At 43.2% G+C, this 72,089-nt stretch overlaps 1 pseudogene; it reads left to right on the forward strand.

Moving 5' to 3' along the window:
- The first annotated feature begins 6,367 nt into the window (after positions 1-6,367).
- Positions 6,368-51,760, forward strand: LOC115187323 (phytanoyl-CoA hydroxylase-interacting protein-like; annotated as a pseudogene).
- The last annotated feature ends 20,329 nt before the right edge of the window (positions 51,761-72,089 follow it).

Here is a 72,089-nt window from a genome sequence, read left to right on the forward strand (position 1 = left end):
CAGGGATGTCAGTCCAGCTAAGTTGTAAAGTATGGTTCAGCAGGGGTGTCGTCCAGCTAAGTTGTAAATGTAAGTCTGGTTCAGCAGGGATGTCAGTCCAGCTAAGTTGTAAAGTATGGGTCAGCAGGGATGTCAGTCCAGCTAAGTTGTAAAGTATGGTTCAGCAGGGATGTCAGTCCAGCTAAGTTGTAAAGTATGGTCAGCAGGGATGTCAGTCCAGCTAAGTTGTAAAGTATGGTTCCGCAGGGGTGTCAGTCCAGCTAAGTTGTAAGGTATGGTTCAGCAGGGGTGTCAGTCCAGCTAAGTTGTAAAGTATGGTTTCAGCAGGGGTGTCAGTCCAGCTAAGTTGTAAAGTATGTTCAGCAGGGATGTCAGTCCAGCTAAGTTGTAAAGTATGTTCAGCAGGGATGTCAGTCTCAGCTAAGTTGTTAAAGTATTGTTCAGAAGGGATGTCAGTCCAGCTAAGTTGTAAAGTATGGTTCAGCAGGGATGGTCAGTCCAACTAGTTGTAAGGTATGGTTCAGCAGGGATGTCAGTCCAGCTAAGTTGTAAAGTATGGTTCAGCAGGGATGTCGTCCAGCTAAGTTGTAAAGTATGGTTCAGCAGGGATGTCAGTCCAGCTAAGTTGTAAAGTATGGTTCAGCAGGGATGTCAGTCCAGCTAAGTTGTAAGTATGGTTCAGCAGGGATGTCAGTCCAGCTAAGTTGTAAAGTATGGTTCAGCAGGGATGTCAGTCCAGCTAAGTTGTAAAGTATGGTTCAGCAGGGATGTCAGTCCAGCTAAGTTGTAAAGTATGGTTCAGCAGGGATGTCAGTCCAGCTAAGTTGTAAAGTATGGTTCAGCAGGGGTGTCAGTCCAGCTAACTTGTAAAGTATGGTTCAGTTCGGCACATGGTGGTGCTGTTTATCAGGAAAAAATGTCACGCAAGTTCATTGGCTTGTAGCGCCATGTTGTTTGATGTAGTCTTGGAAAATAACTGTGTTTAAATATGTCCGTGGATAGCTGCTACAAACCAAATTGGGTTTTGATCGGTCCAGCGGTTTTTGGTGAAGTAGAATTTTAAAGTAATTAAGAAAAGGTCAAAATGGGCATTTTGTATGATCTGTTTGATGTTGAGTTCTGATATTTGGCAAGCACGGTATAAAGTACATATTTACTCATCCAACTGGAATGGATCCAATTTGTCCCTGATGGCGGCACTATGGAACCAACAATGCACCAACAGATGTGATGCTTATTTACAAAGTCATTTTAGGCCTCAGCCCCCTTATCTGAGACACCTACTGCAGCCCTCATCCTCCACATACAACACCCGTTCACTCCCCCCTATCTGAGATATCTACTGCCAGCCCTCATCCTCCACATACAACACCCGTTCACTCCCCCCTATCTGAGATATCTACTGCAGCCCTCATCCTCCCCATACAACACCCGTTCACTCCCCCCTATCTGAGACACCTACTGCAGCCCTCATCCTCCACATACAACACCCGTTCACTCCCCCCTATCTGAGATATCTACTGCAGCCCTCATCCTCCACATACAACACCCGTTCACTCCCCCCTATCTGAGACACCTACTGCAGCCCTCATCCTCCACCTACAACACCCGTTCACTCCCCCCTATCTGAGACACCTACTGCAGCCCTCATCCTCCACATACAACACCCGTTCACTCCCCCTTATCTGAGACACCTACTGCAACCCTCATCCTCCCCATACAACACCCGTTCTGCCAGTCACATTCTGTTAAAGGTCCCCAAAGCGAACACATCCCTGGGTCGCTCTCTTTTCAGTTTGCAACATCTAGCAACTGGAACGAGCTGCAAAAAACACTCAAACCGGACAGTTTTATCTCCATCTCTTCGTTCAATGACTCAATCATGGTCTCTACCTTCTTGCCCTTTGTGCTGTTGTCTGTGCCCAATAATGTTTGTACTATGTCTTGTGCTCCTGCCATGTTGTGTTGCTACCATGTTGTTGTCATTTTGTGTTGCCATGCTATGTATCGTCTTCGGGTCTCTCTTTATGTAGTGTTGTGTTGTCAGGTTAGACATTTTAGCAAATTGGTTAAAAATAAAATACTGAAATATCACATTTACATAAGTATTCAGACTCTTTACTCAGTACTTTGTTGAACCACCTTTGGTCTTCTTGGGTATGACTCTACAAGCTTGGCACACCTGTATTTGGGGAGTTTCTCCCATTCTTCTCTGCAGATCCTCTCAAGCTCTGTCAGTTTGGTGGGGAGCGTTGCTGCAGAGCTACTTTAAGGTCTCTCCAGAGATGTTCGATCGGGTCCAAGTCCGGCTCTGGACATTAAGATACTTGTCAAGTACATCAAGAGACTTGTCCCGAAGCCACTCCTCCAATGTCTTGGCTGTGTTCTTAGGGTTGTTGTCCTGTTGGAAGGTGAACCTTCGCCCCAGTCTGAGGTCCTGTGCGCTGTGGAGCAGGTTTTTATCAAGGATCTCTCTGTACTTTGCTCCGTTCATCTTTACCTCCATGCAATCTAGTCTCCCAGTCCCTGCCACTGAAAAACATGACCTTTTAATGTTGCATCATTTTTGGTGTATTATATCAGACCTGTCCCAGATCTGAGACAAAAGTCAGAATTTAGGACCAGGTTTTTAGACATTTTTGCAAATTGATTTAAAAAAAACTGAAATACCACATTTACATACGTATTTCCAAATCAAACTTTATTTCTCACATGCGCCCGAATACAAGTGTAGACGTTACTGTGAAATGCTTACTCCAGTTGCAGAGAAAGGTGTTTAGTCCAGGGTCCTTAGCTTAGTGATGAGCTTCGTGGGCGCCATGGTGTTGAACGCTGAGCTGTAGTCAATGAACAGCATTCTCACATAGGTGGTCCCTTTTGTCCAGGTGGGAAAGGGCAGTGTGGAGTGCGGTTGAGATTGCATCATCTGTGGATCTGTTGGGGCGGTATGTGAATTGGAGTGGGTCTAGGGAATCCGGGAGGATGCTGTTGATGGGAGCCATTACCAGCCTGTCAAGCACTTCATGGCTACCGACAGTGAGTGCTACGGTGCGGTAGTCATTTAGGCAGGTTACCTTCGCTTCCTTGGGCACAGGGGACTATAGTGGTCTGCTTGAAACATGTAGGTATTATAGACTCGGTCAGGGAGAGGTTGAAAATGTCAGTGAAGGACACTTGCCAACTGGTCCGCACATGCCTTGAGTACACGTCCTGGTAATCCATCTGGCCCCCCGGCTTGTGAATGTTGACCTGTGTAAAAGTCTTGCTCACATTGGCTAGCGAGAGCGTTATCACACAGTCATCCAGAACAGCTGGTGCTCTTGTGCACGCATCAGTGTTGCTTGCCCCAAAGCGAGCATAAAGGCATTTAGCTCGTCTGGTAGGCTCACGTCACTGGGCAGCTAGCATCTGGGTTTCCCTTTGTATTCCGTAATAGTTTTCAAGCCCTGCCCATCCGACGAGCGTCCGAGACGGTTGTAGTGGGATTCACTATTATCCTGTATTGACTTTTGATTATTTGATGATTCGTCTGAGGGCATAGCAGGATTTCTTTTTAGCGTCCGGATTAGTGTCCTGCTCCTTGAAAGCGCCATGTCTAGCCTTTAGCTCGATGTGGATGTTGCCTGTAATCCATGGCTTCTGGTTGGGATATGTACGTAATGGTCACTGTGGGGCACTATTCAGACCCTTTACTCAGTACTTTGTTGAAGCACCTTTGGCTGCAATTACAGCCTCGAGTCTCTTGGGTATGATGCTACAAGCGTGGCACACCTGTATTAGGGGAGTTTCTCCCATTCTTCTCTGCAGATCCACTCAGCTCTGTCAGGTTGGATGGGGAGCGTGGCTGCACAGCTATTTCAGGTCTCTCCAGAGATGTTAGATCGGGCTCAAGTCCAGGCTTTTGGCTGGGCCACTCAAGGACATTCAGAGACTTGTCCCAAGCCACTCCGCATGTCTTGGCTGTGGCTTAGGGTCGTTGTCCTGTTGGAAGGTGAACCTTCGCCCCCAGCTAAGGTCTGAGCCTCTGGAACAGGTTTTTATCAAGGATCGCTTACTTTGCTCTGTTCATCTTTCCCTTGATCCCGGACTAGTCTCCCAGTCCCTGCCACTGAAAAACATCCCCACAGCATGATGCTTTAACCACTATGCTTCACTGTAGGGATGGGTGCAGGTTTCCTCCAGACGTGATGCTTGGCATTCAGGCCAAAGAGTTCAATCTTGGTTTCATTCAGGACCAGAGCATCTTGTTTCTCATGGTCTGAGAGCCCTTTAGGTGCCTTTTGGGAAACTTCAAGCGTGCTCTCCTGTGCCTTTTACTGAGGCTCTCCGTCTGGCCACTCTACCACAAATGCCTAATTGGTAGAGTGCTGCAGAGATGGTTGTCCTTCTGGAAGGTTTCTCCCATCTCCACAGAGGAAACTGTGGAGCTCTGTCAGAGTGACCATCGGGTTCTTGCTCACCTCCCTGACCAATGCCCTTCTCCCCCGATTGCACAGTTTGCCTGGGTGGCCAGCTCTAGGAAGAGTCTTGGTGGTTCCAAACTTCTTCCATTTAAGAATGATGGAGGCCACTGTGTTTTTGGCAACCTTCAATGCTGCAGACATTTGTTGGTACCCTTCCCCAGATCTGTGCCTTGACACAATCCTGTCTCAGAGCTCTACAGACAATTCCTTCGACCTCATGGTTTGGTTTTTGCTCTAACATGCACTGTCAACTGTGGGACCTTTATAAAGATAGGTGTGTACCTTACCAAATCATGTCCAATCAATTGAATTTACAACATGTGTACTCCAATAAAGTTGTAGAAAAATCTCAAGGATGACCAATGGAAACAGAATGCACCTGAGCTCAATTTCAAGTCTCATAGCAAAAGGTCTGAATACTCTGTTTTGTATTTTTATAAATTTTCCCCAAAATGTACCTGTTTTTGCTTTGTCATTATGGGGTATTGTTGTAGATTGATGAGAATTATAACGACACAGGGCGAGACCCAGATGCAGACACAGGAGGCAGATGGTTCGATGTCATTGAAATTTATTGAACAACAAGGGGCAGGTCGAGGACATTCAAAAGTTCATAAACCAGGTCAGAGTTCCAAACGGTACAGGGCGGCAGGCAGGCTCGGGGTCAGGGCAGGCTGAATGGTCAGGCAGGCATAGTGTCAGGGCAGGCAAGAGGTCAGAACCAGGGGAGGATTGAAAAACAGAGACTAGGAAAAAACAGGATCTCGGAAAAAACACACTGGTAAGCTTGACAAGACAAGATGAACTGGCAACAGACAAACTGAGAACACAAGAATAAATACACTGGGAATAATGGGAATAATGGGGAAGATGGGTCATAACCCTCCCAGTCAACCATGTACTGGAAACCCTTGCCCCATGGTCGAACACTCAGGAGACGTCTCACAGTGTATGCTGGGTGGCCATCGATGACGCGGGTGGAGGCGTGGGCCTGGAAACAGAAGACAAAGAGCTGTGAGACAAGGGCTTAATCCTGGACAACGTAAAAAGTAGTGTGTGTACGGAGTAACTGTAGACGAACTGCAGTGGGAGTAAGGACTCTAGAGATGTGGAAAGGACCAATAAAAGGGGGGAAGTTTGCGGGACTCCACCCGGAGGGGTAGATCCCATGTAGACAGCCATACCCTCTGCCCAAGATTATAGCGTGGATCCGGAGTCCGGTGGTGGTCCGCTTGTCGACGGTACCTGGAGGTGGTCTTGAGAAGAGCCGACCGAGCTCTTTTCCAGGTACGCCGACAGTGGCGGACGAACATCTGGGCTGATGGCTACTGTTGACTTCTACTTCTTGCTCTGGGAAGAGCAGGGGTTGATACACCATGTAAGCACTCGAAAGAGGAGAGCCCTGCGGCCGAGCAGGGAAGAGGGTTCCTAGAATACTCCACCCCAAACCAGTTGCGGCTCCAGGTGGTGGTGTTGGTAAAGACGAGACACCGAAGTGTCGTTTCCATGAAATGATTGGCTCCCTCCGACTGGCCGTTGGACTGGGGATGAAACCCAGAGGACAGGCTGGCCGATGACCCAATAAGTGTGGAGTGCAGAACGCCTTCCATAATCGGGATGAGAACTGAGGACCACGATCAGAGACCATGTCACCGGGAGTCCATGGATTCGGAAGATGTGCTGTACCATGAGCTGGGCCGCCTCCTTGTCTGATGGTAACTTGGGGAGAGGGATGAAATGGGTGGCTTTATAGAACCTGTCCACCACCGTAATGTTGCCATCTGACGGAGGGAGCCCAGTGACAAAATCCAGGGAAATATGGGATTAGGGGCGATGAGGAACAGGGAGTGGCTGAAGGAGGCAAGACGGAGCTTGTCTTATTTTGAACACACGTGCATGCGGCGATGAAGGCCAAGATGTCAGGAACCATAGTGTAAGTCGCTCTGGATAAGAGCGTCTGCTAAATGACTAAAATGTAAATGTAAATAGTGGGCCACCAGAAGCGTTGTCGGAGAAACACATCGTTGACTAGGGTCTGGAAAACAGCGGGAGCGTTGGTGAGCCCAAACAGCATGACCAGGTACTCATAATGTCCACTGGCAGTGTTGAAGACTGTTTTCCACTCGTCTCCCTGGCACATCCGACCAAGGTGGTAAGCATTCTGAAGGTCCAGCTTGGAAAAGATGGTAGCCCCCTGGATAGGTTCGAAAGCAGAGGAGAGGAGTGGCGGGGGTAACGATTCTCAACCGTGACGTCATTGAGGCCCCGGTAGTCGATACATGGAAGCAGAGCCTTGTCCTTATCCACAAAAGAACCCTGCACCCACAGGGGAGGCAGAAGAGTGAATGCTCGCGGCAGCCAGAAAGTCCTCAATCTACTTCTCCTTGGTCTCAGGACCAGACCGGGAATAGAGCCGGCCTCGAGGCAGTGTGGTGCCTGGGAGGTTGTCAATAGCGCAGTCGTAAGGACGATGCGGAGGAAGAGAGGTAGCACGGGCCTGCTGAAAACTTTCAGGTCATGGTACTTTACAGGAGCGGCAGAGAAATCCGAGGCTGTACTTACACCTGGAGGAGGACGTCCCGGGGGAGGCTGTGCCGTCTTAAGGCAAAACGACTCCAACCCAGGATTGAACCCGCGGTCCAATAACGGGGTTGTGCTTCTGGAGCCATGAGAATCCCAAAACAACCGGGATGTGGGGAGATTCGATGAGGAGAAGCTGTATTGACTCACTGTGATTGCCTGATACCCGCAGGTTAATGGGAACTGGGCTGTGCGTGACCCTGCCAATGGAGTGGCCGTCCAGTGCTCTGGCATCCATGGGAACGGAAATGAGTTGTGTGGGGATATCTAGCTCAGATACCAGGGTAGCGTCCATAAAACCCATCTGCCCCAGAGTCGACCCGGAGAGACTTAGACCGGTCACCCCACAGCAGGATAACAAAAAAGGGAGTACGAGCCATGGGAGTTAGAAAACTCCCAGTCTGGCCCATCAGCGTTACGTAATCGTTCCTATTGATGAGCCTGGTCTTTTGACTGGGCAGGTGGCTATGTAATGCCCCGCAGCACCACAATTACAGACAACAGTTGGAGCTCAGCCGTTTGTGAACGTTCCTAGGCGATAATCTAGCTCTGCCCAGTTGCATCGGCTCCAGAGGTAAACGACGTCACCCGTCGCCGATGCTTCCTGAGGGAACTCGGGGTGGCTTCGGATCCTCTCGATAATGCAGACGTCGGGACTTTCGGACTTACTTCGGAGGTGAAGGCAGGGCAGCGCAGAGAACAAGTGTGATTCGAGACCCGACCTCCTCTCACTCCTGCGTTCCAGTAGACGCCCATTCACTCTTAATGGTTAGGGCAATGAGGTGATCGAGGTCCAAAAGCAACTCATGAGCTGCGAGCTCGTCTTTTTATCCTCTCCGACAGTCGTGAAGGAAGGTATCGAATAGAGACTCCGGATTCCAGGCACTCTCGGCGGCCAACATGTGAAAATCTACTTCGTAGTCTGTCACACTACGTAATTCAAGTAGTTTTCGGGCCTGCCTCTCTCCCGGATACCGGAGAATCGAACACCTTCCTCACCTCTGCCATGAAATCTTCCAGATGACAAATAGCAGATTGTTGCCTCCCAAACTGCCGTCGCCCAGGAGAGCGCCCTTACAGACATTGCGTAATCAGATACGCTATCTTCGACCCATCTGAAGGTAACAAGATGGCTGCAGCTCAAAAATGAGGGAGCACTGAGAAAGAAACCGCCCGGCAGGTTCCAGGATCCCCAGAATATCACTCAGGAGGTGGTAAGCGGGGGTTTTCGGGGAGCCAGGGTAGGCTGTACCAACCCACCACTGGTAGGGGAGTTACTGAGCGACTGGGAGGTCTCCGTTGTGGTATGCTGCCTGTGAGATTGCTCCAGATAACATCTAGAACCCCTGGTCGTGTCGTTCCGCCAGTGAATGGAGCCCTTCCATAAGGTTCTGGAGTAGCTCCTCGGTTTTTGAATGGTGGCTCCCTGCAGGGAGACAGCTTGACAGAGCCGGTCTGAGTCTGGCCAGTTTGTGCTATAACGACAGGGCGAGACCCAGATGCAGACACAGGAGCTAGATGGTTCGAGTCTCTGATATTTATTGAACAACAAGGGGCAGGTCTGAGGACAGGCAAAAGTTCATAAGCCAGGTCAGAGTATCAAAATGGTACAGGGCGGCAGGCAGGCTCGAGGTCAGGGCAGGCAGAATGGTCAGGCAGACGGGCTTAGTGTCAGGGCAGGTAAGAGGTCAGAAACCGGGAGGACTAGAAAAACAGACTCGGAAAAAAAACAGGAGCTCAGAAAAACATGGTAAGCTTGACAAGACAAGATGAACTGTCAACCGAGAAACAGGACTAAATACACTGGGAATAATGGAGAAGATGGGTGACACCTGGAGGGGGAGTGGAGACAATCACAATGAGGTGAAAAAGATCAGGGTATGACAAGGATTTTTTATTTACTTAATCCATTTTAGAATAAGGCTGTAACGTAACAAAATGTGGAAAAAGTCAAGAGGTCTGAATACTTTCCGAATGCACTGTATATACAATACAAATTGTATAATGCCACAATACAACAATATTACTACATTTCAATGTACATCTGTGTAGAGTGGGTGTGTGTATGTGTCTCTTCACAGTTGTTTTAAAGGTGTAGTAATATATGTTTTTTAAATCAGATTTTACTGGTCCATTTTTATTTTCATCACCCAAAATTTAGAAAGTAATATTTGATAAAATATTTAATTTGGCCTTTACTACTATAGCCCATAGAAATGCATTGAATAGCACATTTACAAATTGCCCAAATATATAAGAAAGCTCAGGAAATGTTTTAGTTTTTTTGACTCATATTTAACCCCTTATTTTTGTTGGGACATAACTACCTTCATACTTCCATTCGCTTCTATGGGTTACCTTCAGACGAGGTCCCGTGACACTTGTGGGGGATTGTGGAACAAAATGGAGAACACCCATAGTGTGAGAATATCCCCTTTCCACAGTGGGATCACATTAGTTTGTAGCCCAAACGTTTTAGGACACAAACAGAAGTTGGCACATCAGCGCTGCCGACTTCAGACATGTCCTGTGACACTTGTGGAAGTCGTTAGCGCAAAATATTGACCACCATCATGTTCTGGAGTTGGGCTGGGCGATATAACGAATATATATCGTGTGATGATAGAAAAACGTTGTTTCATATTATGCTCTATTGTTTATTTCTTTGTGTCACAAATCACACTCTTTACGGCAATATATTTAGTCAATTGGATAACGCTTTGCCTCTCTTCCACATATTTGCAGTACAAACAAACATGTAGGAGAGTGAACGTGACACAGATCACGGAGACACGGAGCTCGTACCTAAAAGAGGGGCTACTTCGGTCGCATGGAAGTGGTTTGGGTATGAAAAGTCTGACATGGACCAGAAAACTGTCCTCTGCAAAATATGCCGCAGCTGGTCCCGACAACAGGCTCAAACACCACTAACCTCTTTTACCACCTACCCGAGAATCATGTGAAACAGTACGGACAGTCTATGGATGAGACCCAAAAAGTACAGTCGAGTGCTCAAAACAAATGCCCAACTCAGACGTTGCAAGAGGCTTTTGCCCGCGGCACAACATACGGCAAAGAATCACAAAGATGGAGGAAGGAGATAACAGCTGCCATTACAACTTACATCTGCAAAGACATGGCCCCAATGTACACGGTCGAGAAACGGGGGTTTCGACCCAATGTACCAAATACAAATTGATATGTGACACGTATTAATGCCAAAATAACATGCAAAACAGGCAAGCCCCCCAAAATAAATATATTTTAGACCTATATTTATTTAAGTGTTTTCTGTTTACCTTTTTAGATTTTATACATTAATATTTGATATTTTGTAACATGCTTAATTGAAAATTTGCACAACCGTTCTAAACCTTTTACTTGTTGAGTATAATTCAAAATGTAATAAGAAATAGGCCTTTACATATGGTCATTATATATAAACTATTTATTCATTGAATTTACAGAAAATGTGCTATATAGTGCTATGTATCGTTATCGGGATATGAGATTTTGGCCATATCGCCCAGCCCTATTCCCGGAGAATCTTATCTTTCCATAGAGTGGTCAAACCGTTCGGACACTACCGATGTTTTGAGAGAAGACCAGTTTTCGGGATGTCTCATGGTCTGACAAACACTGCTTTAGCTCTGCCACCTTCCACGGCAGATGTGGAAGTGTGGCACTGGAGGATGTGGTGGATTGAGATGCATCTAATGCAAAAAATATCGCCAGGGCGACAGGTAGCCTAGTGGTTAGAGCGTTGGACTAGTACCGAAGTTTGCAAGATCAATCCCCGAGCTGACAAGGTAAAAATCTGTCGTTCTGCCCCTCAACAAGGCAGTTAACCCACTGTTCCTAGGCCCGTCATTGGTAGAGCATGGTGTTTGCAACACCAGGGTTGTGGGTTCGATTCCCACGGGGGGCCAGCACAGAAAAAAATGTATGATATGTATGAAATTGTATGAAATGTATGCATTCACTACTGTAAGTCGCTCTGGATAAGAGCGTCTGCTAAATGACTAAAATGTAAAATGTAAAAAAAATGTAAACTGACCTGCCTGGTAAATAAAATCTGACACATTTTGATGGGGATTTTATTATGTTACTTAGTACATATGAGTCAATAAACTCTTATGTTTATTTGTACCAATTGTTTTTCTCGGTCGCCCATGCTATTATTCTCTGTTCCCAACGCACTAGACGACCAATTCTTGCCTCATTGCCTGCGTCTGTTATGGTCCGCAGTCAAACGACCACCCCTCATCACTGTCAAACGCTCCCTAAAACAACTTCTGCGAGCAGGCCTTTCTAATCGACCTGGCCCGGGTATCCTGGAAGGATATTGACCTCATCCCGTCAGTAGAGGATGCCTGGTTGTTCTTTAAAAGTGCCTTCCTCACCATCTTAAATAAGCCCCTTTAATTTTTTTTGAACTAAGAACAGATATAGCCCTTGGTTCACCCCAGACTTGACTGCCCTTGACCAGCACAAAAACACCCTGTGGCGGACTGCATTAGCATCGAATAGTCCCCGCGATATGCAACTTTTCAGGGAAGTCAGGAACCAATATGTTAGGAAAGCAAAGGCTAGCTTTTTCAAACAGAAATTTTTTTGGGACACTGTAAAGTCCATGGAGAACAAGAGTACCTCCTCCCAACTGCCCACTGCACTGAGACTAGGAAATACTGTCACCCCGATAATCGAGAATTTCAATAAGCATTTCTCTACAGCTGGCCATGCTTTCCACCTGGCTACCCCAACCCACCCAAATCCAGACAGCTGATGTTCTGAAAGCTGCAAAATCTGGATCCCTACAAATCAGCTGGGCTAGACAATCTGGACCCTCTCTTCCTAAAATTATCCACCGCCATTGTTTGCAAACCCTAATACTAGCCTGTTCAACCTCTCTTTCGTATCATCTGAAATCCCTAAAGATTGTAAAGCGGCCCGCTGTCATCCCCCTCTACAAAGGGGGAGACACACTAGACCCAAACTGTTACAGACCTATATCCATCCTGCCCTGCCTTTCTAAAGTCTTCGAAAGCCAAGTGAACAAACAGATCACCGACCATTTCAAATCAAATGTATTTATATAGCCCATTTTACATCAGCTGATATATCGAAGTGCTGTACAGAACCCAGCCTAAAACCCCAAACAGCAAGCAATGCAGGTGTAGAAGCACGGTGGCTAGGAAAAACTCCCTAGAAAGGCTGAAAACCTAGAGAGGAACCAGACTATGAGGGGTGGCCAGTCCGCTTCTGGCTATGCCAGGTGGAGATTATAACAGAACATGGCCAAGATGTTAAAATGTTCATAAATGACCAGCATGGTCAAATAATAGTAATCACAGTGAACAGGTCAGGGTTCCATAGCCGCAGGCAGAACAGTTGAAACTGGAGCAGCAGCACGGCCAGGTGGACTGGGGACAACAAGGAGTCATCATGCCAGGTAGTCCTGAGGCATGGTCCTAGGGGTCAGGTCCTCCGAGAGAGAGAAAGAAAGAAAGGGAGAAAGAGAGAATTAGAGAGAGCATACTTAAATTCACACAGGACACCGGATAATGACAGGAGAAATACTCCAGATATAACAGACTGACCATAGCCCCCGACACATGAACTACTGCAGCATAAATACTGGATGCTGAGACAGTAGGGGTCAGGAGACACTGTGGCCCCATCCGATGATACCCCCGGACAGGGCCATTTCGAATCCCCACTGTACCTTCTCCGCTGTGCAATCTGGTTTCCGAGCTGGTCGCGGGTGCACCTCAGCCACGCTCAAGGTCCTAAACGATATCATAACCGCCATCGATAAAAGACAGTACTGTGCAGCCGTCTTCACCGTATTCTTATCGACAGACTCAAAGGCCTTGGTTTCTCTAATGACTGCCTCGCCTGGTTCACTAACTACTTCGCAGATAGAGTTCAGTGTATCAAATCGGAGGGCCTGTTGTCCGGACCTCTGGCAGTCTCTATGGGGGGTGCCAAAGGTTTCAATTCTCGGGCTGACTCTTTTCTCTGTATATATCAATGATGTCGCTCTTGCTGCGGGTGATTCTTTGATCCACCTCTACGCAGACGACCCCATCCTGTATACCTCTGGTCCTTCTTTGGACACTGTGCTATCAAACCTTCAAACAAGCTTCCGTACCATACAACACTCCTTCCATTGCCTCAAACTGCTCTTAAATGCTAGTAAACGAAATGCATGCTCTTCAACCGATCGCTGCCCACACCCGCCCGCCCCGACTAGCATCACTACTCTGGACAGTTCTGACTTAGTATATGTGGACAACTATAAATACCTAGGTGTCTGGCTAGACTGTAAACTCTCCTTCCAGACTCACATTAAGCATCTCCAATCCAAAGTTAAATCTAGAATCGGCTTCCTATTTCGCAACGAAGCCTCTTTCACTCATGCTGCCAACCATACCCTTGAAAAACTGACTATCCTACCGATCCTCGACTTCGGCGATGCTATTTACAAAATAGCCTCCAACACTCTACTCAGCAAATTGGATGCAGTCTATCACAGTGCCATCTGTTTTGTCACCAAAGCCCCATGTACCACCCACCACTGCGACCTGTATGCTCTCGTTGGCTGGTCCTCGCTACATATTCGTCGCCAAACCCACTGGCTCCAGGTCATCTATAAGTCTATGCTAGGTAAAGCCCCGCCTTATCTCAGCTCACTGGTCACCATAGCAACACCCACTCGTAGCACGCACTCCTGCAGGTATATTTCACTGGTCATCCCCAAAGCCAACACCTTCTTTGGTCGCCTTTCCTTCCAGTTCTCTGCTGCCAATGACTGTAACGAATTGCAAAAATCACTAAAGTTGGAGACATATCTTTAAGCGTCAGCTGTCAGAGCAGCTTATCGATCGCTGCAGCTGTACACAGCCCATCTTTAAATAGCCCAACCAACTACCTACCTCATCCCCATATTTTTGTTTTTCAGCTCTTTTGCACACCAGTATTTCTACTTGCACATCCTCATCTGCACATATATCACTCCTGTGTAAATTGCTAAATTGTAATTACTTCGCCACTATTGGCCTATTCATTTCTTTACCTCCTTACTTTTGCACATACTGTATACAGATCATTTTTTTTCTATTGTTTCTATTGTGTTATTGACTGTACGTTTGTTTATCCCATGTGTAACTCTGTGTTGTTGTATGTTGTCGAACTGCTTTGCTTCATCTTGGCCAGGTTGCAGTTGTAAATGAAAACTTGTTCTCAACTAGCCTCCTGGTTAAATAAAGGACTTGTTCTCAACTAGCCACCTGGTTAAATAAAGGACTTGTTCTCAACTAGCCTCCTGGTTAAATAAAGGATTTGTTCTCAACTAGCCTCCTGGTTAAATAAAGGTGAAATAAAAAGTCAATAGTTCAATAATAATTCATTAGATTTTTTCATTGTGTTTATGATGGCAGATTAATGTATTTTCAGGGTTTTTTTATATCGTTTTTTTTCAAGATGAGCGATGAGAAGAGAATCGTCCAACACGTTGGCCATCTCACTACACCCCCATATGCCTTGAAATATGCAGACCGACGGATTAAAGTCAGTTTACATTGTAATACTTTTGGCTTCATAGAATTGCCAGAAAGCATGGATTATTGAGTCATTGGTAGTTTTACACTTCAGACATGACTCTGCCATTGTGTTGTAGAATGTATGAATTTTGTCTCTTGTATCATACATTCTATACATTAGTTAATACTGGATTAAACATACATTCTATACATTAGTTAATACTGGATTAAACATACATTCTATACATTGGTTAATACTGGATTAAACATACATTCTATACATTAGTTAATACTGGAGTAAACATACATTCTATACATTAGTTAATACTGGATTAAACATACATTCTATACATTAGTTAATACTGGATTAAACATACATTTTTGTTAACTATAATTCCATGCTCCAACTTTCCCTCCATCTTGTGCCAACATCAGTTCTTTTTAAGTCTTGGTTCCGTATATTTATTTCTGAGAGATTGTCAGCTGGATATGCTCTCTGCAAGGTTTGTATATCTTATCTATCACGCTCAAATAAGGTTCCCTCAAGGTTGCTCTGATGTCCAAAATATTTAAAATTGAAATTTGTATTTGGAACTATCTACACTGGTCAGTCCAAATTTTACTTTTTAATTCTGTCATGGAAATAAATGCATTTCCTGTTACCAATTCATTTACAATTTCTATGACTTTAGTTTTCCATGTGGACCAATTTCTGGGTGAATTCTGAAAAGCTGTCCAAGGATTGTGTTTTTAGGTAGTGATATTGGTTCTTGTGGAATGCGTTTCATTTTCTTCCATATTATTCCAGTGTTCTATATTATTATAGTGTTCTATATTGTTATAGGGTTCTATAGTGTTCTATATTGTTTTAGTGTTCTATATTATTATAGTGTTCTATATTGTTGTAGTGTTCTATATTGTTATAGTGTTCTATATTGTTGTAGTGTTCTATATTATTATAGTGTTAAATATTGTTGTAGTGTTCTATATTGTTATAGTGTTCTATATTGTTATAGTGTTCTATAGTGTTCTATATTGTTATAGTGTTCTATAGTGTTCTATATTATTATAGTGTTCTATATTGTTGTAGTGTTCTATATTGTTATAGTGTTCTATATTGTTGTAGTGTTCTACATTATTATAGTGTTCTATATGTTGTAGTGTTCTATATTGTTGAAGTGTTCTATATTGTTGTAGTGTTCTATAGTGTTCTATAGTGTTCTATATTATTATAGTGTTCTATAGTGTTCTATATTATTATAGTGTTCTATATTGTTGTAGTGTTCTATATTGTTATAGTGTTCTATATTGTTGTAGTGTTCTATATTATTATAGTGTTCTATATTGTTGTAGTGTTCTATATTGTTGTAGTGTTCTATATTGTTGTAGTGTTCTATATTGTTATAGTGTTCTATATTGTTGTAGTGTTCTATATTGTTATAGTGTTCTATATTGTTATAGTGTTCTATAGTGTTCTATATTATTATAGTGTTCTATATTGTTATAGTGTTCTATATTGTTATAGTGTTCTATATTGTTGAAGTGTTCTACATTATTATAGGTTTCTATATTGTTTGTAGTGTTCTATATTGTTGAAGTGTTCTATATTGTTGTAGTATTCCATATTGTTATAGTGTTCTATATTGTTGTAGTGTTCTACATTATTATAGTGTTTCTATATTGTTGTAGTGTTCTATATTGTTGTAGTGTTCTATATTGTTGTAGTGTTCTATATTGTTCTAGTGTTATATATTATTATAGTGTTCTATATTGTTCTAGTGTTCTATATTGTTGTAGTGTTCTATATTGTTCTAGTGTTCTATTTTGTTGTAGTGTTCTATATTATTATAGTGTTCTATATTGTTGTAGTGTTCTATATTATTATAGTGTTCTATATGTTGTAGTGTTCTATATTGTTGTAGTGTTCTATAGTGTTCTATAGTGTTCTATATTGTTATAGTGTTCTATAGTGTTCTATATTATTATAGTGTTCTATATTGTTGTAGTGTTCTATATTGTTATAGTGTTCTATAGTGTTCTATATTATTATAGTGTTCTATATTGTTGTAGTGTTCTATATTGTTATAGTGTTCTATATTGTTGTAGTGTTCTACATTATTATAGTGTTCTCTATGTTGTAGTGTTCTATATTGTTGAAGTGTTCTATATTGTTGTAGTGTTCTATAGTGTTCTATAGTGTTCTATATTGTTATAGTGTTCTATAGTGTTCTATATTATTATAGTGTTCTATATTGTTGTAGTGTTCTATATTGTTATAGTGTTCTATATTGTTGTAGTGTTCTACATTATTATAGTGTTCTATATTGTTGTAGTGTTCTATATTGTTGAAGTGTTCTATATTGTTGTAGTGTTCTATATTGTTATAGTGTTCTATATTGTTGTAGTGTTCTATATTGTTATAGTGTTCTATATTGTTATAGTGTTCTATAGTGTTCTATAGTGTTCTATAGTGTTCTATATTATTATAGTGTTCTATATTGTTGTAGTGTTCTATATTGTTATAGTGTTCTATATTGTTGTAGTGTTCTACATTATTATAGTGTTCTATATTGTTGTAGTGTTCTATATTGTTGAAGTGTTCTATATTGTTGTAGTATTCCATATTGTTATAGTGTTCTATATTGTTGTAGTGTTCTACATTATTATAGTGTTCTATATTGTTGTAGTGTTCTATATTGTTGTAGTGTTCTATATTGTTGTAGTGTTCTATATTGTTCTAGTGTTATATATTATTATAGTGTTCTATATTGTTCTAGTGTTCTATATTGTTGTAGTGTTCTATATTGTTCTAGTGTTCTATTTTGTTGTAGTGTTCTATATTATTATAGTGTTCTATATTGTTGTAGTGTTCTATATTGTTGTAGTGTTCTATATTGTTGTAGTGTTCTATATTGTTGTGTTTCTATATTGTTGTAGTGTTCTATATTGTTGTAGTGTTCTATATTGTTATAGTGTTCTATATTGTTTCTAGTGTTATATATTATTATAGTGTTCTATATTGTTATAGTGTTCTATATTGTTATAGTGTTCTATAGTGTTCTATATTATTATAGTGTTCTATATTGTTGTAGTGTTCTATATTGTTCTAGTGTTCTATATTGTTATAGTGTTCTATAGTGTTATAGTGTTCTATAGTTTTATAGTGTTCTATATTGTTATAGTGTTCTATATTACTTATAGTGTTCTATATTGTTATAGTGTTCTATATTGTTGTCGTGTTCTATATTGTTGTAGTGTTCTATATTGTTGTAGTGTTCTATATGTTATAGTGTTCTATATTGTTGTAGTGTTCTATATTATTATAGTGTTCTATATTGTTGTAGTGTTCTATATTGTTGTAGTGTTCTATAATATTATAGTGTTCTATATTGTTGTAGTGTTCTATATTGTTCTATATTATAGTGTTCTATAGTGTTCTATATTATTATAGTGTTCTATATTGTTGTAGTGTTTCTATATCGTTGTAGTGTTCTATATTGTGTAGTGTTCTATATTATTATAGTGTTCTATATTGTTCTATATTATAGTGTTCTATAGTGTTCTATATTATTATAGTGTTCTATATTGTTGTAGTGTTCTATATTGTTGAAGTGTTCTATATTGTTGTCGTGTTCTATATTATTATAGTGTTCTATATTGTTGTAGTGTTCTATATTGTTGTAGTGTTCTATATATTATAGTGTTCTATAGTGTTCTATATTATTATAGTGTTCTATAGTGTTCTATATTATTATAGTGTTCTATATTGTTGTAGTGTTCTATATTATTATAGTGTTCTATAGTGTTATAGTGTTCTATAGTGTTATAGTGTTATAGTGTTGTATATTGTTTTAGTGTTCTCTATTGTTATAGTGTTCTATATTATTATAGTGTTCTATATTGTTATAGTGTTCTATATGTTATAGTGTTCTATATTGTTATAGTGTTCTATATTGTTATAGTGTTCTATATTGTTTTAGTGTTCTATTGTTTTAGTGTTCTATATATTATAGTGTTCTATATTGTTATAGTGTTCTATATTGTTGTAGTGTTCTATATTGTTATAGTGTTCTATATTGTTTTAGTGTTCTATATTGTTTTAGTGTTCTATATTGTTATAATGTTCCATGTTGTTGTAGTGTTCTATATTATTATAGTGTTCCATATTGTTGTAGTGTTCTGTATTGTTATTGTGTTCTATATTGTTTGTGTTCTATATTATTATAGTGTTCTATATTATTATAGTGTTCTATAGTGTTCTATAGTGTTCTATATTATTATAGTGTTCTATATTATTATAGTGTTCTCTATTATTATAGTGTTCTATATTGTTGTAGTGTTCTATATTGTTGTAGTGTTCTATATTATTATAGTTGTTCTATATTGTATAGTGTTCTATATTGTTATAGGTTCTATATTATTATAGTGTTCTATATTATTAGTGTTCTATATTATTATAGTGTTCTATATTGTTATAGTGTTCTATATTGTTGTAGTGTTCTATATTATTATAGTGTTCTATATTATTATAGTGTTCTATAGTGTTCTATAGTGTTCTATATTATTATAGTGTTCTATATTGTTGTAGTGTTCTATATTATTATAGTATTCTATAGTGTTCTATATTATTATAGTGTTCTATATTGTTGTAGTGTTCTATATTATTATAATGTTCTATAGTGTTCTATATTGTTGTAGTGTTCTATATTGTTGTAGTGTTCTGTATTGTTATTGTGTTCTATATTGTTTTAGTGTTCTATATTGTTGTAGTGTTCTATATTGTTCTAGTGTTCTATATTATTATTGTGTTCTATATTGTTGTAGTGTTCTATATTGTTGTAGTGTTCTATATTGTTCTAGTGTTCTGTATTATTATAGTGTTCTATATTGTTATAGTGTTCTATATTGTGTAGTGTTCTATAGTGTTATAGTGTTCTATAGTGTTCTATATTATTATTGTGTTCTATATTGTTGTAGTGCTCTATATTGTTGTAGTGTTCTATATTGTTGTAGTGTTCTATATTATTATAGTGTTCTATATTGTTGTAGTGTTCTATATTATTATAAGTGTTCTATATTATTATAGTGTTCTATAATATTATAGTGTTCTATATTGTTTTAGTGTTCTATATTGTTGGAGTGTTCTATATTATTATAGTGTTCTATATTGTTTTAGTGTTCTATATTATTATAGTTTTCTATATTGTTTTAGTGTTCTATATTATTATAGTGTTCTATATTGTTTTAGTGTTCTATATTGTTATAGTGTTCTATATTATTATAGTGTTCTATATTGTTTAGTGTTCTATATTATTATAGTGTTCTATATTGTTTTAGTGTTCTATATTGTTATAGTGTTCTATATTATTATAGTGTTCTATATTGTTTTAGTGTTCTATATTATTATAGTTTTCTATATTGTTTTAGTGTTCTATATTATTATAGTGTTCTATATTGTTTTAGTGTTCTATATTGTTATAGTTTTCTATATTATTATAGTGTTCTATATTGTTGTAGTGTTCTATATTGTTGTAGTGTTCTATATTATTATAGTGTTCTATATTGTTTTAGTGTTCTATATTGTTATAGTGTTCTATATTATTATAGTGTTCTATATTGTTATAGTGTTCTGTATTGTTATAGTGTTCTATATTGTTTTAGTGTTCTATATTGTTGTAGTGTTTCTATATTATTATAGTGTTCTATATTGTTTTAGTGTTCTATATTATTATAGTGTTCTATATTGTTATAGTGTTCTATATTGTTTAGTGTTCTGTATTATTATAGTGTTCTATATTGTTTTAGTGTTCTATATTATTATAGTGTTCTATATTGTTTTAGTGTTCTATATTGTTTTAGTGTTCTATATTGTGTAGTGTTCTATATTGTTGTAGTGTTCTATATTGTTATATTGTTCTAGTGTTCTATATTGTTCTAGTGTTCTATATTGTTCTATAGTGTTCTATATTATTATAGTGTTCTATATTGTTTTAGTGTTCTATATTATTATAGTGTTCTATATTGTTGTAGTGTTCTATATTGTTTTAGTGTTCTATATTATTATAGTGTTCTATATTGTTTTAGTGTTCTATATTGTTTTAGTGTTCTATATTGTTTTAGTGTTCTATATTGTTTTAGTGTTCTATATTGTTGTAGTGTTCTATATTGTTCTAGTGTTTCTATATTGTTATATTGTTCTAGTGTTCTATATTGTTCTAGTGTTCTATATTGTTCTATAGTGTTCTATATTATTATAGTGTTCTTAACTATGAAGTTGTTCATGCTCTCAGCTTTATCATTAGAAAATAGACGCATAAAAAGATTCTGAGGATGAGCATCTTCAATATGTTCCCATTGTTCCTCTTTAGGATATTTAACTATATGTTGCAAGTAAAAGCCTTGGGTAGTGAGTTGATACAATTCCAAGTCTGGAAGGTTAAAACCTCCCTCAAACTTAGATGTAAAACGTTCCTTTTTATTCTATTTTATTTGCCCATAATGACCGAGTATACTTTTTAAAGAATGTCTTCGGTGAGGTAATTGGTATTACCAAAAATACATTTAAAAACCTTGACAACAGTGCAATTCTAAAGATGTTTATTCTACCTGTAAGATTTATGGGAAGATTATTCCATGTAATTAAATCTTGTTTCATATGTTGAGTAATGGAATATCTTTATATTATATTTAATATTAATATTGTTTTGTGGTCCACTGAAAGGATTGCTGTAGATCATGAGTTATTTTTTATTTTTCCTATTGCCATTAATTTGTTTTCTTTCCACGTACATTTTATAACCTGAGATTTTTGAGTATTCTGAAAATACTTTTAGCAAAGGGGGGTATTGAGTTTTCAATTTTGGTCCAGTATATCGGGAGATAATATGCAAATAAATGTAGTTTATATTCATGTTTACCAATACTGATACCTCTTACATTTGGGTCCCGTCTAATTTTACTCATTTTTGTTATTATTTATTCACTGTATATTTATTCCTCATGTGACTATTTCATTAAAAAATATATATATTAATCTATCTATCTACAGTATCTATCTACAGTATCTATCTACAGTATCTATCTATCTATCTATCTATCTATCTATCTATCTATCTATCTATCTATCTATCTACAGTATCTATCTATCTACAGTATCTATCTATCTATCTATCTATCTATCTATCTATCTATCTATCTATCTATCTATCTATCTATCTATCTATCTATCTACAGTATCTATCTATCTACAGTATCTATCTATCTATCTATCTATCTATCTATCTATCTATCTATCTATCTATCTATCTATCTATCTATCTATCTATCTATCTATCTATCTATCTATCTATCTCTTTGAATCGGCATTGTTGGAAAGGACCCGTCAGTCAGCATTTCACTGTTAGTGTACACCTGTTGATTATGAAGCATGTGACAAATAACGATTTGATTTGATCTGATGGTGTGCCGTCACAGGTGAAGGTAGGTGCCTGCAGCCGGCATATTGTCACATTTCAAATGAAGTATTTACTGGCCTTCTCATTTATTTGTAGACCAAAATAGAGATGAATGTGAAGGCGACAGAGGTTTCATTGGAGCTGCGACACTGCGCAGCAGAGTAATCTGGTTACATCAGCCGTCATTTAATTCATTTTTTCTGCTAATCCCTGCTCTATGTTCTCTGCCCCGAGGCTAAATAAACACACGTGGCCTGTTACATCAGCAACGCATTAATAACACAATAACGTGTCTAATAGATAACGCCATGTTCCCTCCTTTTTCTCCATTTCTTTCCGTTTATCCACTGCGTCTCAGCGGGGGACCGTTTGTCCAAGTAGTGCCGTGCCATGCCGCTGTGCTGAAGCTGCTTGAGTACTGGAAGGGGACCTGAGAGGAGCAGGGGGGGAGGAGGGGAAGGGGGTAAGGGAAGAGGAGGGGAGGGGAGGAGGGGAGGGGAGTAGAGGAGGAAGGGAGGGGAGGAGGGGAGGGGGTAAGGGAAGGGGATAGGGAGAGGAGGGCAGGGGGTAAGGGAAGAGGAGGGGAGGAGATCAGAGGAGGAAGGGAGGGGAGGAGGGGAGGGGGTAAGGAAGAGGAGGGGATCAGAGGAGGAAGGGAGGGGAGGATGGGAGCACTGAGCACAGCGAGTGACTGGACTGTGTATTGAAGGTGAGATCAGTTCAGCACCACGAAGAGGACAACAGTAGGAGACGCTGTAAAGGCCATGGAGGTTCGCGTGTGGACGACGGCACCAGCAGCCCTGTCAGCCGCTGCGACGACATGATGGAGAACCTGAACCTGGACTGATACAGCTGAGTGACAGAGAAGGTAAGGACCCTGGAGGGCGGCAGGGCCATGGCTTGAAGGAGCGGTGTGTAGCCTGCATTGGTCAAATCAAACTTTATTTGTCAAATGACCAACAAGTGCAGTTCAAGAAGAGGTAAGAAAATATTTACCAAATAAACGAAATAAAAAAATAAAAAGTAACACAATAACATAACAATAAGGAGGCTATATGCAGGGGGTCCCGGTACAGAGTCAATGTGGAGGCTATATACATGGAGTCCCGGTACAGAGTCAATGTGTGGGGGCACCGGTTAGTTGAGGTAATATGTACATGTAGGTAGAGTTATTAAAGTGACTGTGCATAGATAATAACAGAGAGTAAGCAGAGGCATAAAAGGGGGGGGGAGCTGTTTAGGAGCCTTGACCCATGTCAAAACCTTTCAGTCTCCTGAGGGGAATAGGTTTTGTCGTGCTCTCTTCACGACTGTCTTGGTGTTCTTGGACCATGTTAGTTTGTTGGTGACACAATCATCTCCTTAGTCTTGGTTACGTTGAGGGATAGGTTGTTATTTCTGGCACCACCCGGCCAGGTCTCTGATCTCCTCCCTATAGGCTGTCCGTTGTTGTCGGTGATCAGGCCTACCACTGTTGTGTCGTCTGCAAAACGTAATGATGGTGTTGGAGTCGTGCCTGACCGTGCAGTCATGAGTGAACAGGGGAGTACAGGAGGGGACTGAGCACGCACCCCTGGGAGCTTCCAGTGTGAGGATCAGCGTAGCAGATGTGTTGTTACCTACCCTCACCACCTGGGGGTGGCCTGTCAGGAAGTCAGGATCCAGTTGCAGAGGGAGGTGTTTAGTCCCAGGGTCCTTAGCTTAGTGATGAGCTTTGAGGGCACTATGGTGTTGAACGCTGAGCTGTAGTCAATGAATAACATTCTCACATAGGAGTTCCTTTTGTCCAGGAGGGAAGGGCAGTGTGGAGCGCAATAGAGATTGCATCATCTGTGAATCTGTTAGGGGCGGTATGCAAATTAGAGTGGGTCTAGGGTTTCTGGGATGATGTGTTGATGTGAGCCATGACCAGCCTTTCAAAGCACTTCATGGCTACAGACGTGAGTGCTACGGGCGGGTCGGTAGTCATTTAGGCAGGTTACCTTGGTGTTCTTGGGCACAGGGACTATGGTGGTCTGCTTGAAACATGTTGGTATTACAGACTCAGACAGGGAGAGGTTGAAAATGTCAGTCAAGACAGTTGCCAGTTGGTCAGCGCATGCTCAGAGTACATGTCCTGGTAATCCGTCTGGCCCTGCGGCCTTGTGAATGTTGACCCGTTTAAAGGTCTTACTCACGTCGGCTACGGAAAGCTTGATCACACAATGGTCCGGAACAAATCAAATCAAATTGTATTTGTCACATGCGCCGAATACAACAGGTGTAGACCTTACAGTGAAATGCTTACTTACAAGCCCTTAACCAACGATGCAGTTTTAAGAAAATACCCCCAAAAAAGTAAGAGATAAGAATAACAATTAATTAAAGAGCAGCAGTAAATAACAATAGCGTGGCTATATACAGGGGGTATATAGTCTGGGTAGCCATTAGTCTGGGTAGCCATTTTGATTAGCTGTTCAGGAGTCTTATGGCTTGGGGGTAGAAGCTGTTTAGAAGCCTCTTTGACCTAGATTTGGTGCTCCGGTACCGCTTGCAGTGCGGTAGCAGAGAGAACAGTCTATGACTAGGGTGGCTTGGAGTCTTTGACAACTTTTAGGGCCTTCCTCTGACACCGCCTGGTATAGAGGTCCTGGATGGCAGGAAGTTTGGCCCTGGTGATGTGCTGGGCCATATGCACTACCCTCTGTAGTGCCTTGCGGTTGGATGCCGAGCAGTTTCCATGCCAGGCAGTGATGCATCCCGTCAGGATGCTGGTTCTCTCATGCATGATTCAGTGTTATTTGCCTCGAAGCGAGCATAGAAGTAGTTTAGCTCGTCTGGTAGGCTCGTGTCACTGGGCAGCTCTCGGCTGTGATTCCCTTTGTAGTCTGTAATGGTTTGCAAACCCTGCCACATCCGACGAGTGTCGGAGCTGGTGTAGTACGATTCGATCTTAGTCCTGTATTGACACTTTGCCTGTTTGATAGTTCGCTGGAGGGCATAGCGGGATTTCTTATAAGCTTCCTTATTAGAGTCCCGTTCCTTGATAACAGCAGCTCTAGCCTTTTGCTCAGTGCGATTGTTGCCTGTAATCCATGGCTTCTGGTTGGGGTATGTACGTACAGTCACTGTGGGGACGACGTCATCGATGCACTTATTGATAAAGCCAGTGACTGATGTGGTGTACTCCGCAATGCCATCGGAAGAATCCCAGAACATATTCCAGTCTGTGCAGCAAAACATTCCTGTAGCTTAGCATCTGCTTCATCTGACCACTCTTTTATTGACCGAGTCACTGGTGCTTCTGCTTGAATTTCTGCTTGTAAGCAGGAATCAGGAGGATAGAATTATGGTCAGATTTGCCAAATGGAGGATGAGGGAGAGCTTTGTACGCGTCTCTGTGTGGAGTAAAGGTGGTCTCGAGTTTTTTCCCTCTGGTTGCACATTTAACATGCTGATAGGAATTTGGTAAAACAGATTTTAAGTTTCCCTGCATTAAAGTCCCCGGCCTCTGGATAAGCGTTTTCCTATTTGCTTATTGGCGGAATACAGCTCATTGAGTCCGGTCTTAGTGCCAGCATTGGTCTGTTGTGGTATGTAGACAGCTACGAAAAATACAGATGAAAACTCTAGGTAGATAGTGTGGTCTACAGCTTATCATGAGATACTCTACCTCAGGTGCGCAAAACCTCAAGACTTCCTTAGATATCGTGCACCAGCTGTTGTTTACATATATGCATTGTCCTCCACCCCTTGTCTTACCAGACGCCGCTGTTCTAGCCTGCCGATACAGCGTATAACCAGCCACCTGTATGTTGATAATGTCGTCGTTCATCTACGAATCCGTGAAGCATAAGATATTACAGCTTTTAATGTCCCCTTGGTACTTTAATCTTCCGCATAGGTCGTCGATTTTATTTTCCAATGATTGCACGTTAGCTAGTAGAACGGATGGCAGGGGGGGTTTATTCGATCACCTACGAATCCTCAGAAGGCAGCCCGACCTCCGTCCTCTTTTTCTCCCTCGTCTCTTCACACAAATGACGGGGAATTTGGGCCTGTTCCCGGGAAAGAAGTATGTCATTCACGTCGGGCCTTGTCGGACTCGTTAAGGAAAAAAAGCTTCTTCCAGTTCGTGGTGAGTAATCACTGTTCTAATGTCCAGAAGTTCTTTTCGGTCATAAGCGCAGTAGCAGCAACATTATGTACAAAATAAGTAAAAAAACATTGTTACAAACAACGCAAAAAAACGAACATAAAAACACAATCAGTTGGAGCACATAACATCTGCCATCTTCTCTGGCGCCGTCTTTAAGTAGTAGTGGTGGTAGTCAAGGTGTCTCATCCAGGAAATTGAGCCTATCATAGTTCATGTGGGATCCAATGACTTTATGAAGGGCAGCTCAGAAACTGCTGAAGATGGATTTTAAAGAACTGATTGGGTCACTACTTGACACCAACAAACACCCCATAATATGTGACCCTCTGCCCTCCCTAAATCGTGGCATTGAACGGTTCAGCAGACTTTTAGCCCTCCATAACTGGCTACCAGACTATTACAGCTCTGTGGTGTAACATTTATTGACAATTTTGATACCTTCTGGAAACAAAGCTCGTATTATATAAGGAGGATGGATCCAGCCAAATCATTTGTGTTCCTGGATCCTTTCACAGCATTATAAGGCTGCGTGGAGACAATGACTATCAATGACCCCAAGCCCAGCTCAGCTAATCCCCTAGCATTGTGTCGCTGAGTTGGTCATAATGCTTCAGCAAATGTACATTATACCAGGGGTGCTGGAAGACACAATGTAAGTAACCTAATTTATGTCCCTCTAACTGCCCTGAATGCCTCTGCTGATCCTACGCTATTGTATGAATAGTAATCATGTGCCTTTGACCAGACTTATACTGTTAGCACTGAGGCGGTTTGCCTTAGCAGGAAATCCACCGTGTGCCAGCTCACCCTGCACTAAGTAATTAACCTGAGCATGTCTACCTCCTGCTAAGCTTCCCGGTAAAGCAATGAAAACAACCAAGCATCCCAGAAAAGTGTTGAAAAATTGCCCACATTAACATATGTAGCTTAATTTTATTTCATTTTTTTATATAACTTTTATTCAACTAGGCAAGTCAGTTAAGAACTAATTATTATTTACAATGACGGCCTACTCCGGCCAAACCCGGACAACGCAGGGCCAACTGTCCTCCGCCCTATGGGCTCCCAATCACGGTCCAGATGTGAGGCAGCCAGTTAAGAAACAAGGTTCATGAAATCAATAATTGCTAGTAACAGATGACATTCATATTCTGACCATCTCTGAAAACTCACTTAGATAACACCGTTGATGATACAGTGGCAGCAATACATGTTATAAGATCTACAGAAATGCCAAAGGTGGAGGTGTGGCCACTTATATTCAGAACCACATTCCTGTAAAGCTTAGAGAGGATCTCATGTTAAATACTGTTGAAGTAATATGGTTACAGGTTCATCTGCATCACCTAAAGCCCATTCTGGTGGGAAGCTGCTATAGACCACCAAGTGCTAACACTCAGTATCTGTATAATGTTAAATACTGTTGAAGTAATATGGCTACAGGTTCATCTGCCTCACCTAAAGCCCATTCTGGTGGGAAGCTGCTATAGACCACCAAGTGTTTGTTTACAGTCAGTATCTGGATAACGTGTGAAATGCTTGATAATGTATTTTTTTACTTTATTTTATTTCACCTTTATTTAACCAGGTGGGCCAGTTGAGAACAAGTTCTCATTTACAACTGCGACCTGGCCAAGATAAAGCAAAGCAGTGCAACAAAACAACAGAGTTACACATGGAATAAACAAACGTACAGTCAATAACTCAATAGAAAAAAGTCTATATACAGTGTGTGCAAATGTAGTAAGATTAGGGAGTAAGGCAATAAATAGGCCATAGTGGTGAAATAATTACAATTTAGCAATTAAACACTGGAGTGATAGATGGGCAGATGATGAATGTGCAAGTATAGAGACGGGGCTGCAAAGGGGCAAAAAAATAAAAAAACAATATGGGGGAGGTATTTGGATGGGCTATTTACAGATGGGCTATTTACAGATGGGCTGTGTACAGGTGCAGTGATCGGTAAGCTGCTCTGACAGCTGATGCTTAAAGTTAGTGAGGGAGATATAAGACTCCAGCTTCAGTGATTTTTGCAATTTGTTCCAGTCATTGGCAGCAGAGAACTGGAAGGAAAGGTGACCAAAGGAGGAATTGGCTTTGGGGATGACCAGCGAGATATACCTGCTGGAGAGCGTGCTACGGGTGGGTGTTGCTATGGTGACCAGTGAGCTGAGATAAGGCGGGGCTTTACCAAGAAAAGAATTATAGATGACTTGGAGCTAGTGGGTTTGGCGATGAATGTGTAGCGAGGGCCAGCCGACGAGAGCGTACAGGTCGCAGTGGTGGGTAGTAATGGGGCTTTGGTGACAAAAACGGATGGCACTGTGATAGACTGCATCCAGTTTGCTGAGTAGAGTTGTTGGAGGCTATTTTGTTAAATGACGTCGCCGAAGTCGAGGATCGGTAGGATAGTCAGTTTTACGAGGGTATGTTTGGCAGCATCTGATATTAACTACAGGTTAAGTCTCCTTTCCTTTAGGGCTGATATTAACTACAGGTTAAGTCTCCTTTCCTTTAGGGCTGATATTAACTACAGGGTAAGTCTCCTTTCCTTTAGGGCTGATATTAACTACAGGTTAAGTCTCCTTTCCTTTATGGCTATATCCTATACCATTCGTACTACATACCACTGACAGTGGGCTATACCCCATACCATTCTGTTACTACATACCACTTACAGTGGGCTATACCCCATACCATTCTGTTACTACATACCACTGACAGTGGGCTATACCCATACCATTCTGTTACTACATACCACTGACAGTGGGCTATACCCCATACCATTCTGTTACTACATACCACTTACAGTGGGCTATACCCCATACCATTCTGTTACTACATACCACTTACAGTGGGCTATACCCCATACCATTCTGTTACTACATACCACTTACAGTGGGCTATATCCCATACCATTCTGTTACTACATACCACTGACAGTGGGCTATACCCATACCATTCTGTTACTACATACCACTTACAGTGGGCTATACCCCATACCATTCTGTTACTACATACCACTGACAGTGGGCTATACCCCATACCATTCTGTTACTACATACCACTTACAGTGGGCTATATCCCATACCATTCTGTTACTACATACCACTGACAGTGGGCTATACCCATACCATTCTGTTACTACATACCACTTACAGTGGGCTATACACCCATACCATTCTGTTACTACATACCACTTACAGTGGGCTATACCCCATACCATTCTGTTACTACATACCACTGACAGTGGGCTATACCCCATACCATTCTGTTACTACATACCACTTACAGTGGGCTATATCCCATACCATTCTGTTACTACATACCACTGACAGTGGGCTATACCCATACCATTCTGTTACTACATACCACTGACAGTGGGCTATATCCCATACCATTCTGTTACTACATACCACTTACAGTGGGCTATACCCCATACCATTTCTGTTACTACATACCACTGACAGTGGGCTATACCCCATACCATTCTGTTACTACATACCACTTACAGTGGGCTATACCCCATACCATTCTGTTACTACATACCACTGACAGTGGGCTATACCCCATACCATTCTGTTACTACATACCACTTACAGTGAGCTATACCCCATACCATTCTGTTACTACATACCACTTACAGTGGGCTATACCCCATACCATTCTGTTACTACATACCACTGACAGTGGGCTATACCCCATACCATTCTGTTACTACATACCACTTACAGTGGGCTATACCCCATACCATTCTGTTACTACATACCATGACATGGGCTATACCCCATACAATTCTGGTTACTAATACCACTTACAGTGAGCTATACCCATACCATTCTGTTACTACATACCACTTACAGTGAGCTATACCCCATACCCATTCTGTTACTATTGTTACAACGGCCACAAACCCTCTACTTCGCATCCTGTCTCCAACCTGCCGCCATACACTCTACCCCCAGTGCGCTCTCTCCCGCTCCGCACTCACTCTCTCTCTCTCCCTCCTTTGTCTCGGTCTCATGTCATTCTCTCTCAGTCGCGGCTCATCATCGCTCTCTCTCTCTCTCCAAAAAAATCAAAAAGGTTTCTCTCAAAAAAAAGTCTCTCTCTACTCTCTCTCTCTCTCTCTCCCCAGGACTCTCTCTCTCTCCTCTCTCTCTCTCTCTCCCCCCAGGACTCTCTCCTCTCCCTCTCCCGCCATCCTCTCTATCCTCTCCTCTCTCTCTCTATCCTCTCCTCTCTCTCTCTATTGTTCTCGTCTCTCTCCTTCTCCTCTCTCTCGAGTTCCTCAAAAAAAAAAAAATCTCCTCCTATTCTTCCTCTCTCTCCGTCAAATCTCTCTTCTCGCTCTCTCTCCCTCTCTCTGTGTTGGTGGTATCTGAATTGTGTGGGGAGAGGAGACAGGTGTGCTGGAGGCAGAGCAGATCCCCACCAGCTGCAACCTGCAAGCATATTGATCTCCTCTCCCTCTCTCTAATGCTCTTTTTGATTTATTGACTATTTGTTGACTGTGTTGTCTACTTCCTGTGTGACAGGGAAACAACTCTCAGGACAGAAGCATCGCGGAAAAGCAGGATCTTCCTGTTCCTCAGAACGTTCAAGATCCCCAATATCACCTGTGACTCCTTCAAGATCAACTGGGACATGGACCTGTAGAGCCAAGGACCGCATCACTAACTACTTCCTAGACCTCAACAAGAAGGAGCCACAACAACTCCAACAAGTTCAAACACAAGGTGCATCACTACAGTCAGTATATCAATACAGTCCATCAATACAGGTTAGGTACAGTCATCTTATAGGTCAAACACAAGGTTAGATATGATACAGTACATTGTCATTGTTCAGATAACCTTCAAGGCTGTACGGTAATATACAGTTGAAGTAGGAAGTTTACATACGCCTTAGCCAAATACATTAACTCAGTTTTTCACAATTCCTGACATTTAATCCTAGTAAAAATTCCCTGTTTTAGGTCAGTTAGGATCACCCACTTTATTTTAAGAATGTGGAAATGTCAGAATAATAGTATAGAGAATGATTATTTCAGCTTTTATTTCTTTCATCACCTTCCCAGTGGGTCAGAAGTACATACACCCAATAGTATTTGCTAGCATTGCCTTTAAATGTTAACTTGGGTCAAACGTTTCGGGTGGCCTTCCACAAGCTTCCCACAATAAGTTGGGTGCATTTTTGTCCCCATTCCTCATGACAGACCTGGTTGTAACTGAGTCAGGTTTGTAGGCCTCCTTGCTCCACCACACGCTTTTTCAGTTCTGCCCCACAGATTCTCTATCGGATTGAGGTCAGGGCTTTGTGATGGCCACTCCAATACCTTGACTTTGTTGTCCTTAAGCCATTTTGCCACAACTTTGGAAGTATGCTTGGGTCATTGTCCATTTGGAAGACCCATTTGCGACCAAGCTTTAACTTCCTGACTGATGTCTTGAGATGTTGATTAAATATATCCACATAATTTTCTTTCCTCATGATGCCATCTATTTTGTGCAGTGCACCAGTCCCTCCTGCAGCAAAGCACCCCCACAACATGATTCTGCAGCTCCCGTGCCTTCACAGTTGGATGGTGTTCTTCGGCTTGCAAGCCTCCCCCTTTTTCCTCCAAACATAATGATGGTCATTATGACCAAACAGTTCTATTTTGTTTCATCAGACCAGATGACATTTCTCCAAGAAGTACAATCTTTGTCCCCATGTGCAGTTGCAAACGTTATAGACTGGCTTTTTTATGGTGGTTTTGGAGCAGTTGCTTCTTCCTTGCTGAGCGGTCTTTCAGGTTATGTCGTTATAGGACTCGTTTTAACTGTGGATATAGATACTTTTGTACCTGTTTCCTCCAGCATCTTCGCAAGGTCCTTTGCTGTGTTCTGGGATTGATTTGCACTTTTCGCACCAAAGTATCGTTCATCTCTAGAAGACAGAACGTGTCTCCTTCCTGAGCGGTATATGACGGCTGCATGGTCCCATGGTGTTTATACTTGCGTTACTATTGTTATACAGATGGAACAAGGTACCTTCAGGGGCATTTGGAAATTGCTCCCAAGGATGAACCAGACTTGTGGAGTGGTCTACCCTTTTTTTTCTGTGGTCTTGGCTGATTTCTTTTGATTTTCCCAATGATGTCAAGCAAAGAGGCACTGAGTTGGAAGGTAGGCCTTGAAATACATCCACAGGTACACCTCCAATTGACTCAAATGATGTCAATTAGCCTATCAGAGCTTCTAAAGCCATGACATCATTTTCTGGAATTGTCCAAGCTGTTAAAAGCCACAGTCACTTAGTGTATGTAAACTTCTGACCCACTGGAATTGTGATACAGTGAATTATAAGTAAAATAATCTGTCTGTAACAATTGTTGGAAAGAATTGCTTGTGTCATGCACAAGTAGATGCCAAAACTATAGTTTGTTAACAGGAAATTTGTGGAGTGGTTGAAAAATGAGTTTTAATGAGTCTAACCTAAGTGTATGTAAACTTCAACTGTATGTGTATGTAACACTATCCCTAATAGATCTCTGACCTTTGGGTTCTGCTCTCAATGATTTGATGGTGCAGATCAGCTGTTAATCCCTTTAAGCCTCCATTAGCGTTTCTGAGCCTGGCTACAGGGTAGAGGCTAGAGGATAGTGGCTAGAGGCTAGTGGGTAATAGCTGAGCCTGTAGAGGCTAGTGGGTAATAGCTGAGCCTGTAGAGGCTAGTGGATAATAGCTGAGCCTGTAGAGGCTCGAGCCTAGTGGGTAGTGGATAATAGCTGAGGCCTGTAGAGGCTAGTGGATAGTGGGTAATAGCTGAGTCTTGTAGAGGCTAGTGGATAGTGGGTAATAGCTGAGCTGTAGAGGGTAGGGGTTTAGTGGTAGTGGTAATAGCTGAGGCTGTAGAGGCTAGTGGGTAGTGGGTAGTAGCTGAAGGCTGTAGAGGCTAGTGATAGTGGGTAGTAGCTGAGGCTGTAGAGGGTAGTGGTAATAGCTGAGTCTGTAGAGGCTAGAGGCTTAGTGGATAGTGGGTAATAGCTGAGACTGTAGAGGCTAGTGGATAGTGGGGTAATAGCTGAGGCTTGTAGAGCTACTCTTGGCAGGAGGACCTAATGGGGATCCATAATAAACCCCAGGAAGAGTAGCTGCTGCCTTGGCAGGAACTAATGGGATCCCTAATAAACCCCGGAAGAGTAGCTGCTGCCTTGGCAGGAACTAAGGGGATCCATAATAAACCCCAGGGAGGAGTAGCTGCTGCCTTGGCAGGAACTAATGGGGATCCATAATAAACCTCAGGAAGAGTAGCTGCTCCCTTGGCAGAACTAATGGGATCCATAATAACCCCAGGAAGAGTAAATCAAATCAAATTAAATCAAATTTATTTATAGTAGCCATTCGTATATCAGCTGAAATCTCAAAGTGCTGTACAGAAACCCAGCCTAAAACCCCAACCAGCAAGCAATGCATGTGAAAGAGGCACGGTGGCTAGGAAAAACTCCCTAGGAAAAACTCCTAGAACGGCCAAAAACCTAGGAAGAAACCTAGAGAGGAACCAGGCTATGAGGGGTGGCCAGTCCTCTTCTGTTTGTGCCGGGTGGGATATTATAACAGAACATGGTCAAGATGTTAAAATGTTCATAAATGACCAGCATGGTCAATAGTAATATCATTGTACGTTGTCGAGGGTGCACACAAGCACGTCCGGTGAACAGGTCAGGGTTCCCGTAGCCGCCAGCAGCAGAACAGTTGAAACTGGAGCGCAGCAGCATGGCCAGGTGTACTGGGGACAGCAAGGAGTCATCATGCCAGGTAGTCCTGAGGCATGGTCCTAGGGCTCAGGTCCTCCGAGAGAAAGAAAGAAAGAGAGAAAGAAAGAGGAATTGAGAGAGCATATTTAATTCACACAGGGACACCGGATAAGACAAGAGAATACTCCAGATGAACAGACTGACCCTAGCCCCCCGGCACATAATACTACTGCAGCATAAATTCTGGAGGCTGAGACAGGAGGGATCAGAAGACACTGTTGACCCATCCGATGATACCCCCGGGACATGGCCAAACAGGCAGGATATAACCCCACCCACTTGCCAAAGCACAGCCCCCACACCACTAGAGGGATGTCTACAACCACCAACTTACCGTCCGAAGACAAGGCCGAGTATAGCCCACAAAATTCTCCGCCATGGCACAACCCAAGGGGTGGGTGGCGCCAACCCAGACAGGAAGACCACGTCAGTGACTCAACCCACTCAAGTGACGCACCCCTCCCATGGACGGCATGGAAGAACACCAGTAAGTCAGTGACTCAGCCCCTGTTAATAGGTTAGAGGCAGAGAATCCCAGTGGAAGAGGGGAACGGCAAGGCAGAGACAGCAAGGGCGCGTTCGTTGCTCCAGCCTTTCCGTTCACCTTCCACACTCCTGGGCCAGACTACACTTAATCATAGGACCTACTGAAGAGATAAGTCTTCAGTAAAGACTTAAAGGTTGAGACTGAGTCTGCGTCTCTCACATGGGTAGGCAGACTATTCCATAAAAATGGAGCTCTATAGGAGAAAGCCCCTACCTCCAGCCGTTTCTGCTTAGAAATTCTAGGGACAATTAGGAGGCCTGCGTCTTGTGACCGTAGCGTACGTATAGGTATGTACGGCAGGACCAAATCGGAAAGATAGGTAGGAGCAAGCCCATGTACTGCCTTGTAGGTTAGCAGTTAAACCTTGAAATCAGCCCTTGCCTTAACAGGAAGCCAGTGTAGGGAGGCTAGCACTGGAGTAATATGATCAAATTTTTTTGGTTTAGTCAGGATTCTAGCAGCCGTATTTAGCACTAACTGAAGTTTGTTTTGTGCTTTATCCGGGTAGCCGGAAAGTAGAGCATGCAGCAGTCCAGCCTAGAAGTAACAAAGCATGGATTATTTTTCTGCGTTCATTTTTTGGACAGAAAGTTTCGATTTTTGCAATGTTACGTAGATGGAAAAAAGCTGTTCTTGAAACAGTCTTGATATGTTCTTCCAAAAGGAGAGATCAGGGTCCAGAGTAACACCGAGGTCCTTCACGTTTTATTTGAGACGACCTGCTACAACCATCCAGATTAATTGTCAGATTGAACAGAAGAATCTCTTTGTTTCTTGGGACCTAGAACAAGCATCTCTGTTTTGTCCGAGTTTAAAAGTAGAAAGTTGCAGCCATCCACTTCCTTATGTCTGAAACACAGCTTCTAGCGAGGGCAATTTTGGAGCTTCACCATGTTTCATTGAAATGTACAGCTGTGTGTCGTCCGCATAGCAGTGAAATAGAGTAGCTGCTGCCTTGGCAGGAACTAATGGGGATCCATAATAAACCCCAGGAAGAGTAGCTGCTGCCTTGTCAGGAATAATGGGGATCTATAATAAACCCAGGAAGAGTAGCTGCTGCCTTGGCAGGAACTAATGGGGATCCATAATAAACCCCAGGAAGAGTAGCTGCTGCCTTGGCAGGAACTAATGGGGATCCATAATAAACCCCATGAAGAGTAGCCGCTGCCTTGGCAGGAAAATAATGGGGATCCATAATAATCCCCAGTAAGAGTAACCGCTGCCTTGACAGGAACTAATGGGGATCCATAATAAACCCCAAGAAGAGTAGCCGCTGCCTTGGCAGGAACTAATGGGGATTCCATAATAAACCCCCAGGAAGAGTAGCTGCTGCCTTGACAGGAACTAATGGGGATCCATATTAAACCCCAGGAAGAGTAGCCGCTGCCTTGGCAGGAACTAATGGGGATCCATAATAAATCCCAGGAAGAGTAGCCGCTTGCCTTGACAGGAACTAATGGGGATCCATAATAAACCCAGGAAGAGTAGCTGCTGCCTTGGCAGGAACTAATGGGGATCCATAATAAAACCCCAGGAAGAGTAGCTGCTGCCTTGACAGGAACTAATGGGGATCCGTAATAAATACAAAATACAAATAAAGCTTACTTTAGGGTTAGAAGACAGACTGTAGCTTCCAGCAGGGTAGCCTACACTGCATCATGGTTATACTACATCCTGCTTTCTCTGCATCAGTCCATGTCCCCATGAAACGGATTTGTCTGTCCTGGTATTTCAGGATGTCCCCACTGAAGTGGTTGTCTGTCTGTGTTTCAGGGTGTCCCCACTAAGCGGTTGTCTGTCCTTGTGTTCAGGATGTCCCCACTGAACTGGTTTCTGTCCTTTGTGTTTCAGGATGTCCCCACTAAGCTGGTTGTCTGTCCTTGTGTTTCAGGATGTCCCCACTAAGTGGTTTGTCTCTGAGTGTTTCAGGATGTCCCCACTAAGAGCTGGGTTGTCTGTCTTAGTTGTTCCAGGATGTCCCACTAAGCTGGTTGTCTGTCCTTGTGTTGTCAGGATGTCCCCACTAAGCTGGTTGTCTGTCCTTGTGTTTCAGGATGTCCCCACTAAGTGGTTTGTCCTGTCTGAGTGTTTCAGGATTGTCCCCACTAAGCTGGTTGTCTGTCCTTGTGTTTCAGGATGTCCCCACTAAGCTGGTTGTCTGTCCTTGTGTTTCAGGATGTCCCCACTAAGCTGGTTGTCTGTCCTTGTGTTTCAGGATGTCCCCACTAAGTGGTTTGTCTGTCCTTGTGTTTCAGGATTGCCCCACTAAGTGGTTTGTCTGTCTGAGTGTTTCAGGATGTCCCACTAAGCTGGTTGTCTGGTCTCTGTGTTCAGGATGTCTTCACTAAGCTGTCTGTCTCTCCTTGTGTTTTATTATTTCCATCATTAACCTCTCTGGGAAATGTGATGACGCTAGCGTCCCACCCGCTGGACGCACTATTAACAGCCAGTGAAATAGCAGGGCGGCAATTCAAACAACAATATCTCATAATTCAAATTTCTCAAACATACAACTATTATACACCATTTTAAAAGATTAACTTCTCGTTAATCCAACCACGTTGTCCGATTTTCAAAAAGGTTTTACGGCGAAAGCATAGGCATTAGATTATGTAGTAGGACAGCGTGAGACAAGGAAAAACCACAGCCATTTCCAAGCAAGGAGAGGCGTCACCAAAAACCAGAAAATACAGCTAAAATTAATCCCCTAACCTTTGATGATCTTCCATCAGATGGCACTCATAGGACTTCATGTTACAAAAATACATGTATGTTTTGTTCGATAAAGTTCATATTTATATCCAAAAACCCCATTTTACATTGGCGTGTTCAGAAATGTTTTGCCTCCCAAAACTTCCGGTGAATGAGCACATCAATTTACAGAAATACTCATCATAAACGTTGATTAAAATATTAAACTGTTATTCAAAGAATTATAGATGCACTTCTCCTTAATGCAACCGCTGTGTCAGATTTCAAAAAAACTTTACAGCGAAAGCACACTTTGCAATAATCTGAGTACAGCGCTCAGAGATGAAACCAAACCCACCATTTTGTGGGAGTCAACAAAACTCAGAAATAACATTATAAATATTCACTTACCTTTGATGATCTTCATTGGAATGCACTCCAGGAATCCCAGTTCCCCAATAAATGTTCATTTGTTTCGATAAAGTCCATATATATTGTCCAAATACCTCCTTTTTGTTCACGCGTTGGTAGAGTACTCCAAACTGCACTGTGCTCTCGCAGTTAGTTAGACGAAAGTTCAAAAAAGTTATATTACAGACGATGTATAGAATGTCAAACGATGTATAGAATCAATCTTTAGGATGTTTTATCATAAATCTTCCATAATTTCCAACCGGACGATTCCTTTGTCTTCAAAAAAGAAAAGGAACACAGCTAACTCTCACGGGAGTGCGCGCCACTGAACTCATGTCATTTCTCGTCATAACTTCCAGGAGCTCTATTCTCTCCCCATTCACAGTAGAAGCAATGAAACAACGTTCTAAAGACTGTTGACATCTAGTGGAAGCCTTAGGGAGTGCAAAATGAACCCAAGTCACTGTATATTGGATAGGAATCACTTGAAAAACTACAAACCTCAGATTTCCACACTTCCTGGTTGGATTTTTCCTCAGGTTTTTTGCCTGCCACTATGAGTTCTGTTATACTCACAGACCTCATTTCAACACAGTTTTAGAAACCATCAGAGTGTTTCTATCAAAATATACTAATAATATGCATATCCTACCTTCTGGGCCCGAGTAGCAGGCAGTTTAATTTGGGCACGTCATTCATCTGAATTTCCGAATACTGCCCCCTGTCACTAAAAAGTTAAACTGGTTGTCTGTCTCTGTGTTTCAGGATGTCCCCACTAAGCTGGTTGTCTGTCTCTGTGTTTCAGGATGTCCCCACTAAGCTGGTTGTCTGTCCCTGTGTTTCAGGATGTCCCCACTAAGCTGGTTGTCTGTCTCTGTGTTTCAGGATGTCCCCACTAAGCTGGTTGTCTGTCCCTGTGTTTCAGGATGTCCCCACTAAGCTGGTGGCGAAGGCGGTGCCACTGCCCATGACAGTGAGAGGCCACTGGTTCCTGAGCCCCAGGACAGATTACACTGTAGCTGTCCAGACTGCCTCCAAGCAGAGTGACGGGAACTATGCCGTCTCTGAATGGAGTGAGATCATTGAATTCTACACTGCAGGTGAGAACAAGGGGAGGAGAGACGGGGTGACAAACAGAGAGAGAAAGAGTGATGAAATAGAGGAGAGACGGGGTGACAAACAGAAAAGAAAGAGTGATGAAATAGAGAAACGGGAGAGGGAGTGCATGAAGATGTAGAAAGAGGTGGAGGGATAATTAGAGAGAGCTGGTGGGCGAGAGAGAGTTTAATTGAGGGAAGAACCGTGTCCATGAGCAGACAGACAGCTGATGGTTTAGAGTTACATAGCAGCAGAGATGTGACAGGGATTTCTTAACGGAGGGCTAGAATAGCACCAAAGTCATCGTCATAGAGACAGACGGCTCCAATCCTCCAGGGTCACAACAACCAACTGACAACCAACTGGCAACCAAATGACAACCAACTGGCAACCAACTAACAACCAACTGGCAACCAACTAACAACCAACTGGCAACCAAATGACCCAACTGGCAACCAAATGACAACTTCCTCCGGTTTTAATCCCCTGTTGAATAGCTTATCAAAAAGTGCAAGTTTGGTCTGTTTCAAGCAGTGCCCAAGAACACAAAGGCAACCTGCCTAAATGACTACAGACCCGTAGCACTCATGTCCGTAGCCATGAAGTGCTTTGAAAGGCTGGTCATGGCTCACATCAACACCATTATCCCAGAAACCCTCGACCCACTCCAATTTGCATACCGCCCTAACAGATCCACAGATGATGCAATCTCTATTGCACTCCACACTGCCCTTTCACACCTGGCCAAAAGGAACACCTATGTGAGAATGCTGTTCATTGACTACAGCTCAGCATTCAACACCATAGTGCCCTCAAAGCTCATCACTAAACTAAGGACCCTGGGACTAAACACCTCCCTCTGCAACTGGATCCTGGACTTCCTGACGGGCCGCCCCCAGATGGTAAGGGTAGGTAACAACACATCTGCCACGCTGATCCTCAACGCTGGAGCTCCCCAGGGGTGTGTGCTCAGTCCCCTCCTGTACTCCCTGTTCACCCACGACTGCATGGCCAGGCATGACTCCAACACCATCATTAAGTTTGCAGACGACACAACAGTGACAACGATGAGACAGCCTATAGGGAGGAGGTCAGAGACCTGGCCGGGTGGTGCCAGAATAACAACCTATCCCTCAACGTAACCAATACTAAGGAGATAATTGTGGACTACAGGAAAAGGAGGACCGAGTACGCCTCCATTCTCATCGACGGGGCTGTAGTGGAGCAGGTTGAGAGCTTCAAGTTCCTTGGTGTCCACATCACCAACAAACTAGAATGGTCCAAACACACCAAGACAGTCGTGAAGAGGGCACGACAAAGCCTATTCCTCCTCAGGAAACTAAAAAGATTTGGCATGGGTCCTGAGATCCTCAAAAGGTTCTACAGCTGCAACATCGAGAGCATCCTGACTGGTTGCATCACTGCCTGGTATGGCAACTGCTCGGCCTCTGACCGCAAGGCACTACAGAGGGTAGTGCGTACGGTCCAGTACATCACTGGGGCCAAGCTTCCTGCCATCCAGAACCTCTACACCAGGCAGTGTCAGAGGAAGGCCCTAAAGATTGTCAAAGACCCCAGGCACCCCAGTCATAGACTGTTCTCTCTACTATCGCATGGCAAGCGGATACCAGAGTGCCAAGTCCTTGGACAAAAAGGCTTCTCAAATGTTTTAACCCCCAAGCCATAGAACTCCTGAACAGGTAATCAGATGGCTACCCGGACTATCTGCATTGTGTCCCACCACCCCCAACCCCTCTTTTACCGCTGCTGCTACTCTCCTGTTTATCATATATGCACTGTCACTTTAACCATATCTACATGTACATACTACCTCAATCAGCCTGACTAACCAGTGTCTGTAATATAGCCTCACTACTGTATGTAGCCTCTCTACTGTATATAGCCTCTCACTGTATATAGTCTCTCTACTGTAGATATCCTCTACTGTATATAGCCTCTCTACTGTATATAGCCTCTCAACTGTATATAGCCTCTCTACTGTATATATCCTCTACTGTATATAGCCCTCTCTACTGTATATATCCTCTACTGTATATAGCCTCTCTACTGTATGTAGCCCCTCTACTGTATATAGCCTCGCTACTGTATATAGCCCCTCTACGTATATATGCCCCTCTACTGTATATAACCTCTACTGTATATAGCCTCTCTACTGTATAGCCTCTCTACTGTATAAGCCTCAGCTACTGTATATAGCCTCGCTACTGTATATAGCCCCTCTACTGTATATAGCCTCGCTACTGTATATAGCCCCTCTACTGTAGTATAGCCCGCTACTGTATATAGCCCCTCTACTGTATATAGCCTCTCTACTGTATATAGCCCCTCTTACCTTCTGTATATAGCCCCTCTACTGTATATAGCCTCACTACTGTATATAGCCCCTCTACTGTATATAGCCCCTCTACTGTATATAGCCTCGCTACTGTATATAGCCCCTCTACTGTAAATAGCCTCGCTACTGTATATAGCCCCTCTACTGTATATAGCCTCGCTACTGTATATAGCCCCTCTACTGTATATAGCCTCTCTACTGTATATAGCCCCTCTACTGTTACTGTATAGCCCCTCTACTGTATATAGCCTCACTACTGTATATAGCCCCTCTACTGTATATAGCCCCTCTACTGTATATAGCCTCTCTACTGTATATAGCCTCTCTACTGTATATAGCCTCTCTACTGTATATAGCATGGGTGTCAAACTCTGGCCCGCGGGGTATTATATTTGGCCCGCGAGACAATACCAAATTACTACTGGAGCTGGCCCGCCGGTATTATACAGCGCATTCACCGCTAATACTACGAATCCCATAATGCTCTGCTGTTGTTTTCGCGCGCCAATCAGGACAGGACCCAGAAACGCCCTCCTCCTCTGTGACAGTAGTCATAGCAACATAGACGCTACAACTGAATCCTACAGACGAAGAACCGTATATGTGACATTTTTCAAAAAAAAGCTCTCGTGGAATAACCGTTTATGTGAACCACTCAGAATGGACGGATAAGCGCACAACTTTTCTGTTGCTGATGAAAATCGCCGAAATGTGGGAAGAAACGTAAAACAAAACTAAAAGAATGGAAAGACAGGCAAAGGAAGATCTTACGGAATGCTGGGAAAACCCCTATACAAATCATAAGGGTCAAGAAAACACTGGGAAAACCCTATACAAATCGTAAGGGTCAAGGAAAACACTGGGAAAACCCCCTATACAAATCATAAGGGTCAAGAAAACACTGGGAAAACCCTATACAAATCGTAAGGGTCAAGAAAACACTGGGAAAACCCCCTATACAAATCATAAGGGTCAAGAAAACACTGGGAAAACCCTATACAAATCGTAAGGGTCAAGAAAACACTGGGAAAACCCTATACAAATCGTAAGGGTCAAGAAAACACTGGGAAAACCCCCTATACAAATCGTAAGGGTCAAGAAAAAACTGGGAAAACCCTATACAAATCGTAAGGGTCAAGAAAACACTGGGAAAACCCTATACAAATCGTAAGGGTCAAGAAAAAACTGTGAAAAGCTGTCCAAAAGAGGTATGTGGAAGAACCGTATATCAAACAATCAAGCTAGCTAGCTATAGAGTACAGTAACTAACATGTATGTTCTGGGTTGTCTAATTTGTAACTATAGAGAAAACATATTAGCTAAAGTTCGTTGGCTACTAATTTATACACTATCGTTACAAATGTTATTGCTAGATTATAGAAGAAACATAGCTAGCTACTTTTTGTCCATCCACCGGATGATTCGACATGGCTACAGTAGCTAGCTAGTTATATGTAACGTTACACTGTATCCTGCAGGGAAGAGCGTGTTTCCACGACGTGCAGAAATGATTGTGGAAAGTTGACTGATGAGCGCAAGCTGCATCTGTTCAACAGTTTCTACACTGTCCCATTCGAGAAACAACAAGCGTTGATTCTCTCCGGCTTAGAACAGGTTAGAAATAGGACAAAACTCCTATTATTATAATAGCTATATTGAACACTTGCATAGTTTAACTTTGACAGTAATGATACGTACATTAACGTTAACTCTAAAAGTGCAGTGTTACACAATGGTGCAACACAAACTCATTCTGTGTATAGGTTGGGAGTGTGTGAAAGATGGGGGTCCTGATCAAGCAATACCCTGAATGTGCTACAGTATATGTTTTACTATCAATAAATGTATATGTTCTACAAAGAGAAGAATACCACATCATCTGCAAAATTCTGGGTTTATAGGGACATTTTCAAACAGCAGTCTCAATTTCGGCCAACCCAGGAGTGACACCTGTGGCAAATGTGACGCATTCTTCACTAAGATGTCAGCAGCAACATCTGAAGAGGAGAAGAGGAAGATTGCAGTTGAAAGTGAGTTGCACCATCGAAAAGCCGAAAAGGCCTACACACAGCTTCAAAGTGACACTGAGTGGGCTAAAGCCAATGCTGACTGCCATGTCATTTCTGTGGATCTATAGGGGGTGATGTACACCCCTAATCTGACCCACTCCAATGTCTACTATCAGCGGCAGCTGTCAAATTTTAACCTTTGCATCCAGGAACTTGGAAAAGAAGATCCTGCATACATGTGTGTTTGGCATGAGGGGATTGCACACCGAGGGTCCATTGAGGTAGCAAGCTGCATATTGAAGTGGGTGAAGACAAAATTCACGCCACTCACCAAACCAGAGGTGCGCAAGTTGATCATCTTCAGTGACAGATGCTGTGGGCAGAATAACAACTGGCGGATGCTCAATCTGATGTCGATGCTCGTCTCTATGGGTTACTTTACCCAAGTTGAGCAGAAGCTCATGGTCTCTGGTCATTCTTTCTTCCTTGTGATCGATCTTTTGCCACCATCGAGAAGAGGTGCAAGGTGTCAGTCCTTCATACACCTGATGATGTTTCAAAGATGATACTTGAAGCACAACCAGCGAAACCATTCAAGGTGATGAGGATGCAATGTGAAGACTTCAGGCACCTTCCAGATTCTGTCCTCAAGCGACCAGCTGGACTACAGATCACCTCAGTGAGGTGGTTAAAAGTCACAGGTATTGCACAGAAAATAGTTTACTAACATCCCATCAACATGCAACATGTTGTTCTAACAATAAAATATCCTAATGATTCCCTTTTTTTATTCATTACAATATACAGTACATCTCTCTGTCACCACATTTAGCATTAACTCTAAGCAGTTAACTTATTTACTGCTGTCACCTCAGTACAGAAGGACATTTCTTGCCTTTAGCATGGGTTTAACGCAATTCAAAACTTAATTGCTGATCATAGTGTTAAATGCAAAGAGAATGGTTTTCTGAACGTTTTGTAATATTGACCTTAGGGACCTGCACAATGGACATGCATATTGGCACATCACATTGATCCATATTTGATATGTACAAGTTGTGCTTCTTTTGATTGAATTAATTTAATTGTATTCTATTTTTGTAGTTATTCTATGGTATGTTCACATTGAGGGCTTCATTTTAAATGAGACTAAGATTTCATGACTCAACTTTTAAGAAAAGTCATCAGTGCTAAAGTTGATAGACCACCTTTAAATGAACCTCCATACAAATTAATTAACTACATATTGCATTTAAGTTATTTACATGAAGGGCATCTGTACTTGAAAGTACTTAAAACATCATATCAGCTGTTAAAAAAGGACATCTTACAAGTGTCATGCAAAATGTCACATATACTGTTCTTCCACAAACTGAAATCATCGCTGGAGATATACTGTTCTTCCACATTCTAAAAATTAAAACAGCAATAAAATAAGTATTTTTTGAAATAACAAAAAAATATCAATTGTTGTTGGAAGATATGAGTATGGTGAATTATTTGTCAACCATAAAACACCTAATGTGGTACACACAATTAATAATATAAAAATAACTGATTATCTTAAAATGGAAAAATTGTCACATATATGGTTCTTCGTCTGTAGGATTCATGTCAGCGCGCTATCCCTTCCCAAAAATGGCGAAAATGGGCACATCAGATTAGATCAGTGTGCAATAATTAACGTTTTCTTTGTGCACTTTTTCTTGCTACAAGGCATGGGCTTGAATGGTTGATTGATTTATTATCATTTTATTTGTAAAATTATTAGCCAGTGGAAAAAGTTTATTTTGGTATTTAAATCAGAAGGCTGCAAATAGAAGAGGCATACGATTTTTATTTAAATTTTATTTATTTAATAAATGAATGCCATTGATGTGTTTTTTCATTTGAAATTCGATTTTGCATGTCTCCACTATTAAATTCTATATTGTATGGTAATAAGCGATGCTTGTTCCATATTCAATGTTAAAGCAAAACTTGTTTGGGTCCATATTAAAAGGTTCATTTGTTCAATGTTGGCCCGCGACTTTGTTCAGGTTTTACATTTTGGCCCACTGGGTATTTGAGTTTGACACCCCTGGTATATAGCCTCTCTACTGTATATAGCCCTCTACTGTATATAGCCTCTCTACTGTATATAGCCTCTACTGTATATAGCCTCTACTGTATATAGCCTCTCTACTGTATATAGCCTCTACTGTATATAGCCTCTCTACTGTATATAGCCCCTCTACTGTATATAGCCTCTCTACTGTATATAGCCCCTCTACTGTATATAGCCTCTCTACTGTATATAGCCTCTACTGTATATAGCCTCTCTACTGTATATAGCCCCTCTACTGTATATAGCCTCTCTACTGTATATAGCCTCTCTACTGTATATAGCCTCACTACTGTATATAGCCTCTCTACTGTATATAGCCTCTCTACTGTATATAGCCCCTCTACTGTATATAGCCCCTCTACTGTATATAGCCTCACTACTGTATATAGCCCCTCTACTGTATATAGCCCCTCTACTGTATATAGCCCCTCTACTGTATATAGCCTCTCTACTGTATATAGCCCCTCTACTGTATATAGCCCCTCTACTGTATATAGCCTCTCTACTGTATATAGTCTCTCTACTGTATATAGCCTCTCTACTGTATATAGCCCCTCTACTGTATATAGCCTCTCTACTGTATATAGTCTCTCTACTGTATATAGTCTCTCTACTGTATATAGCCTCTCTACTGTATATAGTCTCTCTACTGTATATAGCCTCTCTACTGTATATAGCCTCTCTACTGTATATAGCCTCACTACTGTATATAGCCTCTCTACTGTATATAGCCTCTCTACTGTATATAGCCTCTCTACTGTATATAGCCTCTCTACTGTATATAGCCTCTCTACTGTATATAGCCTCACTACTGTATATAGCCTCTCTACTGTATATAGCCTCTCTACTGTATATAGCCCCTCTACTGTATATAGCCTCTCTACTGTATTTCACTGTCTTTTTACTGTTGCTTTTATTTCTTTACTTACATATTGTTCACCTAATACCTTTTTGCACTATTGGTTAGAGCCTGTATTCAGCATTTCACTGTGAGGTCTACTACACCTGTTGTATTCAGCATTTCACTGTTAGGTCTAATACACCTGTTGTATTCAGCATTTCACTGTTAGGTCTAATACACCGGTTGTATTCAGCATTTCACTGTAAGGTCTAATACACCTGTTGTATTCAGCATTTCACTGTAAGGTCTACTACACCTGTTGTATTCAGGATTTCACTGTGAGGTCTACTACACCTGTTGTATTCAGCATTTCACTGTTAGGTCTAATACACCTGTTGTATTCAGCATTTCACTGTAAGGTCTACTACACCTGTTGTATTCAGGATTTCACTGTGAGGTCTACTACACCTGTTGTATTCAGGATTCACTGTGAGGTCTACACCTGTTGTATTCAGCATTTCACTGTAAGGTCTACTACACCTGTTGTATTCAGCATTTCACTGTGAGGTCTACTACACCTGTTGTATTCAGCATTTCACTGTTAGGTCTAATACACCTGTTGTATTCAGCATTTCACTGTGAGGTCTACTACACCTGTTGTATTCAGCATTTCACTGTAAGGTCTACTACACCTGTTGTATTCAGCATTTCACTGTAAGGTCTACTACACCTGTTGTATTCAGCATTTCACTGTGAGGTCTACTACACCTGTTGTATTCAGCATTTCACTGTGAGGTCTACACCTGTTGTATTCAGCATTTCACTGTAAGGTCTACTACACCTGTTGTATTCAGCATTTCACTGTAAGGTCTACTACACCTGTTGTATTCAGCATTTCACTGTGAGGTCTACTACACCTGTTGTATTCAGCATTTCACTGTTAGGTCTAATACACCTGTTGTATTCAGCATTTCACTGTGAGGTCTACTACACCTGTTGTATTCAGCATTTCACTGTAAGGTCTACTACACCTGTTGTATTCAGCATTTCACTGTAAGGTCTACTACACCTGTTGTATTCAGCATTTCACTGTGAGGTCTACTACACCTGTTGTATTCAGCATTTCACTGTGAGGTCTACACCTGTTGTATTCAGCATTTCACTGTAAGGTCTACTACACCTGTTGTATTCAGCATTTCACTGTAAGGTCTACTACACCTGTTGTATTCAGCATTTCACTGTGAGGTCTACTACACCTGTTGTATTCAGCATTTCACTGTGAGGTCTACTACACCTGTTGTATTCAGCATTTCACTGTGAGGTCTACACCTGTTGTATTCAGCATTTCACTTTAAGGTCTACTACACCTGTTGTATTCAGCATTTCACTGTAAGGTCTACTACACCTGTTGTATTCAGCATTTCACTGTGAGGTCTACTACACCTGTTGTATTCAGCATTTCACTGTTAGGTCTAATACACCTGTTGTATTCAGCATTTCACTGTGAGGTCTACTACACCTGTTGTATTCAGCATTTCACTGTAAGGTCTACTACACCTGTTGTATTCAGCATTTCACTGTAAGGTCTACTACACCTGTTGTATTCAGCATTTCACTGTGAGGTCTACTACACCTGTTGTATTCAGCATTTCACTGCAAGGTCTACTACACCTGTTGTATTCAGCATTTCACTGTGAGGTCTACTACACCTGTTGTATTCAGCGTTTCACTGTGAGGTCTACTACACCTGTTGTATTCAGGGCACGTGACAAATAAACTTTGATTTGATTCAAATTATTATTATTTATTATTTCCCAGACTACTCTACTCTGCATTATTATTTCCCCCCAGACTACTCTACTGTGCATTATTATTTCCCAGACTACTCTACTGTGCATTATTATTATTTCCCCCCAGACTACTCTACTGTGCATTATTATTTCCCAGACTACTCTACTGTGCATTATTATTTCCCAGACTACTCTACTGTGCATTATTATTTCCCCAGACTACTCTACTGTGCATTATTATTTCCCCCAGACTACTCTACTGTGCATTATTATTTCCCCCAGACTACTCTACTGTGCATTATTATTTTCCCCGACTACTCTACTGTGCATTATTATTTTCCCCAGACTACTCTACTGTACATTATTATTCCCAGACTACTCTACTGTGCATTATTATTTCCCAGACTACTCTACTGTGCATTATTATTTTCCCCCAGACTACTCTACTGTGCATTATTATTCCCAGACTACTCTACTGTGCATTATTATTTCCCCCCAGACTACGCCACTGTGCATTATTATTTCCCCCAGACTACTCTACTGTGCATTATTATTATTCCCCAGACTACTCTACTGTGCATTATTATTTCCCCCAGACTACTCCACTGTGCATTATTATTCCCAGACTACTCTACTGTGCATTATTATTTCCCAGACTGCTCTACTGTGCATTATTATTATTCCCCAGACTACTCTACTGTGCATTATTATTCCCCCCAGACTACTCTACTGTGCATTATTATTATTCCCAGACTACTCTACTGTGCATTATTATTCCCCCCAGACTACTCTACTGTGCATTATTATTTCCCAGACTACTCTACTGTGCATTATTATTTCCCCAGACTACTCTACTGTGCATTATTATTTCCCCCAGACTACTCTACTGTGCATTATTATTTCCCCCCAGACTACTCCACTGTGCATTATTATTTCCCCCCAGACTACTCTACTGTGCATTATTATTTCCCCCCAGACTACTCTACTGTGCATTATTATTTCCCCCAGACTACTCTACTGTGCATTATTATTTCCCAGACTACTCTACTGTGCATTATTATTTTTCCCAGACTACTCTACTGTGCATTATTATTTCCCCCCAGACTACTCCACTGTGCATTATTATTTCCCAGACTACTCTACTGTGCATTATTATTTCCCCCAGACTACTCTACTGTGCATTATTATTTCCCCCAGACTACTCTACTGTGCATTATTATTATTTCCCAGACTACTCTACTGTGCATTATTATTCCCAGACTACTCTACTGTGCATTATTATTTCCCCCAGACTACTCTACTGTGCATTATTATTTCCCCCAGACTACTCTACTGTGCATTATATTATTCCCAGACTACTCTACTGTGCATTATTATTATTTCCCAGACTACTCTACTGTGCATTATTATTTCCCCCAGACTACTCTACTGTGCATTATTATTTCCCCCAGACTACTCTACTGTGCATTATTATTATTTCCCCCCAGACTACTCTACTGTGCATTATTTTCGCAGACTGCTCTACTGTGCATTATTATTTCCCAGACTACTCTACTGTGCATTATTATTTCCCCAGACTACTCTACTTTGCATTATCTTCCCAGACTACTCTACTGTGCATTATTATTTCCCCCAGACTACTCTACTGTGCATTATTATTATTTCCCCCCAGACTACTCTACTGTGCATTATTTTCGCAGACTGCTCTACTGTGCATTATTTCCCAGACTGCTCTACTGTGCATTATTTTCCCAGACTACTCTACTGTGCATTATTATTTTTCCCAGACTACTCTACTGTGCATTATTTTCCCAGACTACTCCACTGTGCATTATTTTCCCAGGACTACTCCACTGTGCATCTGGAACAGTTGCTGGAGAAGGCTGAGGGGGTAGCTGGGAGGATGTTGAGCTTCTCAGTGTTTTATCGGAACCAGCAGGAGGACTACTTCAATAAAACGAGGTACGTACAGCATTATCTCTTACAGCATTTCCTCTCAACCTTTAAAGCTGAACAGCTTTCTATTGGTAATGAGAGGTAGATGGTAGTACTGAATTCATACTAGTATTGGTAATAGTATTGTATTGATACTAGTATTGGTAATAGTATTGTATTGATACTAGTATTGGTAATAGTATTGTATTTATAATAGTATTGGTAATAGTATTGTATTGGTAATAGTATTGTATTGATAATAGTATTGATAATAGTATTGGTAATTGTATTGTATTCTTAATACTATTGGTACTAGTATTGTATTGATAATAGTATTGGTAATAGTATTGTATTGATACTAGTATTGGTAATAGTATTGTATTCTTAATAGAATTGGTACTAGTATTGTATTCATAATAGTATTGTATTGATAATAGTATAGGTAATAGTACTGTATTCATAATTGTATTGGTAATAGTATTGTATTCTTAATAGTATTGGTACTAGTATTGTATTGATAATAGTTTAGGTAATAGTGTTGCAAGATCGAATCCCTGTTACGGCTGTGTACGGGAGGCGAAGTCAGGTGCATGAGAGCAGAGTAGATTTAACAGGCACACTTTTATTCCGGTCAAGAAAGAGGCACAAAATGACATCAAAGTTCCCAAAAGAAAACACGGAACATGTACAAAAGTATAGCGCGAGAACATCGCACATAAGAATAAACAATAAGACACAAAGACATGATGGGGAACAGAGGACTAAATACATGTAGATTAATTGGGGAATGAGAACCAGGTGTGTATGGAACAAGACAAAACAAATGGACATATGAGAAATGGAGCGGCGAAAAATAAGAAAATAAGAATTTGTTCTTAACTGACTTGCCTAGTTAAATAAAGGTAAAAAAATAATTGTATTGATAATAATATTGCTCTCCTGTGATCCAGATAGCAGCCAGTAACAGACTAATGTAGCACTAAAAATATCTGATCTGTTTTTTTATTTATATATAGTATTATCTCAGATAGAAATATCTGATCTGGTTTATTATTTATAGTATTATCACAGTGATGAGCACTCAGGTCAAAGCCTCTCCTCCTCAGCAGACACTGACAGCTTATGGTTCTGCATTATGGAACCTCTTACCTCTCTCAGTATCTGTCAATGATTAAGATTCTCAAAGTGTGACTCTGTTGAGATGCATTCTGACATTGTAAAAGTGACCCGTGGTGAGTAACGAGGAAAGGTTTGTGTTCCTAAAAGCTATTTTTGCTTGTCCTTCAAGCAGGATAGGACTAATGGGAAATTGACCTGTTGTAGACTCAGAGTTCTGTTTCCTTGCTGATTGTCTGTCTCTGTGTTTGATAGTGTTTGCACGCTGGTTGATTAACGTGGTCTGGTGTGGTGATAAGCCCCTCTTGTGATTCCAGAGAGACACAGGACAACCGGATGCTCCCGGCTGTAAAGGACAACAGTGGCAGCCACGGCTCTCCCATCAGTGGCAAGCTGGAAGGCATCTACTTCAGCTGCAACACGGAGTTCAACACAGGCAAGCCCCCGCAGGACTCCCCCTACGGACGCTACCGCTTCGAGATCCAGGCCGAGGCCCTGTTCAACACCAAGACCAACCTGTACTTCGGGGACTTCTACTGCATGTACACAGCCTACCATTACGTGATCCTGGTGCTGGCCCCAGAGGGCTCCCCAGGGGACCTATTCTGTAAGGGCCGCCTCCCGGCACTGGACATCTCAGACAACCGCTTCCTGACATGCACCCAGGAGGAGGAGGAGGAGGGGCGGCTGGTGTTCCACCACGCCCAGGATGTGACTCTGGAGGTGATCTACAACGAGCCCGTGGACCCTGGGCCCTAGGCAGCGTGGAGGAGATCCAAGGACACCAGCTCAGTAGCATGTCCACCATCAATGCTAAGAAGGACCCCAGTTGCAAGACCTGCAACATTAGCGTGGGACGCTAACCGGCTAACTGTGGGGGAGGGGAGGGGTGTTACTACGAGGTCCCTGCAGTTCTACGGATAATATACTTTCTCTACCCCTATTGGCTGTGGGATTCTCTAACCCTACTGGCTGTGGTGATTCTCTATACCCTATTGGCTGTGGTGATTCTCTAACCCTATTGGCTGTGGTGATTCCTCCAACCCTATGGCTGTGGTGATTCTCTAACCCCTACTGGCTGTGGTGATTCTCTACCCTATTGGCTGTGGTGATTCTCTAACCCTATTGGCTGTGGTGATTCTCTAACCCTAATGGCTGTGGTGATTCTCTAACCCTATTGGCTTGGTGATTCTCTAACCCTATTGGCTGTGGTGATTCTCTAACCCATTGGCTGTGGTGATTCTCTAACCCTATTGGCTGTGGTGATTCTCTAACCCTATTGGCCTGTGGTGATTCTCTACCCCTATTGGCTGTGGTGATTCTAACAGACATCAGTCATATTATACAGGTGCAATGTAATGATATGCCAAAGGTAACAACACCTTGACCAAGCTGCTAGAAACAAGCTGTGGTAACAGCTTCAACAAGGCATAATGAATTAGTATTATGTAACATTGTCTTGTAATGGAATGTAATTACTGGATCATTCTAATATTATCTTGTAATGGAATGTGATTACTGGATCATTCTAATATTATCTTGTAATGGAATGTGATTACTGGATGATTCTAATGTTATCTTGTAATGGAATGTGATTACTGGATCATTCTAATGTTATCTTGTAATGGAATGTGATTACTGGATCATTCTAATGTTATCTTGTAATGGAATATGATTACTGGATCATTATAATGTTATCTTGTAATGGAATGTGATTTCTGGATGATTCTAATGTTATCATGTGATGGAATGTGATTTCTGGATGATTCTACGGCAGGGATTCATTCCGATCGCAGGTTATAGGTATTGCGGTTTTAAAGACAAGTTCCTATGGAGCTGATATATGCAGCGTTTCCAGTGAATGGGATCTCCACGAATGAAGGAACAATGCCTTTAAACCTGCGATGGGATTGAATCCCTGCCTGAAGCATGGCAGGTTGCAGCATTACACTGATGTCAGTCTGATGTCTGATGGGTCTGTGTTATATGTATTACCATCATTAAACAGAAACTACATTATCCTGCGTTCAACATAATAAACATCACAAAACCAACATAGAAAAATATTTATTTTACTGTATAAAAAATAGGCGAACCAGACTGTGATCACAGCCAAGGGATAGATTTAGAAACATTCTAAACTAAATAACTGGTAAGTCAGTAAATGCTAAATGAGCGTGCGGTAAAGCTAACATTCAAACTGGTAAGTCAGTAAATGCTAAATGAGCATGCAGTAAAGCTAACATTCAAACTGGTAAGTCAGTAAATGCTAAAATGAGCTTGTGGTTAAGCTAACATTCAAACTGCTAAGTCAGTAATGCCTAAATGAGCGTGCGGTAAAGCTAACATTCAAACTGGTAAGTCAGTAAATGCTAAAGAGCGTGCGGTAAAGCTAACATTCAAACTGGTAAGTCAGTAAATGCTAAATGAGCGTGCGGTAAAGCTAACATTCAAACTGGTAAGTCAGTAAATGCTAAATGAGCGCGCGGTAAAGCTAACATTCAAACCGGTCGTGTTAGAGGATGTGTACAACAGATCCTAACCAGGACGCATGATCGGATAGAAATGAGTCACATTTAACCACAGCTGACTGAATCACAACAATTCAACAGTTGATGTTGGTTGACATGCAGAGACACAAAACAAGATTGAATTCTACTGCAACCAGCTGTTCCAATCTGACATGGTTCTGATTGGGGATTCTTGATGACAGGGGCAGGTTTGCACAGAGTTGAATTTTGAGCCATTTATAGCGGTGTCTCATGCCGTACACTCTTAGAAAAAACAGGTGCTATCTAGAACCTAAAATTGATCTTTAGCTGTCCCCATTGGAGAAAACCTTTAAAGAACTATTTTTGGTTCCAGGTAGAACCCTTTGGTTCCCTTTTGGTTCCAGGTAGAACCCTTTTGGTTGCAGGTAGAACCCTTTTGGTTGCAGGTAGAACCCTCTTGGTTGCAGGTAGAACCCTTTTGGTTGCAGGTAGAACCCTCTTGGTTGCAGGTAGAACCTTTTTGGTTGCAGGTAGAACCCTTTTGGTTCCAGGTAGAACCCTTAGGTAGAACTCTTTTGGTTCCCGGCAGAACTCTTTTGGTTCCCGGTGTCGTGACGTTGTATTAGTTAATGTGCGAACTGATGCTCATCGAATGATTAACGGTTTATAATTGCGTGATTAAATGAATTAAGCAATGAATCAAGCAATTATCAACTCATTAACCTGGGCACCATGGGAACATGTTTTGATTGAGTTTCTATTTCCCAAATTAACTCAAAGGATATCAGAATATCGATTTTACAACAGTCGCTAAATTAATCAATTTCCTCTACAGTCTCATTCTGAACGTCGCATAATCCGGGAATCTGCACGGACCCGGGCTTCACCAATGCATTTACCACACCAATCTTAGTTGATTATTTATTTACTAGCAAGCTAAAATGATGATAAAAATACACATACACAAAACACAGTCTAGCTATTGATTAGGACTTAGTATAACGGGCCAACACACTATGGCGCGTGTTACCCAAAATGGGGATTTAAAAGAGAGAGAAACAAAGGAAGTACACGAGAGAAATATACATTTGGGTTCATTTGTCAGCTATGCTTATTTAAAACCTAGCCTTGCCCCGAACTGCCGCTCTTATGGGTCAGAATATAATGATGTAATTACGTGTTGGAGGTCTCAGGTGGGAAGCTCCGCGTGGGTCCTTTAGGCTTCTCAATGACGCACTTCTCCGGCGCAACTCTCTGGTTGTCCTCACGATGTCAGTGTCCTTCTTGGCTTAGTGGTCTGATCCCTCGCGGTGTTTCTGAGGACAGACAGCTCTGTAGCTCAGAGCTCACAGCGTCGGACTCGAATGGTGAAGATACCACGATTTGATGGAGAGTGGAGACTGGGTGGTTCGGCTTGAATTCACCCGCTTAGACACAGCTACTCGTCCGTAGCTCGGTAGAAAAAGATTTCTTTGTCTCAACCTTGTGTTTCGTTTTGGGGTTCGTCGACTTTGTTAGACCTTCGCTGCAGCTTAGGGTCAATTAGTCTCCTATGTTAATTCTTCACTCTCCTGTCTTATACCCTCGGGTCAGAAGTGGGTGTAACTGCCTTAGGGCAATTCTCTGGGCGGACCAAGTAAAGGGGCAAGGCTTAGATTTTGACTAAAATCCAATTTTAGACACTAACTTCACATTTCATCTTTACCAAAACATTCTGTTTGATTTGGATATTTTCCACACAACGTACAATGTATAAACATCAGGCATATACTGGGAAAACTCTTAAAGGTACAATGTTTTCATAATAACGTCATCTCTTAACCTTTAAAAACAATACAAAAGTTACATACATTGTAATATTCCACCTCTCGTCATGACCACCATTGTGGCTGACGGAAACCATTGTTCCAAAGTCCCTTTATTGCATGTTTAATGTTCTGAGGCCAGTTCTCCATTGTTAGGACAAAGGAATTTCTCTGTGGCCTAAGGTTTATTATGGGCGTGAGGTGTCATAAACCCCCACATCTTCAGACCCCTAGATCTCTCCTCCTCTGTTGGGGGTTTGGGAGATAATCTGTAGGGTGGTGGTCTCCTGTACCCTGACCTGATCAGGACAGTCATGACAGTCCCCCCTCTGGTAGGTTCAACTTGGAATGATTCTGCATGTTGCAACCCACAATAAGAATGACCATCGGATGTCCTGGTCTGTGGATCATCAGAGCAGCCCCCCCCCCTTTGGTGGTTCCCCCTGGTAGGCTTTCCGCAAGCTGTGGATCACCACCAGAATGGACCTAGGAGGTCTGGCAGTGGCTCTGTGTTCCGGCCCGTCGTCCGGTTATCCCGGTTAGTGGACCTAGGCAGTAACTTGGCAGACGTTAATAACGCACAACACTCAGGCAATACATCATTACATTTCCTCCCCAAACGGCGGCGTCTTGGCTCTAAGGCTTCCTAAGTGTCAAAGGTATGAAACGAAAAATTTGAATAAAAATATAAAAGTATACAAAATATGTCTACCACACCTTAACATCTAATATGGACTATGTTCTATTTTTGTCCAAGGTCTTGGCTAAATAGCTCTATCATGGCATTGTCTCTAATGTCATGTCTAGGGTGATCCTACTTGCAGGTGGGTAGTTAAGGCACTTGGAAAAACTTGGCCCTGAAGGCCAAGCTTACATTAGGGACATTACTGGGCTGACCTAGCGAGTTCGGGAGAGGAGGCTGGGACTGGGCCCTGTAAGAGGGTTTCCGGATCCATTGCCAACTTTCCAAAAATCGGGATCGCTTCCGTCCCACGGGTGATCCTAGTATAAGACCTCATTAGGTCTTCCATTGCACGTGTGCGCCTGTGTACGTAGTAGGTGCACACGCCAAGGGAAATGAGACCAAGGATCATGGTAACAGTCAGGATACTGTCCGGCACCGTCCAAGAGCGGGCGACAGACCAATCTTTTGGTCTGTAGTCAGTCGGGTCGACTAACAGTGCCTCATCCAGTACGCTAAGATCAACAGTCATGGGTCCCTCGTACTGGATTTGGTATTGAATGGCTTGTGGTAACTCAAGGGAACGTTTAGCAAAAGCGTCCGGCATTTCAATCTCTGTGTCTATCCGGTCGTCGGGAAGGTGGTATAGAGCGAGGTCGTCTACGTGAATAATCGCCCCTCTGGTACCGTAACAAAAACAGTCTGGTTGGGGAGGTTCAATTGGGTGATGGAGTCATGGCGTTCGTAAGTCATAGTGGCGGACGCGAAACGGTGTGTTGACCAACCATCGGTTCCCTACCACCTCCACTTGTGTGGTGGTGGCCCCATCCCTGGCTGTTAGTTTGGCTCTACAGCGTTCTTCGCTGGTGATAGCTTTAATACCACAAAGACGCTCAGTGTTATCCCTGACAAATGGTTTGCTAGGACAAAGGTAGTGGACATCTTTGGTTAGAGTACACATTAGCAGGTTAGGGGTGAGATAGAAATCTGGGTTGTTTTCCTGGTAAGCTACAACTGGGGGCGTGGCAATCTTTACGTGGGTACTGTCACGCCAAAATCCTACATTGAGAACCGTTTTCAATCTATAGATATTCTCCAGTTCAACAACCGGCAGCGTCAGTAGAAAACCCACTTCATTACGATCAACATCAATGTGTATTGGGATGGCCGACCCCAGACTATAGGCCAAATGTGATTGTAACGGCCTTAGTGTGGTTGAAGTAGCTGAGGTCAATATGTCGTGCACCATTGAGAGGGGCACTAGATATGAGGGGATTCTATTCATGGCCAAGTGGTCCATAGAAGAGCTAACTTCACGGAGAAAATCCTCCAGTAACAATCGAACCAATTGGACATGGGCATAGTCATGGTTCATGACCTCTGCTAGCTTTCCTACAGACAGGATAGTTTTGGTTCAGGAGAGTAGCGTGTGTGTTGACCACCAGAATAGTGTCCTGGAGAGACTTTCCCACATGTTGCAACCTAAGGGCCTGTGCCTTCATCTGCTGCTGGATAAGTGGAATCTCTTCAGTAATCTCCCTAACATTCCTCTTGACTGTGGCTAGACTGACTGCGTTGACGGCAGTGGTACCTAGGGCAAATAGTGACCCTACGGCTGCCCTATCGATAGTAGCGCCCCGACGAATCGTTTTTTCTCGCCTGGGCTCAGCTAGTTCTGACTGGGTTACTGTGAACTTTTGGAGTTGGGCCAACATATGGGCAGTGTCTAGCTGGGCGTGCTTAATTGCCTGGCTGGTCCAGTCAGCCCCGGCCCAACTCAAATGCGCCGCAGGTGGAATGTGTTGGCGGTACACATTCTCTGCATCTAGGCGGATATATACCCTCTGCGTGTGTACTCTGCAGTTAGTTATGAGGAGTCCTGGATCGTCGCGGAGAACGTTCCCGTAGGGGGTCCGTTCGTGATTACGTCTGCTGGGTTGGTTTTGACCAGGGCGCAGAGTGTCAGGATCATCCAAAGGAACTCCGTCCTACAGAAACGCATTAATCAGAGATTGTTGGATTATTTCAGTTATTTGTATTCGTAAACAAAAATTGTTTTGACAACTATTTTTCTGTTTTCTTATTTTTAATCAGTACAGCGCAGGACGATATCACTAGTGACAACAGATGTATATCTGTAGCTGGGAAGAGAATAAAATATATTAGGTGCAACGTACTGGTCTCCTGAAGGGATCAGCTGAGGGTACTTAAGAATTTTCTTAGTACCTCTGGTTTTTTATCTATTCGGTGCTGGCTAGCACCCCTTCTATTCCCATGGGGGGAGTGTACAACTTGATTTGGTTCCGGTGGACCCACTTTAATGTGGCGTTTTGTCAACCTTTGCTGATTTTGATCTGGTAAGCTACAGGTGATAGCTTCACCACAATCTCGTGTGGCCCCGTCCAGTGGGGCAGGAACTTTGTGCGACGCCCGCGGGTTTGGTGTATATGTATACCACACCTTATCTCCGACCTCGAACACCTGGTGTGAGGCTTTTTTGTCGTAATAGGTCTTGTCACCTTCTGCACTTCTTTCATTACATTACATTTACATTTTAGTCATTTAGCAGATGCCTTATCCAGAGCGACTACAGTAGTGAATGCATACATTTCATACATTATTTTTCTGTGCTGGCCCCCCGTGGGAATCGAACGCACAACCCTGGTGTGGCAAACACCATGCTCTACCAACTGAGCTACAGGGAAGGCCAATTTCCAATTGTCCTTGAGCGTACGCAAAGGTAGTCTGGAGATGGTTCCGCAAGTCGGTCACGTATTGATGAGCCGTGTAGGCGGTGGCTGCGGCGACATCTCCCGGTTGGTACAGGAGATGCAGTGGAAGGGTCATTTGCCGGCCTGTCATCATCTCAAAGGGTGTCATTCCCGTAGACCTGTTGCGTGTGGCTCTGATTGCCCTCAGTACCAATGGGAGTTTGAGGTCCCAATCTTTGTGGTTGGCTGCCACATATTTCCTCAAGATTCTGACAATTGATTGGTTGCTCCTTTCTACCCCCCCCCCGAGCTCCTAGGGTGGTACGCGATGTGGAGTTTAGCTTTGACTCCCAGGAGCTTCCACAGTTCGGTCATTACAGCTGCCGAAAAGTGGGTTCCTCTGTCGCTGTCCACGGTTTCTCCTGGCATGGCCGAAACGACTGAAAACGTGGTTTAGCAAAAGAACGGCAGTGGTTTCCGCTGTGTCATTGGTCGCCGGCAGGCACTCCACCCACTTTGTGAATGCGCAAGTCACTGTGAGGAGGTACTTGTTGCCTCTGGCAGACCTGGCAACTGGGCCGACCCAGTCGATCTGGATCGAGCTCCAGGGGTAAGACACACCCGTGCTTTGCAGGGGTGCTCTGTGAAGTGGCTTGGTGGGTTGAAACTGGCAGCAAACTAGACACCCCTCACGTATCGTGCCACGGTCTTGTTCCATGTGAGGCCAGTGGGCCACCTGTCGCAATGTTTCACATGTAGCCTTGACCCCCCTATGGCCTCCACATGGCTCGTCGTGGGCATGAGCTATCATTATCCCCCTCTGTGTTTTAGGAACCACCCACCTTCGAGCGGTGTCGGTTTCTGAAACATACACCAATAGGTCATCTACAAGTGTGAGGTGCTGTTTTAGTTGCGTACAGCGAACGCAAGTCGTGTGAACCTGCCAAAGCCAGTTCGGACACTGGGTGGTTGACAGGATCCGACAGGAATGCCATCAACGTGGCGAGGGACTCATCTTGGTGTTGCATTGCTACCAGGTCGCCATTCATGAATGAATGCGTTAGCAACACATTATGATTGTGCGACGACGTTTTCCGTGGTGCTACATGGCTACGCGTTACCGCAGACACCATAGCTTCCTCAGTGTGTTTTTTCGTGTCGAGCAGCAAACACCCAAGGGGTGCCGTGAATTGCACCAGATTTCGCCATGCTGTCAGCATGGTCATTGCCAAGTTTGTCACGACCAGGTGATTTGGAGTGTCCCTTGACTTCTTCCAATACACCTGTATGTCGTGTTTGGTGATGAGGTCATCACAAGCTAGAATGAGCTCTTTGTTTTTCACCTCTTTACCACTTGAAGTAGTCATGTGCTTTTGTTTCCAAAACGGCAAGTGGCATAAGAAGGTGAGTCTCGCGTAGTTTGAGTCGGTGCAGATCGCCAGTTCTGCCAATTCGTGTTTCACCGCTGTTTGCAGGGTGATCAGCACGCCAGCCACTTCTGCAAACTGGCTGGTCTTGTTGCCAAGCTGAAATTGAAGTGGTTTGCACGGAATGTCGTTGTGCCATACCAATCCCACCCCAGCTTGCAAGTGGTCTAGATGGCGATAAGAACAGCCATCTACAAATGCCATCGGCATGTCGAGACACACGTTCTCTTCGAAATAGTGATGGTTCGAAGGCAATGGCGGAGCGATGTCACGCGGGGGTGGTCCGGAGTCGGTTTGATCGTCACCACAGTGTTGACACACCGCCAAAGCACTGCCCAAAGGCAGGTTCTTTGCTTTTGCGTAGTTGATTACTACATCATGGCTCTGCAGCGTCATGAGCCAAGCCGCTATCCTGCTGTTGTGTACAGCACCCTCACGGATTCGTTGGCTTTTCAGAAAGTCACAGGCTGGTGACATGTTTCTATGATCACCTTTTGTCCGCTGACATAACTGGTGAAGTGTTTGATCGCCCAGACTGTCGACAGCAGCGCTTTTCGCAGTCTGAGTATTTGTGTTCGGCGGGGTTGAGTGTTTTGCTCGCGTAAGCACCACACGTTTGTCTTGGTCGTATTTTTGGTACAACCCAGCGCTAAGGCAGTGCTCTGAGAAACCGACTTCCCAAAAGAATGTCTTGTCTTTGTTGGGTATACCAGGCAGGGTGCCTCGCAAGCAGGTTTTTCAAAGAAGCCACCGCTTCGTTGTGATTGGCATCCCAAATGAATGGGGTGTCTTTCTGAAGAAGGTGATTCAAACGGTTTTGACAAGTCGGCGTAGTTTCGATGAATTGAACGGGAGTAATTACATACTCCCAAGAAGCTGCGCACCTCGTGAAGGTTTGTAGGTGTTTTGATGTTGCGCGACTGCATCGGATTCGGTTAGACTGTGGTAGGATGCCCTCGGCACCCACCAGAAGCCCAACGTAGTTTACCTTGGTCCTGCACCATTGTCCCTTCATGATGGCCAACTTAGCCCCTGCAGTCCCGCGTTGGGTGAGAATGTGGTCCATTCATTGAGGTGATGTGACCAAGTCTCACTTCTCATGAGAACGTCGTCCACGTAAATTATCGTCCCCCTAGAGGCTGCGTCTGGCATCGCCTTGTGCAGGAAGATGTTGAACTCTGAGGGGGAGTTTGCATACCCGAATGGGCCAACGATTGAACGTGAAGAGCTTGTTCGAGAAAGAGAAAGCCAACTTGTGTTGGTCACGCGGGTCGACTGTCATGGTCCAGAAACCATTTGCCACGTCGACGGTGGAGAAGTACTTGGCATTTGCCACATTTGGCAACTCTTGGTCGAGCTGTGTCATTGGCCAACGAGACACGGAACCAGTTTGTTGAGTTGTCTATAGTCAATGGTAAGACGCCATTTACCCGTGGTTTCAGAACGGGCCACACGGGAGCGCTGTACGTACTGTTACATTCCCTGATTATCCGTTTAGCTAATAAGGAATCGATAATCTCTTGTACTGCTGCGTATGCTGCGAGCGGGATTTGTATTGTCTAACGAACGTAGGAGTTGCTCCGGGTGGCGTAGGAATACGCACCACATGGACACCCGTAACCCCGCAATCCAGCGAGTCTGTCGACCAGATCTCACTGTGTTTGTTAAACAATTCTCTCAACTGATGGCGTTCAGTGTCATTGACAAGAGCATCAGCCTCCGACAGTAGTTGTATTACCTGTGCATGGAAACCAGGATATGGTTCGGCGACATTGTACAGGTCTTCATCGGTGGTGACGGCATGTCACTTTTGGAAGAGTCATCGGTTGTTACCTCACAAGAGTGTACTTCGCATGCAGGAGGAGACGCAATATCATCCTCCGTGACGATGGAGTATATTAACAGGTTGCTGTCAGGATCGACACCCAGCCGGAATGCCGATGTGTCGTCCAGTGGCAATACGGGAGTTAGTGCTATTGCTTTTGACTGACAAGTAAACAGCGCACCTCCCTCGCCGTCTAGGTCTAGGGAGGACGGAAGAGGCCCAATCACAGGAACAACTAGTTCAAAATCATGGAAGGCGTAATCGATCAATGTTCCTAGCTGAGTGTGCCGAGGAATGGAAATATCCGCTTGAGTCAGATTTTGTACCAGGAGGTAAGTGGATCTAGCGGTTAGTTCCAACAGTGGGTTGCCATTGATAGTTAGCCCCAAGTCGAATAGTTTTGGAGAGGGTTGGAAGAACGCAGTGGTGCCTTCCATCCGGTATCCGGCGCCAGGTTCAGTCTTACAGAAACCTCTGTGGTTCTTGCCGGTATCAACATGGCGGACTCAGTTATCGCCTTGCAAGCTTCAGGAATAGTCTGCCCGGAAGCCATTCGCACCGGGTCGAAAGACAAGGCATGTTGGTTTGGCTGCACCAAAGACCAAAGAACTTGGTGTATGGTATCAAGTTTAACACCCAATCTTGCCAAATGTCCGCTCCCACATAGACTGTATGTGGGAGGTCCGCGACAACCAGTAGGTAGTGGGATAATTCCTTGTTTCCAATGCGCATCGATAGCGCACACACCCCTATTGCGGTGAGTGTTGTCTGGGGAGTCGTTCCCAGTGGAAATCTAAACGTTTTCGGCACAAGGGGATGGCAGTTAGCCGTTTTCGAAATTTCGTTGAACATTTCCAAACTGATTGCGGATTTTTCTGACCAGGTGGCCAGCCTGGTATCCTCAGCCATAGTGCCGTTTAGGCACACGCCCCCTATCAGAGGAGGGCGGTAAGTGTCGGCTGGTGAATCACCCAAGCCGCACAAGAAAACCACATGTTCGGTTAAGTTCCGAGTCGAACTCACATTGTCCTTTGCCACAAATGGCGGGCTCATGGCCAAGTTCACAGGGTTTGCGTCAGATGCTGACGTCGGACCCACGTCGTTGCACAATGTATGGCAGGTAGCCTTGGAAGAATGCGGCGAAGTCAACGGAGTTGGCATAGGTATTTGTGACCAGATTTGATTGGTTTTCCAATCCATTAGTGGTACCAAACGGTCAATTAAATCACTCCCAATCAGCATTCGTTCGATTTCGATGCTAGTCACATACACGGGTGTATCAGTGACACGCTTTCGAAGTTGAGTTTAAGTAGGAGACGTTTGGTTAGGGGCGAGGTAGCTTGAGTGAAACCTCGAAGATTCGTATCGCAATGTTCCGTTTTCAACCAACGTTTTGTTGGGTCCACTGCCCTTTTTAGTTCATCCAGCAAGGTTTCGGATATGAGGGAAATTGTCGAACCCGAATCTATCAGAGCGTGACAGGTCACACAGTCCTCCAGGACTGTTCTAAGGTATGGCCTGTTCGAGTTGGTTTTTCTCGTCATATCCCCAACAAAATGGAGTGGGTTGGGAGAACGGAGCGGTTTGTAATCTGCGTCGATTTCCAAGACAGATAAGTTACCTACGTGACCCAGTGGGTCCTCTATCGGAATGGTAGAGGAATCATCTGTTGCAAAGCTGCTTATCTCGTGCATCTCCACCTCCGTGTCCAAGTCTGTAGACAAAACCTGCGGGCTTGTGTCTAGAACGGGCGGTACCTGGACAGGGATTTGAGTGGGGGCGGGGGTAATGGAAATGTTTGCGTCCTCTTGAATTGCATGAATTTCGGCGGACTCGGTTTCCAACGATTTTACGCCTAGTCATGAGGATTTATCCTTGTCCTCTTTCTCAAATTTCTTACGATGCAGTACATCTTTTATCAGAGCTTCTATATCATTTCGGTTAGCGTTTAAATCATTGTTGAACACTTTGTTGCCCTTGTTACACTTGTTACCCTTATGTCCTGACCCTTTGTGAGAGTTAGGCGGAGGGGCATGTCGGCTAGGTTGATCTCTACGGGACCTGTTAGATTGGGGACGTTCATCGTAGCTATTGTTACGGCGGTGGTTGTCGGGGTGGTGGTTACTTGGTAGCCACCCCCTTTGATCGTCCTCTTTTACAGCATATGTCCCTGATGCAGCCCCTTCTAATTCGAGTGATGGTTCCCGCCTAAGCTCGAAAGTCGAGGTGTCCGGGCTCTTAGCCCGGCTTGCTTTTGATGCTTCAAAAGCGGTGCTTGCCAGCTCTCGGAGTGTCGAGATTGGCAACCCGACGTGGGCAGTAGGGCCCAAGTAGTTAATGAAGTTGGGAGACATGTTTGACAGAAAAGTTGTTTGAACGGTAATAGGTCTTCCATTCCTGTTTCAGTGAGCATGCCAAAATAAGCTGAACGAAGCCGGTGATAGTAGGCTTGTGCGTGTTCATTTCGAGCTTGTCTGATATTGTTAGCCAACGAACTATCGTGTTTGCGAGTCGCAGAACCACTGAATTCTATTTTCAAAACAGTGGCAAGTTTAGCATAGTCGTTTTGCACGTGTTGCTCTTGTAGACGGATGAACCTTGTCACGTGTCTGTTGGACGTTCGCTTCAAAAGATAGAGCCTGTCTGCATTCGTAGCGTTTGGGTAGCCATCCAAGGCGTCCTCTATGTCTGCTAAGAATGTCTCAGTGTCGTTTGGCTTTCCCGGAACGGGGTCGAAGAGGCGGAAGTTTTTGACGATTTTGTCAAGGCGATCCCCGCCAAGTGCGTGGGGAGCATCTGCACTCTCCCGTGGAGAATTGTGGGCCGAGAGGCCAAGAGGAAAAGTCAAGCTGTGGTTGTGTTGGCGAGAAGGCCCCAATTCACTGTGGGCCGAATGGCCAAGAGAAAGAGGCTGAAATCTCCTGTCATCTACATTCCCTCGTTCTCTTAGCTCCGGATGTGAGCTAGGTTGCTTGTTTTGGTTGTCCCGCGATAGCGCGTGACTGTTCTGGAGTTCCTCCAGATGATACCTAAGGGTGGTGTTATGCTGCATCGCCGAGTCCACCTGGGAGTTGAGGGGGTTTATTTTCGACACGTAGGTGTCGCCCTTGCTTCGCTCGGCCTCATACTTATCTGTCATGGTTTGCAGGGAGAGGTCGCGAGTGTGGAGTGAGAGATCCAGTGATGCGATGTCCTCCTTTTGTTTAGAGGTCACATTTTCCAACTTTCTCACCTGGTCTTTCTCATCCTTCATTAAATCAGCGACTTCAATGAGTTCTGCTGTTTTGTCCTCCAACTTGGTCATTGTGTTCATTAACTGATCGTCTTTGGTCTGCAGCTTTTGGAATAGAGCATTATTGCTTTGAGTGGTTTCATTCACACCGCTTGTAGGGCCTCAATTTGCTCGCCCCGTTTTCTAGCTAGCTCGTCCGATTCATCTAGTTTCGCGTGGACTTCATCGTATTTAGTTTTGGCTAAACCGAGTTGTTCTTTTAGAATACGGACTTGGTCAAGAGTTTGTTCGCGTTCTTTGTTATAAGTGTTAGACAGATCTTCCAATTTATCTGTTCTCACACACAGTTCCTCAGCTAGCAGTAGCTTATCTTTTTCGGCTTTCGATGCCAGCTCCCTGGTTCTCTCCACCTGTACCTTGAACTCCCCAGCTTCCTGCTCGTGCCTCTGCTGGGCACTGAGGTACTGGTGCACTGTCCATCTCTGCTGGTGGGCATAGTTGAGGGCTAAACTGGAGAGAACCTTCACAAGGCCTCCGCCTGATGGTCTATTTTGAAGAGCGTCTGTCGCAATGTCTGCATTTTTCTCGCTTATGGCATTGAAATCTAACATTTTCAGCTCCTCGGCATAGTTAGGATTTGCATCGTTGCTGAGGTCCGCGATCAATCTTTCCGTGGGTGAAGGTCCACTGATTAGAGGGGAAATGGGTAGAAACCCATCTGATGGATTGCTCATTATTATGATTGTCAGTTATTTCAATTTACGTAATGTTTGGGGTTTTTAGTTGGAGGCTGCAAACACGATTTAACTCAGTTTGTAAACGTCAATGAATCATCAAGACTGGGTCAGTAATGTGAGTTGTTATTACTGAACTTGCCAAAACAGGTTTAATTGATTAAATCGATTTTAATGATAAATCTAACCTGTATAGGCTATTTGGGAATTTTAATTTTAATTCACCTGAAAGAGTTGCTACCTCTAAGTTAACGTTGAAAAGGTTAACTATGTCTCATTGGTTAGAACACATTAGTTTGCGTATTATTCCAATAACCAACCTGGACAGGTAGTGTAGCAATTTAATGTATATTAAATTGAACGAGACAATGATATCCAATCAGTTGAGACTGGTTAGATATCGTACAGCATAACCTGAATTATTTAAAAATAATTACTGGTGATTCTTCACCACCGGAGGTCACTGTTAACACAAGCTAAAATCGACAGGGTACCAGTGAAAATACAATTTTACAATACTGTTAAAAAGTCTACCTAAACACCATTAAGCTGGTAAAACAGCTTTAATATATTAATCAATTTGAATGATTAGTCAACCCCGTATAGGCTAAAGGAATTAGCTTTAATTAACCTGAAATAGTTGCTATATCTAAGTTAACGTGGAACAGTTTAACCATGTCTCATTGGTTATGGCACATTCGTGTGTGTATTATTCCCATAACCAACCTGGAAAGGTAGTGTATCAATTTAATGTATGTATAAATTGAACAAGACAATGATATCTAATCAGTTAAGACTGGTTTGATATCCTACAGCATAACCTGACTTATTTCACGAAAAATGACTGGCGATTCTTCGCCAGAGGTTACGGATAGCCCAAGCTGAGTTCTCACAGGATTCCCGTCTAACGCGGGAATTCACTATGAACAAAGAGGAAAACAAAAATGGCTGCTCCCCTTTGTTAGCTTAGCATCTGGCGCAATGCTTAGCTTTCCTTGCGCGGGGTTTCCCCCTCGCCGCACAAGGGAAGTTCCCTCCAACAAGGGAACAGGTTTACTTGGTGACGTCTCACGTTCAACCCTTAACCTCTTCCCGTTACCAAACGCAAGAGGTAGAGAGATAATAACTTCGCTTCGGTCAAACGAATAGATCTACTCTAATTTCCGTAATGGCTGGCTCATATGTCCTCTGCTCTAGGAATTACTTATGACCGAGTCAGATCACTCCTGAAAGCGATCGACAGAAATAACACTACGTTAGGCCCAACTAGTATTATTTCTCAGAATGCCTGCATCGGCTGGTACATATGCCCTAGCTGGTAGCATTCAGTAGACCCCCCTTCACGCTGGCTTTGGTCAGATATACAACAGGGGTCGTTCTCTCCCGACCAGTATCTGGGTGAAATGGAACGACACACACACTTCTCTCCCGCACTAGTCCTGCCTATAGCTATTAATGGAATGATATATATTGCTACACAATTGATATGGAATAACACAACAGTGCGGCCTAGTCCTATCTTAGACTCCTCACAGGGGGCGCCATATGTCGTGACGTTGTATTAGTTAATGTGACGACTGATGCTCATCGAATGATTAACGGTTTATAATTGCGTGATTTCATGAATTAAGCAATTAATCAAGCAATTATCAACTCATTAACCTGGGGCACCATGGGAACATTGTTTTGATTGAGTTTCTATTTCCCAAATTAACTCAAAGGATATCAGAATATCGATTTTACAACAGTCGCTAAATTAATCAATTTCCTCTACAGTCTCATTCTGAACGTCGCATAATCCGGGAATCTGCACGGACCCGGGCTTCACCAATGCATTTACCACACCAATCTTAGTTGATTATTTATTTACTAGCAAGCTAAAATGATGATAAAAATACATACACAAAACACAGTCTAGCTATTGATTAGGACTTAGTATAACGGGCCAACACACTATGGCGCGTGTTACCCAAAATGGGGATTTAAAAGAGAGAGAAACAAAGGAAGTACACGAGAGAAATATACATTTGGGTTCATTTGTCAGCTATGCTTATTTAAAACCTAGCCTTGCCCCGAACTGCCGCTCTTATGGGTCAGAATATAAGATGTAATTACGTGTTGGAGGTCTCAGGTGGGAAGCTCCGCGTGGGTCCTTTAGGCTTCTCAATGACGCACTTCTCCGGCGCAACTCTCTGGTTGTCCTCACGATGTCAGTGTCCTTCTTGGCTTAGTGGTCTGATCCCTCGCGGTCTTCTGAGGACAGACAGCTCTGTAGCTCAGAGCTCACAGCGTCGGACTCGAACGGTGAAGATACCACGATTTGATGGAGAGTGGAGACTGGGTGGTTCGGCTTGAATTCACCCGCTTAGACACAGCTACTCGTCCGTAGCTCGTGTAGAAAAAGATTTCTTTGTCTTCAACCTTGTGTTTCGTTTTGGGGTTCGTCGACTTTGTTAGACCTTCGCTGCAGCTTGGGGTCAATTAGTCTCCTATGTTAATTCTTCACTCTCCTGTCTTATACCCTCGGGTCAGAAGTGGGTGTAACCGCCTTTAGGGCAATTCTCTGGGCGGACCAAGTAAAGAGGCAAGGCTTAGATTTTGACTAAAATCCAATTTTAGACACTAACTTCACATTTCATCTTTACCAAAACATTCTGTTTGATTTGGATATTTTCCACACAACGTACAATGTATAAACATCAGGCATATACTGGGAAAACTCTTAAAGGTACAATGTTTTCATAATAACGTCATCTCTTAACCTTTAAAAACAATACAAAAGTTACATACATTGTAATATTCCACCTCTCGTCATGACCACCATTGTGGCTGACGGAAACCATTGTTCCAAAGTCCCTTTATTGCATGTTTAATGTTCTGAGGCCAGTTCTCCATTGTTAGGACAAAGGAATTTCTCTGTGGCCTAAGGTTTATTATGGGCATGAGGTGTCATAAACCCCCACATCTTCAGACCCCTAGATCTCTCCTCCTCTGTTGGGGGTTTGGGAGATAATCTGTAGGGTGGTGGTCTCCTGTACCCTGACCTGATCAGACAGTCATGACACCATAAGAACTCTTTTGGTTCCCGGCAGAACCCTTTTTAGGTACCATATACAGTAGGACCCTTTCCACAGAGGGTTCCACATGGAACCCAAAAGGGTATATGTGGAACCAAAAAAGCTTTTCCCTGTAACCAAAAAGAGTTATCCTATGGGGACAGCTGAAGAACCCCATTGGAAGCCTTTTTTCTAAGAGTGTATCCTCGGTATTGGGTTCACATTGCATCACTCCCAGGTGGCATCAGACACAGAGAGTTTCTCACCCAGACCTCTGAGTAGACTGAAGCCATGAGACCCAGACCTCTGAGTAGACTGACCCCATGAGACCTGTCAAAAGGAGAGTTTCTCACCCAGACCTCTGAGTAGACTGACCCCATGAGACCCAGACCTCTGAGTAGACTGAAGTCATGAGACCTGTCAAAAGGAGAGTTTCTCACCCAGACCTCTGAGTAGACTGACCCCATGAGACCCAGACCTCTGAGTAGACTGACCCCATGAGACCTGTCAAAAGGAGAGTTTCTCACCCAGACCTCTGAGTAGACTGACCCCATGAGACCCAGACCTCTGAGTAGACTGAAGTCATGAGACCCACACCTCTGAGTAGACTGACCCCATGAGACCCAGACCTCTGAGTAGACTGACCCCATGAGACCCAGACCTCTGAGTAGACTGAAGTCATGAGACCTGTCAAAAGGAGTCTTCCCCAACTAGCTGATTATAGCGCAGGAAAACTATAGAATGCACTGCTATATTATTATAATAAATAAGGTATTATACACCTGTTAGGCCTTCCCTGTGGCTCAGTTGGTAGAGCATGGTGTTTGCAACGCCAGCATGGTGTGTGCAACGCCAGGGTTGTGGGTTCCATTCCCACGGGGGACCAGCACAAAAAAAAAAAAAAAATGCATGAAATGAAATGTATGTATTCACTACTGTAAGTCGCTCTGGATAAGAGTGTCTGCTAAATGACTAAAATGTAAATGTAAAATGAGGGACTCTACACATCTCTTCTGATCAAACTGTTCCATGTATCCTACCAGGACGTCGGTATGCTGTAACCCTTAGGGCTTTATTCATGTATCCTACCAGGATAGGGCTTTATTCGTGTATCCTACCAGGACGTCGGTATGCTGTAACCTTAGGGCTTTATTCATGTATCCTACCAGGACGTCGGTATGCTGTAACCTTAGGGCTTTATTCACGTATCCTACCAGGATAGGGCTTTATTCATGTATCCTACCAGGACGTCGGTATGCTGTAACCCATAGGGCTTTATTCATGTATCCTACCAGGACGTCGGTATGCTGTAACCCTTAGGGCTTTATTCATGTATCCTACCAGGACGTCGGTATGCTGTAACCCTTAGGGCTTTATTCATGTTTTCTACCAGGATAGGGCTTTATCCATGTATCCTACCAGGACGTCGGTATGTTGGGACCCTTAGGGCTTTATTCGTGTATCCTACCAGGACGTCGGTATGCTGTAACCCTTAGGGCTTTATTCATGTATCCTACCAGGATAGGGCTTTATTCATGTATCCTACCAGGACGTCGGTATGCTGTAACCCTTAGGGCTTTATTCGTGTATCCTACCAGGATAGGGCTTTATTCGTGTATCCTACCAGGACGTCGGTATGCTGTAACCCTTAGGGCTTTATTCGTGTATCCTACCAGGACGTCGGTATGCTGTAACACTTAGGGCTTTATTCGTGTATCCTACCAGGACATCGGTATGCTGTAACCCTTAGGGCTTTATTTCGTGTATCCTACCAGGATAGGGCTTTATCCATGTATCCTACCAGGATAGGGCTTTATCCATGTATCCTACCAGGACGTCGGTACCCTTACAGATTCCGCCATAGAAATGTAGAAGGTCATTTCTGATTGAAACTCAGTTGACTAAAACAACACCAGCCTTGGTGAGGAATTCAAACTCAGTTGACTAAAACAACACCAGCCTCGGTGAGGAATTCAAACTCAGTTGACTAAAACAACACCAGCCTCGGAGGAATTCAAACTCAGTTGACTAAAACAACACCAGCCTCGGGGAGGAATTCAAACTCAGGGGCCTCGGGGAACAAGCCTTGAACTTGAGTTCTCTGAGGTTCATGAGGCCAACAGATACGGTCCAAAGATGAACCCTGTTGCGGTTCAGGTAGTGTTGCCTGTTCCAAATCTAATGTTTTTATAAAGCCCTTCTTACACCAGCCGATGTCACAAAGTGCTTATACGGAACCAGCCTAAAAAACCCAAACAGCAAGAAATGCAGATGTAGAAGCACGGTGGCTAGGAAAAACTCCCTAGAAAGGCCAGAACCCAGGAAGAAACCTAGAGAGGAACCAGGCTCTGAGGGGTGACCAGACCTCTTCTGGCTGTGCCGGGTAGAGAGGAACCAGGCTCTGAGGGGTGACCAGACCTCTTCTGGCTGTGCCGGGTAGAGAGGAACCAGGCTCTGAGGGGTGGCCAGTCCTCTTCTGGCTGTGCTGGGTAGAGAGGAACCAGGCTATGAGGGGTGGCCAGTCCTCTTCTGGCTGTGCCGGGTGGAGATTATAACAGTGCATAGCCTTTAAGGCCAGATTGTTCTTCAAGATGTTGAAACGTCCATAAATGACCAGCAGGGTCAGATAATAATAATCCCAGTGGTTGTAGATGGTGCAACAGGTCAGCACCTCAGGAGTAAATATCAGCTGGCTTTTTCATAGCCGATCATTCAGTGGAGACAACACAAGAAGCTGCCTGACTGTGCTATGGAGTTACTCAATGTAACAGCCCCATCTAGTGGCCAGTTATAAACATGGCATGACTACAGCAGCATGGACTGGCTGCTGAAAATGGTCTGGACAACTCATGTTGTAACTGGGCTGTGTGGAGGTTCTAGTCACGTTGTAACTGGGCTGTGTGGAGGTTCTAGTCACGTTGTAACTGGGCTGTGTGGAGGTTCTAGTCACGTTGTAACTGGGCTGTGTGGAGGTTCTAGTCACGTTGTAACTGGGCTGTGTGGAGGTTCTAGTCACGTTGTAACTGGGCTGTGTGGAGGTTCTAGTCACGTTGTAACTGGGCTGTGTGGAGGTTCTAGTCACGTTGTAACTGGGCTGTGTGGAGGTTCTAGTCACGTTGTAACTGGGCTGTGTGGAGGTTCTAGTCACGTTGTAACTGGGCTGTGTGGAGGTTCTAGTCACATTGTAACTGGGCTGTGTTGGCCATGTTCTGTTATAATCTCTACCCGGCACAGCCAG

The sequence above is a fragment of the Salmo trutta genome, unplaced genomic scaffold (assembly GCF_901001165.1).
Source record: "Salmo trutta unplaced genomic scaffold, fSalTru1.1, whole genome shotgun sequence".
In the NCBI taxonomy this organism is placed as follows: Eukaryota; Metazoa; Chordata; class Actinopteri; order Salmoniformes; family Salmonidae; genus Salmo; species Salmo trutta.